This window comes from Dendrobates tinctorius, unplaced genomic scaffold, assembly GCF_039654945.1.
Source record: "Dendrobates tinctorius isolate UK_male_01 unplaced genomic scaffold, ASM3965494v1 ptg000120l, whole genome shotgun sequence".
Taxonomy (NCBI): Eukaryota; Metazoa; Chordata; class Amphibia; order Anura; family Dendrobatidae; genus Dendrobates; species Dendrobates tinctorius.
The window spans coordinates 46,083,186-46,140,700 of record NW_027361788.1 but is presented as its reverse complement, the minus strand read 5'-3'; the positions used below and the strand labels follow the sequence as shown (position 1 = coordinate 46,140,700).

Below are 57,515 nucleotides of genomic sequence, written 5' to 3'. Positions count from 1 at the left end.
TGATAGAAAGGCAACAGTGACTCAAATTGCCACCCGTTACAACCAAGGTAGGCAGAAGAGCATCTCTGAACGCACAGTGCGTCGAACTTTGAGGCAGATGGGCTACAGCAGCAGAAGACCACACTGGGTACCACTCCTCTCAGCTAAGAACAGGAAACTGAGGCTACAATTTGCACAAGCTCATCGAAATTGGACAGTAGAAGATTGGAAAAACGTTGCCTGGTCTGATGAGTCTCGATTTCTGCTGCGACATTCGGATGGTAGGGTCAGAATTTGGCGTAAACAACATGAAAGCATGGATCCATCCTGCCTTGTATCAACGGTTCAGGCTGGTGGTGGTGGTGTCATGGTGTGGGGAATTTTTTCTGGGCACTCTTTGGGCCCCTTGGTACCAATTGAGCATCGTTGCAACGCCACAGCCTACCTGAGTATTGTTGCTGACCATGTCCATCCCTTTATGACCACAATGTACCCAACATCTGATGGCTACTTTCAGCAGGATAATGCGCCATGTCATAAAGCTCGAATCATCTCAGATTGGTTTCTTGAACATGACAATGAGTTTACTGTACTCAAATGGCCTCCTCAGTCACCAGATCTCAATCCAATAGAGCATCTTTGGGATGTGGTGGAACGGGAGATTCGCATCAGGGATGTGCAGCCGTCAAATCTGCGCCAACTGTGTGATGCCATCATGTCAATATGGTCCAAAATCTCTGAGGAATGCTTCCAGCACCTTGTTGAATCTCTGCCACGAAGAATTGAGGCAGTTCTGAAGGCAAAAGGGGGTCCAACCCCTTACTAGCATGGTGTACCTAATAAAGTGGCCAGTGAGTGTATATATATATATATTAGTACTATGCTATATATATTAGTACTATGCTGAAATTTTAGGCAGGTGAGGAAAAAATGCTACGAAGTCCCCTCAAGATTCTGAATTGCCTATAGATTGTGAATATCCTCTCTAAAATGTGAGTTGCCCCTCTAGATTGCAAGTCATTTCTCTAGACGGTAACCCCCTTTCTTGAATGTAAGTCACCTCTCAAGATTGTGAATCCTCTCTATAGAATGTGAGTCACGTCTCTAGAAAGTGAAGTCCCTTACTGAATAGTGAGCCCCTTCTCTGGACTGTGAAGTCCCTTCTCTAGATTGTGAGTCCTTTCTTTAGATTGTGAGTCCCTCTTCTAGATTGCAAGCCCCATCATTAGATTGTGAGTACTCTCTAAATTGAAACACCTTTTCTAGATTGTGAATTCACTCTTTTTAGGTTGTAAATCCTCTCTCTAGTATTCAAATTGCCTAATAAGATTGTGCGTCACTTCTCTAGAGTGTCCCTTCTCTAGACTGTGAATCTCTTCTCTAGACTATGAGTTCCTTTTCTAGACTGAGTTCCTTTTCTACACTACGAGTTGCACCTCCAGATTTAGAGTTCCCTTTCTAGATTTTGAGTCCCATCTCTAGATTGTGAGTCCTTTCTCCAGATTGCAAGTCTCATCTCTTGATTGTGAGTGTTCTCTAGATCATAAATACCATCTCAAGACTGCGAGTCCCTTCTTTAGATTTCAAGTTTCCACTTTAAATTGAAAGTCTCCTCTCTAGATAGCAAGTATCATCTACAGACTGCAAGCACCATCTCTAGTTTGTGAGTGTTCTCTAGATTGTGAATACTATCTCAAGATTGTGAGTTTCCTCTCTAGCTTGTAAGTCCTTACTCTAGAGTGTGAATCACCATCTCTAGATTGTGAGTCTCCTTTCCAGACTGCTGGTACCCTCTCTAGACTGTGAGTTCCCTTTTTAGATTGTGAGTCCCATGTTTATATTGCAAATCCCACTGCAAGTCCCATCTCTAGATTGTGAGTGTTCTCTAGTTTGTGAATACTATCTCAAGATTGCGAGTCCCCCCTCTAGACTTCAAGTTCCAGCTTTAGATTGCAAGTCCCTTCTATAGATACTGAGACTCTTCTCTACACCGTGATTTTCCTATAGATTGTGAATACCTTCTCTAGAATGTCAGTTGCCTCTCTAGATTGTAACCCCCTTTTAGGCCGGGGTCACACTAACCAACGCAAAATACGGTCCGTAGTTTACAGGCGTAATACGGATGAATGACCCCTAAATAGTGCTCCGTATGTCATCCGTAAGTAAGGTGTGGTTGCGTATTTTGCGCATGTCAGCATCCGTATGTAATCCGTATGCAATCCGTATGGCGAGATTTTCTCGCCGCCTTGCAAACTGGACATATAATGGAGCCCTATGACAGGGTTTCTAACAGAAACTAAATAATAGATATAGACACATAGAATGCATATATTTATACTGTGTATATATATATATATATATATATATATATATATACACATACACACACACAAGTCATTGAGATAAACATATATATATTTATATTTCACAGAGTTCTTCATAGCAGAATAGCCGCTAATTAAATTGCCGGCTTCTATCAAATAATTCCCCAACCCGACATGAAATGACACATGGTTTACACTCAGTAAACCATTTCATTTCATGTTTTCTATACGAGTATGTCCTTGACTAATAATTAGATGCGGGTTTGTGTGCAAAATTTGGGAGTTGTAGTTGTTATATTAAGGGGTTAATTCGTTTTTAAAAAATGCGTGGGCTTCCCATTGCCCTGTTGCGGTGGCGAATGGTTTAATCTAACAAAGGGTTAATGTCACCTTACAATCGAATGGTGACATTAACCCTTTGTAATATTCACCCACTCGCCACCAATATAGGGCAATGGGAAGCCCACACATTTTTTAACAACGAATTAACCCCTTAAAATAACAAATACAACTCCCAAATTTTGCACACAAACCCTCAGCTAATTATTAGTCAAGGACATATATAAAAACTTGAAATGAAATGGTTTACTGAATGTAAACCATGTGTCATTTCATGTCGGGTTGGGGAATGATTTGATAGAAGCCGGCAATTTAATTAGCGGCTATTCTGCTATGAAGAACTCTGTGAAATATATATATATATGTTTGTCACAATGACATGTATGTATATATATATATATATATATATATGTATTCTATGTGTATATATCTATTCTTTCTTTATTAAACCTGTCAGTATGAGTTTACTGTATAGCGCACGGAATTGCTGGGTTTTCTAAAAGACACCGGGTGGGTATTTTTTGCAAGTCACATGTGTGGTCCATGTGTAATCCGTATTTTTTGCGCACCCATAGACTTGCATTGGCGTATTACGGGCATAGTACGCTGACAATCGCAACATGCTGTGATTGGCACGGACCGTAGAATACGCCCGAGAAATATACGGCTGTTGGGAGCTGCCCCATAGAGAATAATTTGTCCATGTGTAATACGTGCTTTTAACGCCTCTCACTCGTCCGTATTCCTCGCCAGTGTGACCCCGGCCTTAGACTGTGAATCCCCTTTCTAGAAAGTGAAGCCCCTCTTTAGATAGTGAGTCCCTTCTCTAGAGTTTGAGTCCCTTCTCAGAACCGAGAGTCCCCACTCTGAATTTTCAGTTCCCTATCTAGAATGTGAGTACCATCTCTAGATTGAGAGTCCCACCTTTACATTGCAAGTCCCTACTCCAGACTGCACGTCCCTCTCTAGACTGTGAGTATCCACTTTAGATTTTGAGTCCCATCTGTAGATTCCAAGTCCCTTCTCCTTTCTGCAAGTCCTATCTGTAGATTGTGAGTGTTCTCTAGATTGCGAATACTATTTCAAGATTACGAGTTTCCTCTTTAGATTGTAAATTCTTTATCTAGAGTGTGAGTCCCCATCTCTAGATTTGTGAGTCCCCTTTCTACGGGTCCGATCTCTAGACTGTGAGTTCCTTATCACGATTTTGAGTTCCCTCTCTAGATTGTGAGTCCCATCTCTAGAACATGATTCTTTTCTCCAGAATGCATGTCTCTACTGTGAGTCTCCTCTTTAGATTGAGAGTTCCACCTCTAGATTATGAGTGTTCTCTAGATTGCAAATACTATCTCTAGATTGTGAATTTCCTCTATAGAGTGTAAGCCCTTTCTCTAGAGTGTAAATCTCCCTCTCTGGATTGTGAGCCCCCTTTCTAGACTGCGGGTCTCCTATCTAGACCTAGATTGTGAGTCCCCTCTTTAGATTGCGAGTCCAATCTCTAGATTGCAAGCCGCTTTTTCAGAATGCAAGTCCCATCTCTAGATTGTGAGTGCTCTCTAGTTTGCAAATACCATATCGAGATTCTGAGTTTCTGTTTTAGATTGTAAATTTTTTATGTAGAGTGTAAGTCCCCATCTCTAGATTGTGATTCCACTTTCTAGACTATGGATCCCCTATCTAGATTGCGAGTCCCATCTCTAGATTGTGAGTCCCTTCTCCAAACGGCAAGTCCCATCTCTAGATTATGAGTGTTCTCTAGATTACGAATACATCTATAGATTGTGAGTTTCCTATTTAGATTGTAACTTTTTTTTATCTAGAATGTGAGTCCCCATCTCTATATTGTGAGTCCACTTTCTAGGCTACGGGTCCATATCTAGATTGTGAGTCCCATCGCTAGACTGTGAGTCCCTTCTCCAAACTGAAAAGTCCCATCTCTAGGTTATGAGTGGTCTCTAGATTACGAATACCATCTATAGACTGTGAGTTTCTTCTTTAGATTGTAAATTTTTCTCTAGAGAAGTCCTTCTCTTTCGATTGTGAGTCGCTTATCCCGATTGTAAGTTTCCTCACTAGAATGAGAGTTCCTTCTCTAGATTGTGAGTCTCTTCTTTAGATTGCAAGTTTACTTTCTAGATTGTGAGTCCCTTCTTTAGAATGCAAGTCTCCTTTCTAGATTGCGAATCCCCTCCCTAGATTGTGAGTCCCTTCTTAAGATTGCAAATATCCTTTCTAGATTGTGAGTCCTTTCTCTAGATTGTGAGGATCCTTCTCTAGATTGTGAGGGCCCTTCTCTAGATTGTGAGCCCTCCTCTCTAAAATGTGAGTCCCTTATCCAGATTGCAAGTGTCCTCACTAGATTGTCAGTCCCTTCTCTAGATTGTGAGTCCTTTCGTTAGATTGCAAGTTTCCTTTCTAGATTGAGAACCCCTTCTTTAGAGTGCAATTCTCATTTCTAGATTGTGAGGCCTTTCTCTAGATTGTGAGGCCTTTCTCTAGATTGTGAGGCCTTTCTCTAGATTGTGAGGGCCCCTCCCTAGATTGTGAGGCCCTTCTCTAGATTTTGAGGCCCTTCTCTAGTTTGTGAGTCCTCCTCTCTAGTACCCCTCACATTGTATCACGTCTTCTAAATAAATCTGGATCCCCGTCCCCTGCGATTTGTGACAATTAGTAATACCGCAATCTTCTGTGGACTATAATAAACTTCCTGAGAAGTGAGAACAATACCGGGTAATCGCCTGATTTTAGCAATTGCAGAAAACCTGGTTACGCCCTTCATTTTTTGCACCCATATGTAACTCCATCTCTTATGTCATTCTTCTCTATCCACAGGAAGCCTCTCTGACCCCAATGCAATGTCCACCCCCCTGGGGGAATCTTTATCTCTCCAGAGCCCCCTCCTCAGAGCCGCCTGGGGGCTGACATTCCTGAGCAAACACCCTGCAAAGTAAACACAGGCAGATGGCTGGCACAAGCCTTCACTCAGCCAGTGGTAGGGGGCTGGGAGCCGCCAGCTTTAATCTGCCCCATCACACAATTGAGGAGTGTGTGCAGTTGTGAAAGGATCATTATGTGCACAAGTTAGGACACCCCCATATTGGAGGAGCGTGCAGCCACAACTTGTTCACCTGTTGACCTAATTCTATTTTTTCCCCTCTGGATGTGAACAGACTTGTCTCCCGCACGCTTCTGTATTACATTATCCTCCATTATAACATGGAAATCCCCCGGCTGATAATACATTGGAAATATTAGACTTAAAGCGACAGCTCATCCTGGAATGGAGCAGGGACGGAGGAAGTGGGGGGTGTTAAACTGACCGCCTGGGGTCAACAGTACAGGGGCTGACATCAGAACCCCCCTTTACATAGAAACTAGGCCATTGATTTCAACGGGCACCATGCAATTTGAATTTCCACCTGCAAGGAAGAATCAGTCAACAGCCATGCCCCCTCTGCTATTGGCATATTACTGGACATGGTGCCAAGTGAACAACACCCTCTATTGGAAGTTCAGATATATTCAGAGGATCTGATATTAACAGATGGGGGTCTAACTATATTTAGGAACCCTGATCTGAGGTCTGATATTGATCTGGTGGGATCTGGTCTGGGTTCTAATACTAATATAAAGCATCTGAATACATTTAGAGTTAGAGGGTCTGTTCTGGAGTCCTATATTAATAGAGGGGGTCTGAATATATTTAGGGTGTCTGGTCTGAGGCCTGTTATTGATACAGGAGGTCTGGAGTCTGATATTAGTATTGTAGGTCTAGGGTAAGGTCTGATATTGATATAGGGCATCTGGTCTGGGGTCTAATAATAATGATATAAGTGGTTTGAATATATTTAGGGGGTCTGGTCTGGGGTTTAATAATCATAAAAGGGGGTCTGAATACATTTAAGGGGTCTGCTCTGAGGTTTAACATTTATGTTTAGTGTAAGGGTCTTTTATGGGTTTTGATATTGATGTATAGTGTAAGGGGTCTAGTTTGGGGTTCATTATTGATGGATAGTGTAAGGGGTCTGGTCTGGAGTTTGATATTTACTGTATATCAGAGGTCTGAATATATTTGGGGGTCTGGGGGTTGATATTGATGTATAGTGTAAGGGGTCGAGTCTGGGGTTTGATATTGATGTATAGTGTAAGGAGCATGGCTTGGGGTTTGATATTGATGTATAGTGTAAGGGGTCTGGTCTGGGGTTTGATATTGATGTATAGTGTAAGGGGTCTGGTCTGGGGTTTGATATTGATGTATAGTGTAAGGGGTCTGGTCTGGGGTTTGAGATTGATGTATAGTGTAAGGGGTCTGGTATTGATGTATAGTGTAAGGGGTCTGGTCTGGGGTTTGATATTGATGTATAGTGTAAGGGGTCTGGTGTTTGATATTGATGTATAGTGTAAGGATCATGGTCTGGGGTTTGATATTGATGTATAGTGTAAGGAGCATGGTTTGGGGTTTAATATTGATGTATAGTGTAAGCTGTAAGGGGTCTGATCTGGGGTTTGATATTCATATAAGGGTTTATCAAAATATATTTGGGGCGTTATCTTAGGTATTATATGTATATAGGAAGCCTGGTCTGGGGTCTGGTATTAATATAAGGGGTTTGAATATATTTAGGGGGTCTAGTCTGGGGTTTGATATTCATATAAAAGGTCTGAATATATTTAAGGGGTCTGATCTGAAGTCTGATATTGATATGGGTGGTTGGGTCTGGGGTCTGACATTAAAATAGGGGAGCTATGTAGCCCCATCCCGAACGGAGTTGGGGTGCCCACCCTTGGCCTAATCGCTGTTTGAGTACCCCCCTTGTAAAGGGTTCTCTTGGGCCAAAAGCCCATCGCTGGGGGTCCCAGCAGTGGTACGCCATATGATCAGCTTATCAGTAGGGAACCCATATAGCAAAAAGGAATTGTTCAAAGTGGAGAACCCCGTTAAGGGAAGTTTTCTGAGTGATGGCCACTGTAAGGACAAGAGAGTCGGAGGAGCGTTGGCTTTTCTTCCATATAGTGAGTGATAGATTGGTAAACATAGGTAGGCCCCTCGCTGACAGGTATGTGAGGGCTCGGGAGTGAGGCACGGATCGGGCTTGTGCCGCTCCCATGGAAGTGTGCAGAGTGGCCCTCGGGGCAGGGAGAGGATTGGGAAGGTGTGTCAGCGTTATGCCTGGCCTTATGTCTGCAGGGAGGGGGCAGATCAGGAAATATCAGCTCATAACAATACATCTTAATTCATAGCCCCGGGGCGTGATGCCCCACATAGCGAGCGCGGTGCCCGGCGTGCTCCAGCCCAGATGACTATTTCATAATATTCACTGCTGTTTAACCATTCAGCTGCCAATGTCAATCTCAAACATCGGCATTTCAATTTTTGCTAAGTGGTGGTGGCGAGTCCAAACCATCTCAGGATGCCAAAGGCAGCTAAAGGGCCACTCGAAGACCCCTATCACAGTCATCTTGGTCCACCTATGAAACCCAGCTACAGGCTATTCTACCCATACACCTACAAAACTTAAACTTAAAGTCCCCTGGGGGACTAAAAAACTAAATGAAGTAATTAAAAAAATGGTTTATTAAAATATTCAATAATAATAAAAAAGCATAAAAAATTATATTCCCCTATTCCCCATTAAAGAAATTGAAGAAAAAAAAATTCTATTTAGTATCCCAAAGTCCGGTCTGTGAAAATATAAATTTAAGTAACCCATAAATTAAATGCTGTATTGCTGTTTTTCTCTCACAGCACCTTCTCCAAAAAATGCAACAAAAAGATATCAAAACAATCTATGTGCCGCAAATTGGTATCATTAAAAAGTACATCTCGTCCTGAAAAAAACAAGTGCCCACATGGCTCCACCGATGGAAAAAATGAGAACGTTACGGATCTCGGAAGGAACTCGGAAACAAAGCAATTTTTTTTTTTATAAATTTCAAAACTTTCTTAACCACTTAAATAAATATATCAAACTATAACAAAATTTTATAAAAAACTATAAAAAACTAATTATATAAAACTATAAAAAATAAATATCTAAAACTATAACAACATTTTATAAAAAACTATAAAAAATATAATTATATAAAACTATAAAAAAATAAATATCTAAAACTATAACAAAATTTTATAAAAAAAACTATAAAAAAATCTAATTATATAAAACTACTAAAAATATATAAAACTGTAAAAAATAAATATCTAAAACTATAAAAACAAATAATACTTTGGCAATGCTGCCTCCAGGATTGTTTTGTGTCTATTTTTTCCTTTGCTATTCTTATGATTTTGGTGAGTTTCTAGAAATGTGTGGTTGTCATTCTCATCTGTATGGAAATATATTTTCTGTTTCTGAATTGCGGTGACCATGATTGTTGTAGTGTGTGACAAGATGGATTATTTTACGATTGCTGAGACATCAAAAATACAACTCGTCCAGACAAAAAAAATGGAAAGATAAAATAAAGCTATGTCTCTTGGAAAAAGAAAAATTAAAAAACGAAAATGTAAAAAAAAAATAAAAAAAAATTCCTGACCCTTAAGGGATTATGGCTGTTCTTTAAAAATGACCTTCCTCGCCCCAACCCCCAGGATCACTACATCAGGACACATGGTGTGTGGGGGAGGGAGTTATACATGGCTATGTTGTGATAGTGATAGTAGGTAGTGTCCCTTTAAGGAGCGTCCATCTTCAGGCCTAAGAGGCCATTTTTTGAAACCAGCGCTCCTGAGGGCATTTTTCCGGTGCCGTAGTTTAGGACCATGATGTTTTGCATAAATTCTAGGAGAACGACATTCCGCAACATCCAGCCAGTGGTGGAGGGGTCTTCTGGAAATGTAATGTGGGGGTCCGCCATGGATATTAGATAGGGGTTTGCCAGAAGTCAGGGGCCCGCAGGGACGGGGTGTCAGTAATATGGACAGACAATACGTGCTGTGCTGTAACATGTTGCTGTGATCCTATGGAGGAATGACAAGTATGTAAACCGACTGGATTGTATGAGGGAATGTGCCTGCTCCCTGCCCCGTACGTGTGCAGGCCTGCGCTGCACCCCAACTGCCAGTACGTGCTCCTGACTGCCCGCCATCATCGTGCCCCCTGCCCGGCCACACAGACACCCCTCATGCCCATTCTGTCTTTCTCCCTACAATATTTATACAGTTGAATAGAAATTGTAATTCTGATTTTCAAGATCCCTGATTGCTGTCAGTGAATGGAAATCTGCACGCTAGTATTATTTCAGCACAATAATATTTTATGAGCAGCATATGGCGGTGTTATTAGGGGCACGCTACAGCTTAGGAAATGTATAGTGGTGTTATTGGTACACTGCATGGTGGTATTATTTGGGCACAGTATGGAGATATTGGCCTACGATGATATACTGATATTGTTTAGGCACCAAATGGCGATATATTTAGGTGATGAATAATGGTATTTTTGGGGCACTGTATGAGGGTATTACTTGGAGACAGTAATTTTGCATGAGCACCGTATGGTGATACTATTAGGGCACCCAGTGGCAATATTGTTTATATAATGAATAGTTGTATTAATGGGGCACTGTACAGTGATTTTCTAACAGCACTATATGGTGGTATTATTTGGGCACAGTATGGAGACATTGTTCTGGGACTGTAAACTGATGTGGATTGTGCACTGTATGGCGACATTGCTTTGGCAATAAATGGTGGTATTATTGGGGAACTGTATGGTGATCTTGGGAGTATTATATGGTGGTATTATTGGGCCCGCTAGGCTGCTACTGTTCTGGAACACTAGTTATTGATTGAGCAGTATATGGTGGGATTATTTGGGCACAGTATGGAGACAATGTTTGGGTCAGTAGACCAATATGTCACTGTATGGCGACATTGCTTTGGCAATAAATGGTGGTATTATTGGGGAACTGTATGGTGATCTTGGGAGTATTATATGGTGGTATTATTGGGCCCGCTAGGCTGCTACTGTTCTGGAACACTAGTTATTGATTGAGCAGTATATGGTGGGATTATTTGGGCACAGTATGGAGACAATGTTTGGGTCAGTAGACCGATATGTCACTGTATGGAGATATTAGTGGGTACTGTTATATGGCCACTATTGATGATTTTTTTTGCTTGTATCCTGCACAGACGTTGACGCCTTCAAATACAGGTGAGAAGAATGGAGAAGTGTGGACAGCGTTCCTGTACGGGGGGGGGGGCGACTTCTTGGCATACAACAACAGTCGCTTATTGCATTAGCCTGCACAGTAGGTGATGACAACACAGGTGAGGTGGTAAGGGGGGGTGCAGGCTCTGAAATGCGATCATCCAGGTGAGGACATGGGTGGAGCCAGGCGCAGCTCCTCCTCTGATTGGCCGTCCTTTTATCCAGGTAAATATAAAACCAGCGCTGTGCAGCTCCAGGTAGAAGTGTCTGTAATTTCGGAGCTTGGTGACAATGGCCGTGTCCAGCCTGCAGTACACGATGGGAATCTCCAGCGGGTTCAAAGTCTACATCCTAGAAGGTGGGTACCATCTGTTCCCTGTACGGTCACCCCCCATATTAATAATGGCTTTTTTCAAAAATGTTACACTGACCATAAAATGGTGATCAATATAAGGTCCACTTTCTAATCGAGGTGGCCGCCTCCTGGGGTTGAGTTGACTTTTTTTCTTTACTGCTACTTTTCCTGTCACATTGAAGACCTCATTATCTTGCATCACTAATATTTAATATATCATTGCAGGGCAGCACAGTTCACGCAATGTGGACAGGCACCGTCCATTGTCTACCCACGGAATACCAATATATCCCATCAAACGAAAACTGAGCCCAGATCCTCTCCAACCTCAGAAAAGGCTCTGTTCCTCCAACCACCAGAACAGGTAAATATGATATTAAAATAATACCGCCTAACCATAAACCAGCAGATTGCTACTCCTCTGTCCTACGTGGAGATCCGCAAAGTGTGTGTCACCCCAGAAAACTTCTTAACAAATGGTTCTGTTTCCCTAACGTTCCTTCAGATAGTTTTGTAAAAAAAATATGCAATTCAACCCCTCGAGATGCCAAACTAACAATTCCTAAATTTCTTCCAGGGACAATTCTTCTCATTCACCAGTTAACATAAAGTGTGCAGAGAAACAACCTTTATCTGCCGAGGCCACCAGTCCTAAAGTTTTTGCTTCTCACGTGGACCTGCAAAATGTCCTGAAAAGGTTAATACCTGAGCGAAGATTCTTGGAAAGGAAGGAGACTAAAAAAACTGAAGAAGAGCAACCTCTAGCCTTGGTCAAAAAGATGGAGAAGCCAAGGGACAAACCTATTGTGTCCCCGGCCATGCTACAACAGGTGGGTGACGTCCACACGGTTGACCAAGAATGACCTATAGAAGCATCATTGGGGTTCACTTGGCCAAAGCTCTGCTTCATATAACCTTGCTTCTACCACTTTCAGATGAGACCTTCGGTGATCACCTGCATCTCCAGACCCAAAACAAGTCCACCTCCAGAAAACAAGACCGGTCCTCTCCAAGACTCTCATACTCAATGTAAGTTCCTAGTTTAGGGATCTTAACTTCTAATCATTGCATGCATTGTGTCAAGTCCTAAATCTTACGCTGATCTCCTCTATAGGGTCACCCAGAACCTGTTCTCCTGACGTAGAAGAACATTTCCAAAGAAGCCTCAAATCCTGCACTCCCCAACCTAGTGCCTGCTCCCCTCCATGCCATTCCTCCTACACTTCAGTAGAAGACCATTTCTCAAAAGCCTTAGGCTCCCGATGGCTCCTAATCCGAGCAGCAGCAGACTCCCCATCCTCTCAACAAAAGCCCACCAGACGTTAGCTTCGACCACCAGTCCTTGGTTGGATCTTCCACACTTAACGTGACCACTGCCAAAAAGACTGGAGGTACCAGATGCCCTCTTCCCATGTTTGTAATATATATTTATTGATATTTTATCATGGTCTCCGTGTGGAATGGAGATATGAAGAATTTTGGGGTGTGGGTGATGACTGGAGGGCGTTTGCCTTTAATGCGTGTATCTCGGATCATTGTGTAAATATGAAATAGCTTGAATAAAAGTGATTTGTTTAATTATAGTCTCAGTTGTCTACCCTTCAAAAATAGGACTTGTGTTGGGACCAGGCGCTAGAAAAAAAAAATGAATCTCCCCTTAAACTTAAATTATGAATCTCAACTGGAAAATTTACTTTTTAACCCCCCTCCTTCCATAGCTAAAACTGTAGTTTCCTCATAATTGTCCAGACTTCTGCTTGCTGTCAGTGACTAGAGATCCAGCCCTGTGCTCTCCGTCCTGCACTCTCAGCCCCGGCTCTGACAGTTTGTAACAAGTCCTCATTACATTCTAGGTGTATCTGGATACACTTGCATAGTCATTGGATGTAGAGAACAATGTCCCAGCAGCAAGCAGAGATCCTTTTCACTATGGTTGAGGATGCATAAGTATAGGCGCCCTAGAGCTCTAAGTGTGGAAGTAATGGAGGAGAGCGCGAAGGTCCGGGATAACGCCTGAGTCCTCCTATTATTCCTGACAATGGACAGGTCCTAACCTGACAACGACCAGGTGCTGCCTGCGCCGCCTGACTCATCACACCGCAGACGGCGGCAACATGAGTCATGTGACCTCAAGAACTGGCGGTCCCAACATACTGATGTAATACAGAAGGGATCGCACTACCCCAAATACAGCACTGTGTAACCAGAGGTCGCTGCCGACAGTATCACACAGGATAGGATTAGATACACGGCTGAGCAGTCAGTATCACACAGGACAGGATTAGATACACGGCTCAGCAGACAGTATCACAGGATAGGATTAGATACACGGCTCAGCAGACAGTATCACACAGGATAGGATTAGATACACAGCTCAGAAGACACTATCACACAATATAGGATTAGATACACGGCTCAGCAGACAGTATCACACAGGATAGGATTAGATACACGGCTCAGCAGTCAGTATCACACAGGGTAGGATTAGATACACAGCTCAGCAGACAGTATCACACAGGATAGGATTAGATACACGGCTGAGCAGTCAGTATCACACAGGACAGGATTAGATACACGGCTCAGCAGACATTATCACATAGAATAGGATTAGATACACAGCTCAGGAGACAATATCACACAAGATATGATTAGATACACGGCTCAGCAGACAGTATCACACAGGATAGGATTAGATACACGGCTGAGCAGTCAGTATCACACAGGACAGGATTAGATACACAGCTCAGAAGACAGTATCACACAGGATGGGATTAGATACACTGCTCAGCAGATAGTATCACACAGGATGGGATTAGATACACAACTCAGCAGTCAGTATCACACAGGATGGGATTAGATACACAGCTCAGCAGTCAGTATCACACAGAATAGGATTAGATACACGGCTGAGCAGTCAGTATCACACAGGACAGGATTAGATACACGGCTCAGCAGACAGTATCACAGGATAGGATTAGATACACGGCTCAGCAGACAGTATCACACAGGATAGGATTAGATACACAGCTCAGAAGACACTATCACACAATATAGGATTAGATACACGGCTCAGCAGACAGTATCACACAGGATAGGATTAGATACACGGCTCAGCAGTCAGTATCACACAGGGTAGGATTAGATACACAGCTCAGCAGACAGTATCACACAGGATAGGATTAGATACACGGCTGAGCAGTCAGTATCACACAGGACAGGATTAGATACACGGCTCAGCAGACAGTATCACATAGGATAGGATTAGATACACAGCTCAGGAGACAATATCACACAAGATAGGATTAGATACACGGCTCAGCAGACAGTATCACACAGGATAGGATTAGATACACGGCTGAGCAGTCAGTATCACACAGGACAGGATTAGATACACGGCTCAGCAGACAGTATCACATAGGATATGATTAGATACACAGCTCAGGAGACAGTATCACACAAGATAGGATTAGATACACAGCTCAGAAGACAGTATCACACAGGATAGGATTAGATACACGGCTGAGCAGTCAGTATCACACAGGACAGGATTAGATACACGGCTCAGCAGACAGTATCACATAGGATAGGATTAGATACACGGCTCAGCAGACAGTATCACACAGGATAGGATTAGATACACAGCTCAGAAGACAGTATCACACAGGATAGGATTAGATACACGGCTAAGCAGTCAGTATCACACAGGGTAGGATTAGATACACAGCTCAGCAGACAGTATCACACAGGATAGGACTAGATACACGGCTGAGCAGTCAGTATCACACAGGACAGGATTAGATACACGGCTCAGCAGACAGTATCACATAGGATATGATTAGATACACAGCTCAGCAGGCAGTATCACACAAGATAGGATTAGATACACTACTCAGCAGTCAGTATCACACAGGATAGGATTAGATACACAGCTCAGCACACAGTATTACACAGGATAGGATTAGATACACAGCTCAGCAACCAGTATAACACAGGATAGGATTAGATACATAGCTCAGCAGACAGTATCACATAGGATAGGATTAGATACACGGCTCAGCAGACAGTATCACACAGGATAGGATCAGATACATGGTTCAGCAGACAGTATTACACAGTATAGGATTAGATACACAGCTCAGCACACAGTATCACACAGGATAGGATTAGATACACAGCTCAGCAGACAGTATTAAATGGGATAGGATTAGATACACGGCTCAGCAGACAGTATCACACAGAATAGGATTAGATACACAGCTCAGCAGTCAGTATCACACAGGATAGGATTAGATACACAGCTCAGCAGTCAGTATCACACAGGATAGGATTAGATACCCGGCTCAGCAGACAGTATCACACAGGATAGGATTAGATACACAGCTCAGCAGGCAGTATCACACAGTATAGGATTAGATACACAGGTCAGCAGACAGTATCACACAAGATAGGATTAGATACACATCTCAGCAGACAGTATTAAATGGGATAGGATTAGATACACGGCTCAGCAGACAGTATCACATAGAATAGGATTAGATACACAGCTCAGCAGTATCACACAGGATAGGATTAGATACACAGCTCAGTACACAGTATCAAACAGGATAGGAATAGATACACGGCTCAGCAGTCAGTATCACACAGGATAGGATTAGATACACGGCTCAGCAACCAGTATCACACAGAATAGGATTAGATACACAGCTCAGCAGTCAGTATCACATAGGATAGGATTAGATACACGGCTCAGCAACCAGTATCACACAGGATAGGATTAGATACACAGCTCAGCAGACAGTATCACACAGAATAGGATTAGATACATAGCTCAGAAACCAGTATAACACAGGATAGGATTAGATACATAGCTCAGCAGACAGTATCACATAGGATGGGATTAGATACACGGCTCAGCAGACAGTATCACACAGGATAGGATCAGATACATGGTTCAGCAGACAGTATTACACAGTATAGGAATAGATACACAGGTCAGCAGACAGTATCACACAAGATAGGATTAGGTACACAGCTCAGCAGACAGTATTAAATGGGATAGGATTAGATACACGGCTCAGCAGACAGTATCACACAGAATAGGATTAGTTACACAGCTCAGCAGTCAGTATCACACAGGATAGGATTAGATACACGGCTCAGCAGACAGTATCACACAGGATAAATTTAGATACATGGCTCAGCAGACAGTATCACACAGAATAGGATTAGTTACACAGCTCAGCAGTTAGTATCACACAGGATATGATTAGATACACGGCTCAGCAGACAGTATCACACAGGATAAATTTAGATACATGGCTCAGCAGACAAGTGTCTGAAGTATTATGTGTATTAATCTTTTTCCACCACATAAAATGAGGACGAGTCCTAAGTCAGGGACCCCTTTAATGATGAAGCACTGCTGTCATCTTTGACTGATACTCCTCTGTCCTCCCCCTTATAAGCAATTTCCATCTTGAATACGTCTTGGAAGGCTTTGCTTCAGTCTTCTAGACTTTTGATTGTTTGATCTTTATCGTTTATGGATCCCGGATATCTTCGAATTGCTAACGAGTATTTGTATGAGTCCAGCGCTTAATATTGATGCTCGTTGTAAATAACAAGCTTTAAACTGAAGCCATCATATACATTAGACTAACGCCAGCCGAATCCGCCGATATCGACTTCTGCACTCGAGGACGTCCTTGTTAAATCCGCCATCGGATGAAATCGTATTTCCTGAGCTGTAATTAGGAGCCTTGGCTAATAAGAAGCGCAGATTGTGGCAGATGTGTAATCCTCGGCAGCCACCCACCCCACCTTCCTAGACAAGTCCTCGCAGCTTCTCAACATGTCACAGGTGCATTCCTCTCCACATGCCAGCCCGCCACAGCTGTCCCTGTAAGATGTTACCTTTTTCAGACACCAATCCTAGGGCTATGAGTTGTGAAGCTACAATCCACTCAGGAATACGATCCCTGGATCAACTGGTCGGACCGGTCTTCTGGAAGGAAATCCAAGACTCCAGGCTACCTCTGAAGAATGCTTGTGTGTGTGTCACTCCATACAACAAAGTGAATTTTTCCCTCTGGGCATCTAAAAAGAACAATACATTTGTCAAAGGCCCAACTTCAAACAGGACGGGCTCCAAGGAAGACAAAGAGCCATGTTGTATCATGCACAATTGACTTCATCAACGTGCTTGGGCGAGTGGTGGAAAAGAGTGCGGTGGGGATTGATTCGACCTGAGGGGGCTTAAACTATTGCAGTAAACATACATATAAAGATAATTAATAAAATATGCAAAGTCGGACCATAATAGACTGGAAATTGATGACCTTGGGCAAAGGATGGATGGCCCGTAGGCATAAATACAGGTATGTAGAATGGTTTATAGACCCCTGGGCCAAAAAGGTCAAAATGATCCTTGTTTAAGTATGATTAGGGTACAAAGCATATACATCTATTATACAGGGAACTGCTATGGGGTCTGACCACATCCCATATTCATAACCTTTTCAATTATTAATGGATTTGTTATATTCGATCTTTGTATACAATGCTGCCTATTCAATAGTATGTAGATAGGAATTTCCAAACACACTTATTTGAAAAATGAAAAAATGTCAGATGAACAGGACTTTCCTTTTTCATTTTTGCAATTTTTAAAATGCAAAAGATGAAAAAATAAATAAATATATATTTATTTTTGCCTAAAATACAATGCACATGTACAATCTTTAACTTGACGCCTTTTAGAGATCATTTCATCTTCAACCTGCCTAACTTTTCACAATAACAGTAATTTTGACTAGGGGTGTCCAAACTTTTACATACCACTCTGCAAGTAGTATTATAGTATTTACTGTACAGTCATGGCCAAAAGAGTTGGCACTCTTGAAACTGATTCTCATAATGAAGTATTTCTCCCAGAAACTTATTGCAATTTCACTTTTTGTTATATACATGTTTATTTCCTTTGTGTGTTTTGGAGAAACACAATAAAAACAGAGGAAAAAAAGGCAAGTTGGACATAATTTAACACAAAACTCCAAAAATTAGCCAGACTAAATTGTTGGCATCCTCAACTTAATATTTGGTTGCACAGCCTTTGGAGTAAAAACTGCAATCATTTGCTTCCTATAATCAACAACAAGCTTCTTACACCTCTCAACTCAAATTTTGGATCATTCTTCTTTTGCAAATCGCTCCAGGTCTCCAATATGTGAAGATGGCTTATCTCAACAGCAATTTTAAGATCTCTCCACAGGTACTCAATGGGATTTAGATCCGGACTCAGTGCTGACCACTTCAAAGCTCTCCAGTGCTCTTTTCCCACCAATTTCTGGGTGCTTCTTGAAGTATGTTTGGGGTTATTGTCCTGTTGGAAGACCCATGACCTAGAACCTAAACCCAGATTTCTGACATTGGGCACTATATTGAAACTCAAAATCCTTTAGTAATCTTCAGATTTCATGATGCCTTGACTGTGTGCCAGAGACATCAAAACAACCCCAAAACATCTTTGAACCTCCACCATACTTGACTATAGGTACTGTGTTCTTTTCTTTGTAGGCCTCATTTTTTTTTGTTAAACAGTAGAATGATGTGCTGTACCAAAAAGCTCTACATTGGTCTCATATGACCACAAAATGCTTTCCCAGAAAGATTTTAGCTTACTAAAGCACATTTTGGCAAACTGCAGCCTAGATTTTTATATCTGTGTGTCAGCAATGGGGTTCTTTTCCTGCCATAGCGTTTCATTTCATTCAAATGTCGACGGATAGTTCACACTGACACCCATGCACCCTGAGCCTGCAGGACAGCTTGAATTTCTTTGGAACTGTATTTTATGGCTGCTTATTCACCATCCGGACTATCCTGCGTTGCAACCTTTCATCAATTGTTCTCTGTGGTCCATGTCCAGGGAGATTAGCTACAGTGCCATGGGTTGTAAACTTCTTGATTATGTTGAACACCATGGACAAAGGAACATCATGATCTCTGGGGATGGACTTGTAACTTTGAGATTGTTGATATTTTTCAACAAAATTGGATCTCAAGTCCTCAGACAGTTTTCTTCTCCTCCTTCTGTTCTTCATGCTTAGTGTGGCACACACAGACACACAATGCAAACATTTAGTAAACTTCTCCCCTTGTATCTGGTTTCAGGTGTGATTTTCATATTGCTCACATCTGTTACTTACCACAGGAAAGTTTGAATGAGCATAACAGGCTTGAAACAAAGTTGTTTACCCACAATTTTGGAAAGGTGCCAACAATTTTGTCAGGCCCAATAATGTCCAATTTGCCTATTTTTTAAATATTTTTTGAATTGTTCCAATACACACAAAAGAAATAAACGTGTATAAAACATTTATAATTACAATAATTTTTGGGTGAAATGCTTTACTGTACTAATTTCAAGGGTACCAATACCTCCGGACAGGACTTTGTATTCTTGTTCATAGGAACAGTATTATAGCAGTTATATTTTTCTACATAGTGTAAGGCAGCTAATGGCCATCTAATCGATGGGAGGTATGTGTCACAGAGATGGCTGCTCTCTGTGATGTAACCCGGAGTATTTTTCTTTAGTGCACGTAAGCACTAAGATGTTCTTTGGTGCACCTGGGTCCGGGTTGCGGGTAGCTATGAGAAATGGGTGGGTCAGGCTACCCACATACTTCAGCTCTGGGTGTGGTTACAGACTATATAATGGAGACTGTTGTTTGGCACATGGTCTGTGTGTTGGGAGGGAAAAGGCCTCCTGTGTGTGTGGCTCCAGACCGAGCCTGAGTCTGCACATTACTCCAGCCTGTGTGCCCACAGACCTGGTGGAGCAGAGCCCTGCTATGGACATTTATGCTTTGTTTTTGAGAAATCTAAAGGCTGTTTACCTTTTGTTTGTGCTTCTGGGTTTGTGAAGCAATAAACCCACATTAACTTTTTCCTCCTGTCGCACAAGAGTGAGTACAACCCTACAATAGGATCAGAATTATAGTATTGTATATAGGAGCAGTATTATAGTAGTTATATTCTTGCACACAGGAGCAGTATTATAGTAGTTATATTCTTGTACATAGGGGGACAGTATTATAGTAATTATATTCTTGTACATAGGAATCAGTATTATAGTAGTTATATTCTTGTACACAGGAGCAGTATTATAGTAGTTATATTCTTGTGCATAGGGTGCAGTATTATAGTTATATTCTTATTTATGTTGGCAGTATTATAGTAATAAATGAATCAAGAAGAAATGCGGATGGCACCGCTGTTACCGTGTACTCCTGAATGGTGCGCGGTGTGCGGGAAGCTGACAACTGGTAGACTCGGGTGCTTGACCTGGAACCAGACGATCCTCAGAATCCACAAAAGAACCGTTGAAGTGCTCGTGTAGCGTGAAACAGCCGTTGTCAGCCTTTCTGCACTCCTTATGTCACTCCCCCGGCCCGACATGTGATTTATATGTCAATATATGTGTGAAGTTTCCTCAACTCGATGAGTGCTATGTTTCTTCTTTTGTGGATTCGCAGTATTATATTAGTTATGTTCTTGTACATGGGAACAGGATTATAGTAGTTATATTCGTGTACATAGGGGGCACTATTATTGTAGTTGTATTCTTGCACATAGGGGGCAGTATTATAGTAGTTATATTCTTGTACAGAGCGGTATTATAGTAATTATATTCTTGTACATAGGGGGCAGTATTATAGTAAGTATATTCTTGTACATAGTCAGTATTATAGTAGTTATTTTCTTGTACACAGGGGGGCAGTATTATAGTAGTTATATTCTTGTACATAGGGGCAGTATTACAGTAGTTATACTTTTGTGCATAGGGGGAAGTATTATTGTAGTTATGTTCTTGTACATAGGGGGCAGTATTATAGTAGTTATATTCTTGTACATAGGAGCAGTATTACAGTAGTTATACTCTTGTGCATAGGGGACAGTATTATAGTAGTTATATTCTTATACATAGGGGGCAGTATTATAGTAGTTATATTCTTGTGCATAGGGGGCAGTATTATAGTAATTATATTATTGTATATAGTAGCCATATTATAGCAGTTATATTTGTGTACCTAGGGGGCAGTATTCTAGTAGTTATATTCTTGTACATAGGGAGCAGTATTATAGTAGTTATATTATTGTACACAGCGGGGGATTTTATAGTAGTTATATTCTTGTACATAGGGAGCAGCATTATAGTAGTTATATTCGTGTACTTGGGGGCAGTATTATAGTAGTTATATTTTTGTACATAGGAGCAATATTATAGTAGTTATAGTCTTGCACATAGGTAGCAGTATTATAGTAGTTATATTCTTGTACATAGGGGGCAGTACTATAGTAGTTATATTCTTGTACATAGGAACAGTATTATAGTAGTTATACTCTTGTGCATAGGCTGCAGTATTATAGTAGTTATATTCTTGTACATAGGAGCAGTATTATAGTAGTTATATTCTTGTACATAGGGGACAGTATTATAGTAGTGATATTCTTGTACATAGGTGGAGTATTATAGTAGTTATATTCTTGTACATAGGGGGCAGTATTATAGTAGTTATATTCTTGTACATAGGGGGCAGTATTACAGTAGTTATACTCTTGTACATAGGAGCAGTATTACAGTAGTTATATTCTTGCGCATAGGGGGCAGTATTATAGTAGTTATATTCTTGTACATAGGGGGCAGTATTATAGTAGCTATGTTCTTGTACATAGTTGGCAGTATTATAGTAGTTATATTCTTGTACATAGGGGGCAGTATTATAGTAGTTATATTCTTGTACATAGGGGCAGTATTATAGTAGTTATATTCTTGTACATAGGGGGCAGTATTATAGTAGTTATATTCTTGTACATAGGGAGAAGTATTATAGTAGTTATATTCGTGTACATAGGAGCAGTATTATAGTAGTTATATTCTTGAACATAGGGATCTGGGCTCTTGCTTGAACACAACATTACGGGGTATCTAAGTTGCCCCGGCTATTAGCCCACCTGATCTCTATGAGCGTCCTCTCCACTTCTCTCTCTATTCAGGAAGTTCCCTTCCTCAAACCAAAGTGATCCCTCCTACAGTTAACTATTTACACTCTTATCAAGCCTACATTATGCTCCCTATCTACACCTAGTGGACTAACACTAATAGTACACTTTCCCTGTATGATACATATATTACAACACATTTACACATATAGAGGAATGAAATATAACTATACATATACAGTATTTACCCTTTAGACTGGGGACATGCTCAGTGGTTTAGGACGGCTACTGTACACAGTTTACATGCACATGTCGGACCAAAGCACGTTCATCTCTGGGACACAGAACCCATCTCCTTCCTCAGCGGTATGATGCTGGACATTCCCATCTTGTTTGTACTTGCATATAATTGTTTGTGCAGATGAATGAGGCATCTTCAGGTATCTTGAAACTGTATCCAAGGATGAGCCAGACTTGTGAAAGTCCACAATTATCTTCCTGATGTCTCGGCTGAATTCTCGAGACCTTCCCATGATGCTACATAAAGACGCAGTGTGTTGCAGGTGTGCATTAAACTACTTTCACAGGTGTGTGTCTAATTAACTCAGATGTTGCCAAAAAAACCTATCAGAAACTTCCAAACACATGACATCATCATATGGGCAGTCCAGAATTGTTAAAGGCATAGTAATCTTAGTATATGTAACCTTTTGACTTTGCAGTATGTAATAAAAATGCCTTAAAACATCCTCTCTCATTATTCTGGCATTTGGCAAATATTAATAATTATAGTAAAACTAATTTAGCTAAAACGGGAAAGGTTTATTCTGATTTCATGTCAGATATTGAGAAAAACGTGCATATTTGTCTTTTTACATAGTGTATGTAAACTCCTGGTTGCAACTGTATATTCTTGTACATATGAACAGCATTAGGGCTCATACCCACTTGCGAGAAATAAGGACGAGTGCAATCCGTTAAAAAAACGGATTGCTCTTGGACCAATGTTATTCAATGGGTGACATCTCATCTGCGATTTTTTTTCTCAGCTGAAATCGGACTGAGAAAAAAATTGCACCATGCTGCGTATGGCTGTATATCTTGGACGAGACTCGCCAATGTAAATCAATGGGCGCGAGAAAAAAATCGCACCGGTGTCTTTTGAAAAGCCAGCAATTCATATGTGGCTATACAGTAAAATCACACATGTTGTAATAAAAACGATGGACTACATGTACACACATAGGTGTGTATATATATATATATATGTGGCGCCCCTGAGGGTCCAGTCGCCACAGTGGTACTGCATCTCAGCCAGAGGTGTGGTACTCGGGTAAGGAGGGGACACTACCCAGTACCCACACACTAGCATCCAACACCAGATCCCTCTAGGCCAAGGGGGAACTAGGCAGAGGGTGTGGGTGGAGGAAGTAGAGAAGGTGAGGGGTCAGAGAGAGTTGTCATGGAAACAGGAGTCGTTTGGAGGGAAGACAGTTGGTGCTGGGGACAGAAGGAGAGAGGAGAGAAAGAAGGGGTCCTAGGGGCACGGGAAGTGAGGAATCCACCCGTGGCGCCTGAATCCACGCCGACTGTAGTCGGGTGGAGGGACCAGGTCGCAGTAGAGGACCGGCCCCAGACTAGTGGAGAACCTAAGGACTCAGCTAGCAAACCAGAGGCTGTAGCGACTGTATGTGCTACAGCCAACTCCATACACATTCGCTGAAAAGGCAGCCAGATAGGATCAAGGAAAATAAGAGAACGTCACCCGACAGGATTTGAGGCTGCTGGCTTGGGACACTGTGTGTGAAGGCACAGGGCAAAAGAAGTGGGAGCCAACGCATAGAGACGGCTAGGAAAGAAACATCAGAAGGGGGTGCTGGTACAGTGGACCCCAAACTACCTGAGAGCTGGCTGGACCACCAACCCGGAGGACACAGCACCCTGGCTGGGGATTGTAACTGGAAGAACTGTGAGTAAAAGAGTGAAGACTGCACTCCATTTGTCCTCAGATTATTTGCTGCATCATCTGCCCTGCACTACATCTATTACCAACATCTTTAACACTATAATTGCCCTGGGGCATAGCTCTATCCGTGGAGAGTTGTATCAACTCTTCTGCATCACCAACAGCCCCAGCGGCCTCCTTAAGCAGCGTCGGCTATCTCCCTATTGCCGAACACCACGGGTGGCTTCACGACTTTATTTCAACTAACTTCCCCATCTTTATTTGATTGGATGCCCAAGGCCACGGACCGGATCACCGCTGAGATGTCAAAACTCCTGAAGAACTGACTAAGGCCCGGACTGAGTCCCCTGGTCCTATCGGGCGTCACATATACAGTATATATATGTCAGTGACACACATATATATATATATATATATATATATATCTTTATAGTTCATAGAAAGATACATAGTAGAATAGCCATTAATTCATTTGTCGCCTTCTGAAAAATCATTACAGAAGACGACAGGATAGGAGACATGGTTTACATACAGTAAACCATTGCAGAACAGTTAGATTTATGTATGTCAGTGACTAATAGTGTTAGTAGTATATGTGTGTAAAATTTGTGAGCTGTAGGTATTTAATAAAAGAATGTATTCGCGGGAAAAAATTGTGTGGGCTCCTGTGCAATTTTCTGCACCAGAGAGGGAAAGCCAGTGACTGAGGAAAGATATTAATAGCCTAGAGAGAGACCATGGTTATTGCCCCCCCCCCGGCTAAAAACATCTGCCCCCAGCCACATCAGAAAAGGAAGATGCATCGATTCCGGCACTTAGCCTCTCCCTTATTACCTTATTACCCCATAGCGGTGGCATATGGGGTAATAAGGGGTTAATGTATATATATATATATATACAGTATGTATATATATATATATATATATAAAAAAAAAAAAACAGCACCTGAAAAAAATAACAATAGTTGGGTGCGAACCAGCACTTATAATAGAAAAAATGAAGAAGCAGCACACCATTTCTTTAGTGCAAAAAAGTGTTTTAATGGCCCATTTGTGCAATGTTTCGGCTCTGTGTGAGCCTTCTTGACACCTTGAAGAAGGTTCACACAGAGAGCCGAAATGTTGCACAAATGGGCCATTAAAACAGTTTTTTTGCTCTACCGAAATGGTGTGCTGCTTACATATACATATATACTGTATATATACTGTATATATACATATATATATATACACACACCACATATAGTATATACTGTACATTAATTATGTAAAGTTTTGCCCTCTATCTAACAGAATTTAACTACTATAATATTGCCTCCTATGTACAATATAACTACTATAATAGTGATCCCTATATACAAGAAAATACTGTATAGAGAGAGAGAGAGAGAAAATTTAGAGCAACACAATAAAAAACAAAGAGTCCGGGTGCAAAGCTCCCACAGGCAAATACCCAAAAAAATTCCTTCTCACCCCCCAATGGGGGTGGTCTTTGTTGTCCTTTCTCATTCTCAGGCCCTCTACCAGAGGCCTGGGAGTTTGAGGGTTCTGCGCAGGATCTTAGTTGTTCCCTGTTTTGCGCTTTTCTGGACAGAGAGCTCAGATGTTGCTCCTGGGATCTGTTGTAGCCATTTTCCCAACTTAGGGGTCACTGCTCCAAGTGCTCCTATCACCACTGCAATCACTGTTGCCTTCACCTTCCACATCTTCTCCAGTTCTCCTTTGAGGCCCTGTATTCCTCCAGCTTCTCATATTCCTTCTTTCTGATCAGGGGCGTACATAGAAATCATGGGGCCCCATAGCAAAAGTCCCACCCCCCCAGAAAAAAAAAATTCACTGCCGGGCCCAGCTCACCGTCTTGGGTCCCCACACAGCCTTAGCTCTTCACGCCCCGCCTCCAATAGCTGGTAGCCGCCCTCACATGTGCAACAACTTACGGCCGGGCCCAGAATACACTGCTCTCTCTGGCCGGAAAGCTACGTCAGCCAGGAGGCGTGGCGTCTTTATTCAGATCCAGTCCGACAGTTCATCCGGGAGCAGTGCAGGACTAGAAAGGAGGAGTTAGGAGGAACCAGGTAGAGAGTGACGGCGTTGCGCACATTTAATTAAAGGCACGCGGCACAGCACAGCCCAGGGGCCGACACTGACAGCTTGGGACCCCTGTGCAAGAAATGAGTCTGGGCCCCCTCCTTTTATGGCGACAAAGCTACATACAGTATATCCACACACACATACATATATATATATATATATATATACAGGGTGGGCCATTTATATGGATACACCTAAATAAAATGGGAATGGTTGGTGACCCAGATCGGTGCGCTGAATTTGCAGAATGGGCAAAACAAAAATTGGAACAGGACCCTCAGTATATACAGAACATTATGTTCAGTGATGATGCAAACGTTTTTGGGTGGGCCATTTACAGTATATGGATACACCTAAATAAAATGGGAATTGTGACAGTTTTCTTGCGTAGGGTGTCTTGCATTGAAATCTGCTGCAATGACCCGGGTACTGCATTCACCAGACATCAACACAATTTCTATCCGCTCCTCACGTGTTAACCTCTGTGACATGTCAATGACTGTAAACAAAGAGAAACTTGTAAATAACGCATGAAAGAATAAAGTTACGTCAAAACCAAGCACACCATTGTTTTTCTTGTGAAATTCTCAGTAACTTTGATGTGTCACATGACCCTCTTCCCTTTGAAAAAAAATAAAGTTGGATCCAAAATGGCCAACTTCAAAATGGCCGCCATGGTCACCACCCATCTTGAAAAGTTTCCCCCCTCCCATATACTAATGTGCCACAAACAGGAAGCTGATATCACCAACCATTCCCATTTTATTTAGGTGTATCCATATAAATGTCCCACCCTGTATATTACAGTCTCCTTTATTATGTATATTGCTGTCCCTTATACAGTGCCCTCTCTTGCTATGTACATCACCGTCCCTTACAAACTGGATTATATAGAGCCCTGTTTTTTTATTACATACCATACTCTCTTGTTAGATATAAAAAGCAATGATGGCTGAAGGAGCATGGGAAAGTTTCTTTTCTAATGAAGGAGACGATGGACTGGTAGTCTGGTCACCGGCTCCTCTATCAGCAGTCATTTTATATCTAACAAAAGAGCGGACTATGTAATAAAAGAGGGCACTGGGAATAACAAAAATAACAAGAATACACTATGTAAGAGACAGCAGTATACATAACAGCAGATGAAGCTATATAATAAAGGACAGCACCATATATAACTAGAGAGGATGGTATATAATAATGGATGGTGTTTTACATGATCAAAGAGGAAACTATGTAACTAATGATGGTGCTACACATAATAAGTGAGTACACTACATACTAAGGGACTGTGTTAGACATAAGGCTACTTTCACACTTGCATTTTTCTGCGCTGCGCACTGTGCGCAGTGCAAACGCACATAAAAAAGCATCATGCGTTTGTGTGCGTTTTTTTGCGGGTTTGGGTGCATTTTTTAAAAAAACGCATGCTTTTTTGCGCATACGTGCACATTACACGTATGCGCACCCATAGACTATAATGGGTGTTTGGCTGTAAAAAAACGCATTGCATGCGCATGCGTTTTTTTTGGGCAAGTCGGACACACAAAAAATGCAACAGGATGCATTTTGTGCGCCCCAAGCGCACACTACAAAAAAAGCGTGCGCGTACAAACGTGTACAAACGCATGTGTAGGCGCACCTATGCGCACCCATGTAAAAGATAGAGGAAAAAAACGCAAGCTTTTTTGCGCTAAAAAACAGCGCAAAAAAACGTAAGTGTGAAACCAGCCTAAGTGAGTACACTACATACTAAGGGACTGTGCTATACATAAGTGAGTACACTATATACTAAGGGACTGTGCTATACATAAAAAGTGACTACACTATATACAGAGGGATGGGGCTATACATAATAAGCAAGTTCACTATATACTAAGCGATAATAACGTCTTCCTCCACCTCCCCCTGTTCCTAAATCCATTATAAATCCCCCTTCCTCCCTTCCCAATCCCCCACCCCTCATTGTCCTCCTCCCCGCATCCCATTATTGTCCTTTTCCCCACCCCATCATTGCCTTCTCCCGCAGCACCCCCATCATTGCCTTTTCCACCACCTCTATCATTGCTTTCTCACCACCAACCCATCATTGCCCATTCCACCACCTCCATCATTGCCTTTTCCCCCCACCTCATCATTGCCCATTCCACCACCTCCATCATTTCCTCCTACCCTGTCACCCCATCATTTCCCTTTCCACCATCATTGTCCTTTCCAATACCACCATCATTGCCTTTTCCCCCACCACCCCATCATTGCCCATTCCACCACCTCCATCATTTCCTCCTCATCCAGCACCCCCTTTATTGCCCTTTCTACCATGACCATCGTTGCCTTTTCCACACCACCATCATTTCACATTCCACCACCTCCATCATTGCTTTCTCCCCCACCACCCCCATCATTGTCCTTTCCACCACCTCCATCATTGCTTTCTCCCCCACCACCCTCATGATGGCCCTCTCCCCTACCACCCCCATTATTGCCTTTTTCCCCACCATCTCCATCATTTCCTCTTCCCCATCATCCTCATCATTGCCCTTTCCACCACCACCATCATTGCCTTTTCCCCATCATTTCCGTTTTCACCACCACCTCATTGCCTATTCCACGACCTCACCAGCACCCCCATTATTGCCTTTTCCACCATGACCATCGTTGCATTTTCCACACCATTATCATTGTCCTTTCCACCACCTCCATCATTGCTTTCTCCCCCATCATTGCCCTTTCCACCACCTCCATCATTGCTTTCTCCCCCATCACCCCATCATTGCTCTCTCCTCCACCACCCCATCATTGCATTCTTCCCCACCACCTCCATCATTGCCTCCTTCCCCACCACCCCATCATTGTCCTTTCCTCTGCCACCATCATTGCCTTCTCCCCCACCACCCCCATCATTGCCCATTCCACCACCTTCATTGCCTCCTTCCCCATCCTCCCCATCATTTCCGTTTCCACCACCACCATCATTGCCTTTTCCCCCACCACCCCATCATTGCCCATTCCACCACCTCCATCATTTCCTCCTCATCCAGCACCCCCATTATTGCCCTTTCCACCATGACCATCGTTGCCTTTTCCACACCACCATCATTTCACATTCCACCACCTCCATCATTGCTTTCTCCCCCATCATTGCCCTTCCCACCACCTCCATCATTGCTTTCTCCCCCATCACCCCATCATTGCTCTCTCCTCCACCACCCCATCATTGCCTTCTTCCCCACCACCTCCATCATTGCCTCCTTCCCCACCACCCCATCATTGTCCTTTCCTCTGCCACCATCATTGCCTTCTCCCCCGCCACCCCCATCATTGCCCATTCCACCACGTTCATTGCCTCCTTCCCCATCCTCCCCATCATTTCCGTTTACACCACCACCATCATTGCCTTTTCCCACACCACCCCATCATTGCCTATTCCATCACCTCCATCATTTCCTCCTTCCCACCACCCTATTGTTGTCCTTTCGACTACCAAAATCATTGTCCTTTTCACCACCTCCATCATTGCCTTCTCCCCATCACCCCCATCATTGCCCATTCCACCACCACCATCATTGCCTCCTCCCCCATCATCCCCATCTTTTCCGTTTCCACCACCATCATTGCCTTTTCCCCCATCATTGCCTATTCCACCACCTACATCATTTCCTCCTCCCCTCCACCCATTATTGTCCTTTCGACCACCAACATCATTGTCCTTTTCATCACCTCCATCATTGCTTTCTCCCCCACCACCCCCATCATTGTCCTTTCCACCACCTCCATCTTTTCCTCCTCCCTCACCCCCCATTATTCCCCTTTCCACCATCCTCATCATTGCTTTCTCCCCCATCACCTCCATAGTGCCCTCTCCATCACCCCATCATTGCCTTCTCCCCATCACCCCCATCATTGCCTTCTCCTCCACCTACATACACACACAGACACACACCACTATTCACCTCTCTGCACGTTCCCCCACGGTGCTGTGCACGCACGCAAGCACACGCATACACACATAACACCACCCATCTCTTTACCCACACACACGTACGTATACACACACACACACACACAGCACCTCTCACCTCTCCGAACGCTCTCCCACAGCCACAGCTGTTGTGAGCTCATTTTCGGGTTTGCCTCTGGCTTCTGGTGAGGGTTATGGAGCTGGCTGTGCTGACAGAGGAGTAGTGAGTTCTCTATCTGGACTCCCTCTGTTGGTGAAGGGAGGTAATGAAGCTGATCTAAATGGCAGAGACCGGCCACCTGAGGAAGAGGACTGCGATTGGACATCAGGAGTTTTTGATTGGATTTAAGGCAGCCAACTCCCTAGTTTCTTGCTGGTGATTTCTCCTGACTGTGGCTTCTGGTTTCCAGTTTGGTTCCTGCCTTCTTAAAGCTAAGTTTTCTCTGCTATTGTTCATATGAGTTTTTGTCTGGTTTACTTTCTATCTGTGTTTGTGTTTTCATCTTGTTTCACCGACAAAACAAGTTGGGGGCTGTCTATTGCTTTGGGGTCTGCTCTGGGGCAGTTCCCTTTCTTTCTTTAGGCTTATTTAGTTCTCCGGCTGTGACGAGGCATCTAGGACCACCGTAGGCACGCTCCACGGCTACCGCTAGTTGTGTGGATAGGATCAGGGGTCTGCAGTCCGCTAGTTACCAACCTCTCCGGTTTTCTGGGCTTAGCTTGCTTTTTGTTTTTTCCTCCTCGGTGACTCATTCATAACAGAATCACCAGCCATACCGCATATTCTAGGGTACTCAAAAGCAGGAGAGAATTGTAAAAAAAAAAAAAAACTGTCAGAATTTTTTTTTTATATGTATATTTTCTCCTCTTTTTCTCTGGGGCCGTAGGAGGATTTTTTTTATTTTTCTTTTTCTCCTTGATGGAGATTAAGCAATTGTCTGATTGTTTGGAGCAGCTCGCTGCTGAAGTGCAGGGAATTTCCGCCTATCTCACTCATTCACATGCTGTTGAACCAAAGATCCCTACTCCTGATGTGTTTTTTGGGGATCGGTCTAAATTTTTGAATTTTAAGAATAATTGTAAATTATTTCTTGCCTTGAAGCCTAACTCATCGGGGAGCTCTGCGCAGCAGGTTAAAATTGTCATCTCCTTGCTGCGCGGCGATCCCCAGGATTGGGCGTTTTCTTTGACACCTGAAGATCCTGTTTTGACTAATGTGGATGCAATTTTTCAAGCCTTGGGGTTGTTACATGATGAACCTAATGCTATTGATCAAGCTGAGAGAGCCCTATTGGCATTGAACCAGGGTCAGGATCCTTCAGAGTTATACTGTCAGAAATTCCGAAAGTGGGCGGTCCTTACTACATGGAATGATAGTGCATTGGCAGCTCTCTTTCGGAAGGGTTTGTCTGAAACTTTAAAAGATACTATGGTGGGATTTCCTCTTCCCTCTGGTCTTGACGATTCTATGTCATTAGCCATTCAAGTTGATCAGCATTTACGTGAACGCAAGACTACACGGGAGGCACTGCCACCTTTTGAACAAATGTCTGAACCTATGCAATGTGATAGAGTTTTGTCTAGGGCGCAACGTCAGGAGTTTAGAAGGCGTAATAAGCTTGTGTTTTTTCTGTGGAGATGCCTCTCATGTTATTTCTGTCTGCCCTAAACGAGAGAAACGTTTGGCACACACATTTGTTGTGGGTGGTGTACAACCTAAGTTTCTTTTGGCAATTACTCTGATCTGCTCCTTATCCACATTTTCCGCGAAGGCTTTTGTGGATTCAGGAGCGGCCTTGAATCTGATGGACTTGGATTTTGCTAAATGTTGTGGTTTTCCTATGACACCTCTGCGGACGCCTATTCCTTTGAGGGGTATTGATGCTACTCCTTTGGCGAAGAATAAACCTCAGTTTTGGACCCAGGTGATAATGCAGGTCGCCCCAGACCACCAAGAAAATTGCAGATTTTTGGTGTTGCATAATTTACATGATACCATTGTTCTGGGTTTTCCCTGGTTGCAAATCCATAATCCGGTTTTGGATTGGAAATCTGTGTCTGTGGTGAGTTGGGGTTGTCCGTGTGCTCTTGGCGACACTCCTGTTTTCTCCACCTCTCCCCAGTCGCATGATGTTCCTGACTATTTGGCTGATTTTTATGATGTATTTAGTGAGAGCAAGTCTGCGTCTTTGCCTCCTCATAGGAGTTATGACTGTGCAATTGAGCTGAGACCTGGGCAGCGGCGGACTGGAACACCTTGGGCCCACCAGAGAAAATCATTCTTGGGGCCCACTATGTAGCTGCATAGAAAGAAATACAAGACCACCTATTATGCTGTAAAACACGCTAATATTCGGGTATAATATAAGGTAGAACATATCTTAATTATGTAGCAGGAGTTGGGGTAGCCTCCCTAATAGAATATAAATATAAAGCAGCCCCCTCAAATAGTATAATGCAGCCTCCTCATAGAATATAATGCAGCCATCTCATAGAATATAATGCTGCCCCCCTCATAGAATATAATGCTGCCCCCCTCATAGGGTATAATGCTTCCCCCCCTCATAGGGTATAATGCTGCCCCCCCATAGAATATAATGCTGCCCCCCTCATAGGGTATAATGCTGCCCCCCTCATAGGGTATAATGCTGCCCCCCTCATAGGGTATAATGCTGCTCCCTCATAGGGTATAATGCTGCCCCCCTCATATAATATAATGCTGCCCCCCATAGGGGTATAATGCACTCCCTCATAGGGTATAATGCACCCCCTCATAGAATATAATGCTGCCCCCCTCGCGGGGTATAATACACCCCCTCATAGGGTATAATGCTGCCCCCCCTCATAGGATATAATGCTTCCCCCACTCATAGGATATAGTCACTGGCGTAGCGTGGGGGGGGGCGGTCCGCCCCAGGCGGCATGTGTGTGGGGGCGGCGCGGCAGCAGCAATTCCACCCTGCAGTGCAGTGCAGCGGCGGGCAGGGAGCGATGTGATCACGGCAGCTCCGCTGCCTGCAAGAGTGAATAGCAGGAGCGGAGCGGCAAGGGTCCGTCCTGCTTCCTGCCCGGAGGCCGCGCTTCCTGTTTCACACAGTGGAGCGCCGCTGAATGACGCCATCATTCAGCGGCCGCTGCTGTGTGAGGGAGGAAGCGCTGGCGATGCTGCGGACAGGTGAGAGGAGAGAGGTGGTGTCTTGTGTGTATGTATGTATGTATGTCTGTGTGTGTGTGTGTGTCTGTGTGTATGATGGAGCAGGCAATGATGGGAGTGATGGTCTAGAAGGCAATGATGGGGTGATGGAGCAGACAATGATGGGGTGATGGAGCAGGCAATGATGGGGTGATGGAGCAGGCAATGATGGGGTGATGGAGCAGGCAGTGATGGAGCAGGCAATGATAGGGTGATGGAGCAGGCAATGATGGGGTGATGGAGCAGGCAATGATGGGGTGATGGAGCAGGCAATGAGGGGAGTGATGGAGCAGACAATGAGGGGAGTGATGGAGCAGACAATGAGGGGAGTGATGGAGCAGACAATGAGGGGAGTGATGGAGCAGGCAATTATGGGGTGATGGAGCAGACAATGATGGGGGTGATGGAGCAGGCAGTGATGGGGTGATGGAGCAGGCAATGAGGGGAGTGATGGGTGTGATGGAGCAGGCAGTGATGGGGTGATGGAGAAGGCAGTGATAGGGTGATGGAGCAGGCAATGATGGGGTGATGGAGCAGGCAATGAGGGGAGTGATGGGGGTGATGGAGCAGGCAATGATGGGGGTGATGGAGCAGGCAATGATGGGGGTGATGGAGCAGGCAATGAGGGGAGTGATGGGGGTGATGGAGCAGGCAGTGATGGGGTGATGGAGAAGGCAGTGATAGGGTGATGGAGCAGGCAATGATGGGGTGATGGAGCAGGCAATGATGGGGTGATGGAGCAGGCAATGAGGGGAGTGATGGGGGTGATGGAGCAGGCAATGATGGGGGTGATGGAGCAGACAATTATGGGAGTGATGGAGCAGGCAGTGATGGGGTGATGGAGCAGACAATGATGGGAGTGATGGGGTGATGGAGCAGGCAGTGATGGGGTGATGGAGAAGGCAGTGATGGGGTGATGGAGCAGGCAATGATGGGGGTGATGGAGCAGACAATGATGGGAGTGATGGGGTGATGGAGCAGGCAATGATGGGAGTGATGGGGAGAAGGCACAGTGATGGGGTGAAGGAGAAGGCAGTGATGGGGAGAAGACAATGATGGGGTGATGGTCGAGAGGGCAATGATGGGGTGGTGGGTGAGAATGCAATGATGGTGGTGGTGGAAAGGGCAATAAATGGGGGTGGTGGAGGAGGAGGAAATGATGGAGGTGGTGGAATGGGCAATGATGGGAGTGGTGGGGGAGAAAGCAAAGATAGTGGTGGAGAAGAAAATGATGGAGGTGGGGGAGAGGACAATAATGGGATGCGAGGGGAGGAGGACAATGAGGGGTGTGGGGGATTGGGATGGGAGGAAGGGGGACTTATAATGGCCTTAGGAACAGGGGGAGGTGGAGGAAGACATTATCGTTTATTATGTTTAACACAGTCCCTTAGTATATAGTGTACTCACTAACTCTGTATAACACCATCCTTAGTTACATAGTTTCCTCTTTTATTATGTATAACACCGCCCCTTATTACCTACCATCCTCTCTAGTTATATATGGTGCCGTCCCTTATTATATAGCTTCCTCTGCTGTTATGTATAGTGCTGTCTCTTACATAGTGTATTTTTGTTATTCACAGCGCCCTCTTTTATTACATGGTCCCCTCTCTTGTTAGATATAAAATGACTGCTGATGGAGGAGCCGGTGACCAGACTACCAGTCCATTATCTCCTCCATTAGAAAAGAAGCTTTCCCATGCTCCATCAGCCATCATTGCATTATACAGCTAACAAGACAGGACGGTATGTAATAAAAAACAGGGCTCTATATAATCCAATATGTAAGGGACGGAACTGTACATAACAAGAGAAGGCACTGTGTATGGGACAGCAATATACATAATAAAGGAGACTATGTAATATATACCTGTATGTGTGTGTATGTGGCTATATAATATCAATAATCTATCTATCTATATATATATATACACACACACGTAGCTTTGACGCCATAAAAGGAGGGGGGCCCGGACACATTTCTTGCACAGGGACCCCAAGCTGTCAGTGTCCGCCCCCTGTCCGCCAAAATAATTTGTACTTTCTGTTTTTTTTTCTGTCACATTATTAAAAATTATTATTAAAAAAAGCCATTAGGTCTTCATCCAGCATCATCAAGCTAATACATACATATATATAGAGAACTGCAAGAAGATGAAAGTCTAGAAATTTAGAAATAATAGCAGAGTTAGTAGCAGACTACAAATTAGATCTTTGAGTGTAGTGTGGGCTCTTCGGATGCTTCCGAATTATCAACGACCAAAGGGGCGGCAAATTTTTCGACCGCCCCGGGCGCCACAAACAGTTGCTACGCCACTGGATATAGTGCACCCCCTCATAGGGTATAATACACCCCCTCATAGGGTATAATGCTGCCCCCCCTCATAGGGTATAATGCTTTTATATAGATACGTAGATATAGATAGACATAGATAGATAGATAGATAGATAGATAGATAGATAATGGATAAATACATAGATATAGAGAGAGGTAGCTATAGATAGAAAGATAGATATAGAGATATATAGATAGATAGATAGATACAGATATATATAGATAATAGATATAGAGATAGATAGATAGATAGATAGATATAGAGATAGACAGATATGGGATAAATAGATAGATCTATGGATAGATGGATAGATAGATATATCGATAATAGATATAGATAGATATAGATAGCTACAGATAGATAGAGATAGATAGAAATAGTCTATATCACTCTAGATCTATCTATCTCTATATCTATTTATCTCTATATCTATCTCTCTCTCTATATCTAAAATAGAGATAGATAATATAGAGATAGATATAGAGATAGATATGGAGATAGATATGGAGATAGGATAGATAGTTAGAGATATAGGGATAGATAGATATAGAGATAGATAGAGATATAGATAGATAGATAGAGATAGATATATAGAGATAGATATATAGAATAGATAGATAGATAGATATAGAGATATAGAAATAGAGATAGATAGATATAGATATAGAGATAGATAGATACATAGATACATAGATAGAGATAGATAGATAGATAGATAGAGAGATAGAGAGATAGATAGATAGAGAGATAGATATAGAAATAGATAGATAGATAGATATAGAGATAGAGATATAGATATATAGAGATAGAATAGATAGATAGAGATAGATAGATAGATAGATATAGAGATAGACAGATAGATAGATTATAGATATAGAGATAGATATAGAGATTGATAGATAGATAGAGATAGATAGATATATAGAAAGATAGATAGATATAGAGAGAAATATAGAGAGATAGATAGAGGGATAGATATAGAGATAGATAGATAGATAGATACAGTAGATATAGAGATAGATAGATAGATATAGAGATAGATAGATACAGAGATAGATAGATATAGACATATATAAAAAAACAAAACATAATACTCACCTCTCCTCCTCGGTCCCACGCTGATCCCGGTTTCAGTGTCAGGAGCTGCCCCGTCTGCCAGACACACAGCGGGTGCGCGATGTAGTGACGTCATCGCGCACCGGCTGTGAGTCAGCAGAGGGGACTGATGGGAGAGAGAACGTCAGATGACGCTCTCTCCCATTACAATTGAGGGTGGTGCCGGCCCTCACTGCCGCATAGCGGCTTACTTTGCTGTGGGGCGGGGCCCCTGGGGGAGTGGAGATGATGAAATGATATTCACTGCTTTCCACGCCCATGTGGGCGTGGGAAGCAGTGAATATTCATTTCTCTTTAGCAGCGGGGACAGGGGCTCCTGGCTTCTGCTCTGCTGGCACAGGGCCCCTAGCAACTGCGGGGTGTGCCGCTATTAGCGACACACCACTGGCTGGGGGCCCCTGAAGCAGCGGGGGCCCTAGGCAACTGCAGGCCCTGTATGCCAGCAGGTGCCAGGGCCCACCGGAGAATCCTCCGGTTCTCCGGTGGGCCAGTCCGACGCTGGACCTGGGTGTAAATTTCCCAAGGGTCGACTTTTCAATTTATCTGTACCCGAACACGAGGCTATGCGATCTTATATTAAGGAGTCGTTGGAGAAGGGTCATATTAGACCATCCTCTTCGCCCTTAGGTGCTGGGTATTTTTTCGTGGCCAAGAAAGATGGTTCACTAAGGCCTTGTATTGACTATCGTTCCCTCAACAAAATTACGGTTAAATATCAGTATCCGTTACCCCTGACTTCTGATTTATTCTCCAGAGTTAAAAAGCTTAGCTTGCTTTTTGTTTTTTCCTCCTCGGTGACTCATTCATAACACACAGCATCACCATCGCCGGCAGCTTCCTCTCACTAGCACAGCGGCCGTGACACTGAATAATGATGTCATCCAGCAGTGCCACTGACACCGGTACCCGCCGCCGCTGCACCGGGTCTTTTCCAGGCAGACCTTGTGGAGCCTGCAACCGCTGCCATACCACCGGCAGCGTATAGTGTTCCCTCTCTGCCGCTACCACCAGAGGAGTAGTACAAGGCCCTGGGAGCCGAAGCGGAGGAAGAAGAGCTCCCGCCCGGACCTGACGCGGCCGCGCAGGTCCTTCCAGAGACCCCTGCGGACACAGAGCCGCCATTAGCTCCACTGCGTCCATGGTATCCCACCGAACGGCGTCCACCGCCACTATGCCTGCACTGGAGCAGAGACCGCACCGCCGGGAGGCGCCAGGTATATACCCCGGTCCTCCTACTGGGTTGCCCCCTGAATTCACGTTGTCAGCGGCTGACTTGCGGGAACTCGAAATGGGGAAATTGGAAGAATCAGCTTTGGACACTAGGCTGTCGGAGATGGGGAGGTGGAAGTGGTCCCTACTGAGAAGGGTATGGCTGGAGCAGGCGCGCACGATCCGGCATCTTCAGGGCTGGAAGGAGTCTAGGTCGCTTTGGGATAGTGACATTGGGATCCCTTGGCTGCAAAGCCCCCGCGTATCCGCCTACCAACGCCAACAGGCCGCAGCCTCCCAGGATGTTAGGCCCCACACTAGGGCAGCGGAACCACCCACCAATGGGCAACGGCTGATGGGCATTGATATGCATCATGGGTTCCCTTTACCACAGCTTCAGTGCCCTAGGCAGCAATCGCACCAGCTGTTACCACCATGCCCTATGGCAAGCAACCAGCGACAGGATGAAGACACTCAAAGTATCTCCCCTGGAAGCAGTTCCAGTAACCAGTTTCCAGAAAACCCAGGAGGAGACCACCACTAGCAATCTCCAGTAAAAGTAAATAACTCTCGTTACCCAGGAGGGTATTTGCACCGTTGTGCCTTTTGTTTCCTATTTTTTTTTTGATCATCATGGTTTAGTTTTGTTTTTCCAGTTGTTGCCCAGTTGTAATGGCAGCTTTCACACTTGAACTGCAGAGATCATGAACGCTGAATGGTCCAGAACTGTTATTGTACATAGGTTTCACCTATTTAGGTGCTCTCTCTTGGTTTTACATAGACACTTTGCGAAGATAATGTCTACCTCCTTTGGAGCATGACTCCAATCAAAGGACACTGTAAGGGATCCCGGCTGGGAGCGGTGTCCAGCACTTACAAGAATTATTGAAAGTTTTAATGTGAAGTATTTGATAATGTGTTTTATGATAGCTTTCATATAAGATGTAGGAATGTTTTAATAAAGAGATGAGAGATTCGAATAAAGAGTGAAGATTTGGAAAATGTAGGTGATGAACCAGGTATCAGTGGTTATCACTTTAAGCTAATGACAGAAGGGTAGAAAATGTGAAAAAGGAAATAGGTTGATAATGAAACTTGCACTTTTGAATGAAGAACTTTAGATAGTTAACTAAGAATTGTTTGCAACGTTCAAGGATGAGTGCCTCTCATATTGAGAAGATTAGTATAAGAAATGTTTATTCAGCAATATAAAAATTTGTATGTTCCTGTATTGTTAACTCTGTTTGACTTGCAGCCTGCGCACGTGCTGTGTTTAAAGGGGGGGAATGTGGCGCCCCTGAGGATTCAGTTGCCACAGAGGTACTGCACCTCCTCCTGAGGTGTGGTACCCCACCATCCAGGTAGGTTGGAGGCTCCTGACCATGCTCCAACACCTGCATCCCACACAACACAGTAGTTCAGCAAAGCCACATTGTGGCTCCCTGCTTGGAGTGTAGCAGAGCACCTTTGGTGGCTCCCTGCTTGGAACACGAAACGTGCTGGGAGGCGGGTGGAGTTAGAATACATAAAAGAGCGGGAAGGTTTAGGATTGGAGGTCAGTCAGTCAGTCGGTGAGTGGAGCTGGAGTGAGGAGAGAAGATCCCTCACCCCTTGGGGCCCCATAGCAGTTGTGTGGCCTGCTGCCATTTGCGGTACACCACTGTTTCTGATGTTGCTGTCACTTGGCTCTTCCACATCTATTGTCTTGCTGTCTTCTGACCCTTGTCTACTATCACAATGTCTGGTTGGTTAGCCCACACCTGCTTATCTGTCTGGATCTTGAAGTCCCACAGGATTTTAGCCCTTTCATTTTCCACCACTTTTTCTGAGTTCTCCCACCTGGACTTAGGGTCCCGTTTCACTTAGCGATGCACCAGCGATCCCGACAACGATACGACCTGATAAGGATCGCTGGTGCGTCGCTAAATGGTCGCTAGTAAGCTGCCAAACAGGCAGATCTCTTCAGCGACGCAGCAATGATCCGGCGATCCGGATAACGACCTCGCCAGTCGTTAATACCTTGTCACACAGCAGATTTTCAGATGATTCCCGCCTGCGTCCGTGTTCTGTGTCGCCGACGAGGTCGCTCATCAAACACAGCGATGCGCGCTAGCCAGCGGGACGCCGACGACAAAAAATGGCCCAGGACATTCAAGCACGATCAGCGATATCCACCTGGGGGGCAGTCACCGCTGCGTGTCACATGTAGCGAGATCACTGGCGAGGTCGCTGTTGCGTCACAAAATCGGTGACGCTTCAGTGATCTCGCTAACGATCTCGCTATGTGAGACAGGGACTTAAGGGGGACTTAGCCCATATGCTGTGCAGATGTTCCTGCATACAATCCCCACTACTTGGTTGTGGCGTTCAGTATACGCTGTTCCTGCTTGCATTCTGCATCCTGCCACTACGTGTTGGACTTTTTCTGAAGTTTCTTTGCCTAGCCTGCACCTTGGGTCTTATCTTGTGTGGTAAATTCCTGCTTCTATGGATCTGGTACTTAGTGCTTGTTCTTGTGCCGCTATGATTAGTGCCTCTGTGCTGTCTCGGAGTCCAGCTTTCTCCAGCCATTGGTAGGCTCTCTCTATGTCAGCCACCTCCATTATCTGACGATGGTACTTCCCATGCAGCGGCTTGTCTTACCATGGTGCTTCATGTTCCTGTTCTTCCTTCCAGATCTGTTGTTGTTGCTGCCTAAGGCCGGGTTCACATTAGCGTTCGGGGGCTTTGCGTTCCTGTGCGGTCAGCGGGCGCGTCAAAACGACACATCCGCATACATCCGCATGTCCTGCGTACCCAATGTTAAAGATAGGTACGCAGGACGCATGCAGAAGCATATGGAAGTAGGCGGAGCTTAACGGAGGACGTATGTGTGGCGCCCCTGAGGATTCAGTTGCCACAGAGGTACTGCACCTCTTCCTGAGGTATGGTACCCCACCATCCAGGTAAGTTGGAGGCTCCTGACCACGCTCCAACACCGGCATCCCACACAACACAGTAGTTCAGCAAAGCCACATTGCGGCTCCCTGCTTGGAGTATAGCAGAGCACCTTTGGTGGCTCCCTGCTTGGAACACGAAACGTGCTGGGAGGCGGGTGGAGTTAGAATACATAAAAGAGCGGGAAGGATTAGGATTGGAGGTCAGTCAGTCAGTCGGTGAGTGGAGAGGAGGAGAGAAGATCCCTGGGAGAGGGATGGAGGAAGGAGGTCCTGCAGCAGACCTCAGTGACCTGGGTCTGCTGGCACGGGAAAGGAAAGAAGGAAAAAGACATTGAACAGAAACCTGATCTTCCATAAGAAGGAGAGACTAGTACGGAACGAAGGAATAAAAGGGAACAGAGGACGTGGGTTAGGAGAGAACCCTGCCTAGAAGTTCTAAGCGCAAGGCCGGGGCCCTGTCCCCGAGGTTGTATGGATACTAATGGCCCTACAGCAGACAACGGTGGAGTAGTGAGCTGTAAATGCACTACTCCCATCTAAGACTTGGGGGCACAACAGCAACTTGGATAGTGAGCCGGGACTCAGGAGTAAGGAGTCCCCGAAGCAGGCTACAGCTGTCTGCCGTACAAGTATGGTTCTTGGGAACATCTGTCAGGAGGAACTCCAGTGTAACTCAGTACTAGGAGTACTTCACACCAAAGATGCTATAAGAGGTGACGTTCAGAAAGGCACATGTTGGCGGAGTGTTGGAAGGGAGCATTCCATCTGACCTGGAAGTTGACTGAGTCCCTGACCCGGAGGACACGGCACGGAGGAAGGCACCTGTGTGTACTACAGACTGTGAGTAAAGCTTTGGAACTACATGCCCTGGTGTCCTCCAATTATTCCTGCGCTAACATACCCTGTACCACTTCATAGGGGTACCAGCTTCTACACCTCCTGTGCCTCTCCTCTACCCCTACATCTACACTGCCCTGGGACTACAGCTCCACCTGTGGGGAGCTACACCATCTTGGCTGCAACACACCACCAGTCTCAGAGGATTTGCATGCAGCGTCGGCTTAATATCTCACTTGCAGAACACCACAGGTGGCGTCACGAATTAATCCATTAACTACATTCCACCATTCAATCTCCCCTAATACTTGGGCGCCCAGGGCCACGGACCGGGTCACCGCTGCTGTGACACATCCCGCTGACACCGGCCCGGTACCGAGTACCCCACAGCCCTGGGAGGGCAACCCAAACTTGGCGTCACGAACAGGATGACGAGACCCGATGCCATCGGGTTCTGTGTGCCTAAGACTGAAAGTTTTTGAAAATGTGCAGAAGACCCAATTTGATAGACTGTGAAATGAATGTTAAAAATGGCCGCTGGCGCAGTGAAGAAGGGCTTGACAACCTGGGAGGTTCTAAGAAAAGATCGCGAACTGTCCTGGGCCTCCCCTGCCTGAATTACTATGCGATAGCGACATGGCCCACCCCCCGAGGGGTTCGTATACTGGCTTGGTATGGAGGAGCTGGAAGAAGACGCCGCCCCAAGAAGGAGGAGCGGAAGTCAGTGGCCGGAAAAGAGCTGAGACAGGAAGAAGAACGCCAGAACACCATCTTGGAAGGAGAAGGGAGGAGGCCTGCGGAGCGCGAGGAGGTTGTGCTGGATCTCCCGGAGCAGAGACCGCACCGCCGGGAGGCGCCAGGTATATACCCCGGTCCTCCTACTGGGTTGCCCCCTGAATTCACGTTGTCAGCGGCTGACTTGCGGGAACTCGAAATGGGGAAGTTGGAAGAATCAGCTGGGGACACTAGGCTGTCGGAGATGGGGAGGTGGAAGTGGTCCCTACTGAGAAGGGTATGGCTGGAGCAGGCGCGCACGATCCGGCATCTTCAGGGCTGGAAGGAGTCTAGGTCACTTTGGGATAGTGACATTGGGATCCCTTGGCTGCAAAGCCCCCGCGTATCCGCCTACCAACGCCAACAGGCCGCAGCCTCCCAGGATGTTAGGCCCCGCACTAGGGCAGCGGAACCACTCACCAATGGGCAACGGCTGATGGGCATTGATATGCATCATGGGTTCCCTTTACCACAGCTTCAGTGCCCTAGGCAGCAATCGCACGAGCTGTTACCACCATGCCCTATGGCAAGCAACCAGCGACAGGATGAAGACACTCAAAGTATCTCCCCTGGAAGCAGCTCCAGTAACCAGTTTCCAGAAAACCCAGGAGGAGACCACCACTAGCAATCTCCAGTAAAAATAAATAACTCTCGTTACCCAGGAGGGTATTTGCACCGTTGTGCCTTTTGTTTCCTATTTTTTTTTGATCATCATGGTTTAGTTTTGTTTTTCCAGTTGTTGCCCAGTTGTAAAGGCAGCTTTCACACTTGAACTGTAGAGATCATGAACGCTGAATGGTCCAGAACTGTTATTGTACATAGGTTGCACCTATTTAGGTGCCCTCTCTTGGTTTTACATAGACACTTTGCGAAGATAATGTCTAACTCCTTTGGAGCATGACTCCAATCAAAGGACACTGTAAGGGATCCCGGCTGGGAGCGGTGTCCAGCACTTACAAGAATTATTGAAAGTTTTAATGTGAAGTATTTGATAATGTGTTTTATGATAGCTTTCATATAAGATATAGGAATGTTTTAATAAAGAGATGAGAGATTCGAATAAAGAGTGAAGATTTGGAAAATGTAGGTGATGAACCAGGTATCAGCGGTTATCACTTTAAGCTAATGACAGAAGGGTAGAAAATGTGAAAAAGGAAATAGGTTGATAATGAAACTTGCACTTTTGAATGTAGAACTTTAGATAGTTAACTAAGAATTGTTTGCAACGTTCAAGGATGAGTGCCTCTCATATTGAGAAGATTAGTATAAGAAATGTTTATTCAGCAATATAAAAATTTGTATGTTCCTGTATTGTTAACTCTGTTTAACTTGCAGCCTGCGCACGTGCTGTGTTTAAAGGGGGGGAATGTGGCGCCCCTGAGGATTCAGTTGCCACAGAGGTACTGCACCTCCTCCTGAGGTGTGGTACCCCACCATCCAGGTAGGTTGGAGGCTCCTGACCACGCTCCAACACCTGCATCCCACACAACACAGTAGTTCAGCAAAGCCACATTGCGGCTCCCTGGTTGGAGTGTAGCAGAGCACCTTTGGTGGCTCCCTGCTTGGAACACGAAACGTGCTGGGAGGCGGGTGGTTAGAATACATAAAAGAGCGGGAAGGTTTAGGATTGGAGGTCAGTCAGTCAGTCGGTGAGTGGAGAGGAGTGAGGAGAGAAGATCCCTGGGAGAGGGATGGAGGAAGGAGGTGCTGCAGCAGACCTCAGTGACCTGGGTCTGCTGGCACAGGAAAGGAAAGAAGGAGAAAGACATTGAACAGAAACCTGATCTTCCATAAGAAGGAGAGACTAGTACAGAACGAATGAGTAAAAGGGAACAGAGGATGTGGGTTAGGAGAGAACCCTGCCTAGAAGTTCTAAGTGCAAGGCCGGGGCCCGGTCCCCGAGGTTGTATGGATACTAATGGTCCTACAGCAGACACCGGTGGAGTAGTGAGCTGTAAATGCACTACTCCCATCTAAGACTTGGGGGCACAACAGCAACTTGGATAGTGAGCCGGGACTCAGGAGTAAGGAGTCCCCGAAGCAGGCTACAGCTGTCTGCCGTACAAGTATGGTTCTTGGGAACATCTGTCAGGAGGAACTCCAGTGTAACACCAAAGGCGCTATAAGAGGAGACGTTCAGAAAGGCACATGTTGGCGGAGTGTTGGAAGGGAGCATTCCATCTGACCTGGAGGTTGACTTGGTCCCTGACCTGAAGGACACAGCGAGGCAGACACCTGTGTGTACTACAGACTGTGAGTAAAGCTTTGGAACTACATGCCCTGGTGTCCTCCAATTATTCCTGCGCTAACATACCTTGTACCAGCTTCTACACCTCCTGTGCCTCTCCTCTACCCCTACATCTACACTGCCCTGGGACTAGAGCTCAACCTGTGGGGAGCTACACCATCTTGGCTGCAACACACCACCAGTCCCAGAGGATCTTCATGCAGCGTCGGCTTAACATCTCACTTGCTGAACACCACAGGTGGCATCACAAATTATTCCATTAACTACACTCCACCATTCAATCTCCCCTAATACTTGGGCGCCCAGGGCCACGGACCGGGTCACCGCTGCTGTGACACATCCCGCTGACACCGGCCTGGTACCGAGTACCCCACAACCCTGGGAGGGAGACCCATATGCAGCCCTCCTCAAAGCCCCTGAACGCTAATGTGAACTTAGCCTTAGGCTTTCTCTCACCATCTCATCTTCTGGTGCCATTTTTCTGATGTACTCCTGGATACTTAAAAGTGTGAGATGATATGAAAATATGAATTAATCCAGAGTGATGCATACAGACTGCCCTCTCATCTGCCACCATTGCACTCTAAACAGCATGTCTATCTATTCTCCCTACAGGTACGTCACTCAGCTTTCCACAAAGACTTCTTGCTTCTGCACATAGCATTCACTTGGTACGTCTCTCAGCTTTCCACAAAGACTTCTTACCTCTGCACATAGCATTCACTTGGTACGTCACTCAGCTTTCCACAAAGACTTCTTACCTCTGCACATAGCATTCACTTGGTACGTCACTCAACCCCCTGTTTTACCCCAGTATGATTTATGACCTTGTTTACTTTGGCTTGATCATATGCATCTGGTCCACTCTTAATTATCTGACCAAGAGGAGCCAGACCACTCCTCTCAGCTTCACACCTGAATGCACTTTGTAGCACATATATTGCATAGCACAAGTCTGCCAAGACTTTAGTCTGCAGTGTGTATCCTAGAAGTGTGTGTCTTAAAAGTGTGAGATGATATGAAAATATGAATTAATCCAGAATTGAACCAGAAGGGAACAGAAGGTAACTGGAAAGAGTCACTTTAAACAATGTTTCTGTTTGTTTCCACTCTAACCCCTATAATCCTTCTCTTTCTGATAACCCCACTAATCCCTACACCTAGTAAGGAACTGTTCATCTCTTCTTCAATCCTTCCAATCCATCTCACCTCTTCCTCAGATCTGTTCCTCAACATACAATCCTCTGTCTGCAAACACAGACAGCCCCCTCATGTCCTCAACTGCTCCCACCAGCTAACACTCTCTCTGCTCCTCCTCACTGCTGGCGATATCCCTCCAAATCCTGGTCCTCCTCACTACATTCCCACAGTCATTTCTACCTCCCATCCACACCCAATCACAACTTTCCGTAACCACTCCAACCTTATACACATTCGCCCAGCCCCAGCTTCCCCAGTCCCACTAACAAGAGCTCTGTGGAACGCTTGCTCTGTCTGCAACAAACTTTCTTTCATCCATGATCTTTTTATTACTAACAAACTTTCCTTTCTCGCCATCACCGAAACCTGGCTCACCTTCTCTGACACAGCCTCTCCTGCTGCACTCTCATATGGTGGATTCCACCTTTCCCACACCCCCCGCCCCAGCTGCAAGCATGGTGGAGTTGGTTTTCTCCTGTCAGATAACTGCTCCTTCACCCCAATCCCACTGCCGCCCTCTGTTACCCTCCCTTCCTTCGAGATGCACTCTGTGCGCATCTACTCCCCCTCCAACCGCCAACTAGCTGTCATATACCACCCTCCAGGGTCAGCCACCACTTTCTTTGACCGCTTCACCACCTGGCTACTTCATTTCCTTTCCACTGATATCCCCACTATCATCTTGGGCGACTTCAACATCCCCATTGACACTTCCCTCTCAGCTGCCACTAAACTTCTATCTCTCACTTCCTCCTTCGGCCTCACTCAATGGTCTTCTGCAGCCACTCACAAAGATGGCCACATACTAGACCTCATCTTCACCCACCTCTGCTCCCTATCTAGCCTCTCTAACTCACCTCTCCCTCTCTCTGACCACAACCTTCTTACATTCTCTTCCCTCTCCTCCTCAGGTCCACAATCCCCACCTCAAAAACTCGCACACCCTCGCAGAAATCTTCAACACCTCGATCTACACTCCGTCTGAATCCCTCCTCCCTCTTACAGACATAAGTTCCTTACACAATGCGGATGCCGCTGCCGCTCTATATAACACCACAATAGCTGTAGCTTTGGAATCAGTTGACCCTCTCAAACATACCAAAACTCGCAAAATCAACAGACAGCCCTGGCACACCAGTTTGACCAAAGAACTGAGGCGGGCTTCCAGGGCTGCTGAGCGGAGATGGAAAAAATCCCACTCCAATGAGGACTTCATCACATTCAAACAGTCCCTCACTACTTTCAAGGCCACACTCGCTGCAGCAAAACAAACCTACTTCACATCTCTCATATCCTTCCTGTCTCACAACCCTAAACAGTTATTCAACACCTTCAATTCTCTCCTGCGCCCCCCAGCACCTCCTCCCTCTCCACTCATCTCAGCTGAAGACTTTGCCTCATTTTTCAAGAAGATTCATAACATCAGAGACAGTTTTGGTCAACAACCCCCAGTGCCCTTCCTCCTACCTGCCCTGCCCTCCTCCCCCAAAACCAACTTCTCCACCATTACAGAAGATTGACTCTCCACTCTACTCTCAAGATCACATCTCACTACCTGTGCACTTGACCCGATCCCATCCTACTTCATCCCAAACCTCACCACAGTCTTCATCCCAACCCTAACCCATCTCTTCAACCTATCACTAACAACTGGTGTTTTCCCCTCAAGCTTTAAACATGCCTCAATCACACCTATCCTCAAAAAGCCCTCTCTTGACCCATCCTCTGAATCTAGCTATCGCCCTATATCACTTCTCCCCTATGCCTCAAAACTACTGGAACAACACGTCCATCTTGAACTATCCTCCCACCTCTCCTCTTGCTCCCTCCTTGACCACTTGCAATCCGGCTTCCGGCCACACCACTCCACTGAAACTGCCCTAACTAAGGTCACCAATGACCTACTAGCTGCCAAGGCCAAGCGACACTACTCTGTCCTCCTCCTCCTGGACCTGTCCTCTGCCTTTGACACAGTGGACCATTCCCTATTACTACAGACCCTCTCATCTCTTGGTATCACAGGCTTGGCCCTATCTTGGATTGCATCATACCTAGCAGACTGGACATTCAGCGTCTCCCATTCGCACACCACCTCCTCACCACGCCCCCTATCTGTCGGAGTCCCGCAAGGTTCAGTCCTAGGGCCCCTGCTCTTCTCCGTTTACACCTTCAGCCTCGGACAGCTCATAGAATCTCATGGCTTTCAGTATCATCTCTATGCTGATGACACACAGATCTACATCTCTGGACCAGATATCACCTCCCTACTAAACAGAATCCCTCAATGTCTGTCTATTTCATCCTTCTTCTCCGCTAGATTTCTAAAACTTAATATGGACAAAACAGAATTAATCATCTTTCGCCTATCTCACGTGACCCCCCCAACAGACCTATCCATTAAAGTAAATGGCTGCCCACTCTCTCCAGTCCCACAAGCTCGCTGCCTCGGTGTTATCCTTGACACTGATCTCTCTTTCAAACCACATATCCAAGCCCTTTCCGCTTCCTGCCGACTTCAACTCAAAAATATTTTGCGGATCCGTACATTCCTCAACCAAGAATCTGCAAAAACCCTAGTCCATGCCCTCATCATCTCCCACCTTGACTACTGCAACCTCCTGCTCTGTGGCCTCCCCTCTAACACTCTCGCACCCCTCCAATCTATTCTTAACTCTGCTGCCCGACTAATCCACCTGTCCCCCCGCTATTCCCTGGACTCTCCCCTCTGTCAATCCCTGCACTGGCTCCCCATTACCCAAAGACTCCAGTTCAAAACCCTAACCATGACATACAAAGCCACCTGAGTCCTCCATACATCTGTGACCTAGTCTCCCGGTACTTACCTGCACGAAACCTCCGATCCTCACAAGATCTCCTTCTGTACTCCCCTCTTATCTCCTCTTCCCACAATCGCATACAAGATTTCTCCCGCGCATCCCCTCTACTCTGGAACTCTCTACCATAACATATCAGACTCTCGCCTACCATGGAAACCTTCAAAAAGAACTTGAAGACCTACCTCTTCCGACAAGCCTACAACTTGCAGTAACCACCGATCCACCAAACCGCTGCACGACCAGCTCTACCCTCGCCTACTGTATCCTCTCACCCATCCCGTTGTAGATTGTGAGCCCTCGCGGGCAGGGTCCTCTCTCATCCTGTACCAGTCGTGACTTGTATTGTTTAAGATTACTGTACTTGTATGTATTATGTATACCCCTCCTCACATGTAAAGCGCCATGGAAGAAATGGTGCTATTATAATAAATAATAATAATAATACTCCTTCTCTCGTCCGTGATGGTGACTTGGAAGCTTATCAAGCCTCGACCACCCTCCTTTCTGTTGGTATACAATATTTAGGTGCTAGACTTAGGGTGGAGACCTCCATGCATTCTGAGGAGGTTTTGTGTTTTCACATCTGCAGCTTCCATCTTTTCTTTTGGCCAGCACACTATGCCAGCAAAGTATCTGATAACTGGCAGGGTATATGTATGATAGCGCAGATTTTATTCTTCCCATTGAGCTGGCTCTTCAGGACCTGTCTTTCCCTTTGATGGTATTTGGATGTTGCTGCTTTCCTTGCCTCATCATCATGGTTCCCGTATCCCTCTGAAATGCCGAGGTACTTGTAGCATGTCTGTACATCTGATATGTGCCCTGCTGGTAATCCCATTCCATCAATTATATATATATATATATATATATATATATATATATATATTAGCTGAAGAGCCCGGCGTTGCCTGGGCATAGTAACCAACTGTGGTTAGCAATAACAAATTATAATGATTATATTGCACATAAAAACATTTCACATCATATATTCAACACTACAGATTTGCAACAGAAATTAACTAAACGATTACCCAAGTATTGATATTATTTTATTTTCAACTCATTCAAGATTTTTGGTTTCTCCTTTCGGTGGAAAGATGAACAGATTTTTGGCAGTTCCAACTCTTGAAAAGGCCACGTAAAGTTGACCATGAGAAAAGCATGGAGATTGCAAATCGATCCCTACTACTTTCAAGGACTGTCCCTGAGCATTGTTAATGGACATTGCAAATAGCTGTTAAACTGGAGGCGTTTAAAATAAAAAAACAAATCAGATGGAATGAGTGGAATTCTTGGAATGAAAATGTGTATCTAACCCTATCCTGTGTGATAATGTCTGCTGAGCTGTGTACCTAATCATCTCCTGTGTGATACTTTCTGCTGAGCTGTGTATCTAATCCTATCATGTGTTACTGACTGCTCAGCTGTGTATCTAATCCTATCCTGTGTGATACTGACTGCTGAGCAGTGTTTCTAATCCTATCCTGTGTGATACTGACTGCTGAGCCATGTATCTAACCCTATCCTGTGTGATACTGTCTGCTGAGCCGTGTATCTAACCCTATCCTGTGGGATACTGACTGCTGAGCCGTGCACCTAATCCTATCATGTGTGTTACTGACTGCTGAGCCGTGCATCTAATCCTATCCTGTGTGATACTGACTGCTGAGCTGTGTATCTAATCCTATTCTGTGTGATACTGTCTGCTGAGCCGTGTATCTAATACTGTGTGATACTGTGCGCTGAGCTGTGTATCTAATTCTATCCTGTGTGATACTGACTGTTGAGCCGTGTATCTAATCCTCTCCTGTGTGACACTGACTGCTGAGCCGTGTATCTAATCCTATCCTGTGTGATACTGGGCTCCCCCTGCAGTCTGTGTCAGAGGGTGGTCTGTGCTGGCACGGTAATAAATTGTGTTATTTCCAGCTTTACAGAAGGATGATAACACCATAGAAATGATAAGAATAGTAGGCCAAATTGTTTGGTGAATTGGAACACACGGGGTTAAAATTTCACCTCACAACATAGCCTATGACGCTCTCGGGGTCCAGACGTGTGACTGTGCAAAATTTTGTGGCTGTAGCTGTGACGGTGCGGATGCCAATCCCGGACACACGCACACACACACACACACATTCAGCTTAAGGCTATGTGCACACGTTGCGGATTCTGCTGTGCTTCTGCAGCGGTTTTGGCCCTGCGGAAACGCAGCAGTTCCGCAGACATGGTACAGTACAATGAAACCCTATGGGGTTTCAAAAACGCTGTGCTCACGGTGAGGTTTTTTCTGTGCGGTTTTGCTGCAGTTTATAAACCGCAGCATGTCAATTGTTTGTGCGGATTCCGCAGCGGTTTCACACCTTTAACATAATAGAGGTGTGAAACCACAGGGCCAAACCGCAGGGCCAAACCGCAGGTCACTTTACCTGCGGTTTTACCTGCGTTTCCGCACGGAAAAGCCTGCAGCGGAATCCGCAATGTGTGCACATAGCCTTACATATTAGATATATATACTGTACATTGACACAAAATTTAGCACTGGCGGACACAGAAAAGGCCCCCTGTGCAAGAATAACATATGGGCCCTTTACAGCCCAAGAGCTTCTAAAAATGCAAAATTAAACCTACTTTGGAGGTGGAAATGGGCTCCCTTACCTCTTGGGCCCCTGTTTCCCCAATGATGTGTCCGCTCCTCATGTAGAGTTTGTCTTGTTGCTGCGGTTCTACATAATTAGAAACCCATTTGCACATTAAAGTTTTAGTAGTCAGGGCGGCCCGAAGAAAAGTCCTGAATTTACCAGAGAGCTACATCTGCTATTTCGGTTTATTTCACCGCACTTGATTCAATAGAAGTTATATCAGGATTGCAACTGAATGTGAAGCTTCTGCATAAATTATAAATCTGCTATTTAAAGGGCCAGGATCACTAAAGTTGGCTGCATTATAGGAAGCATCTGTGGCAGTGATTTCCATGCATTCAATCCAAATGAAAAATACAGCCTGAATGGCTGAGTTTACGCTTAAGTTCTCAGCCAAGTTTAGTATCACTGCATTATTCTATTCATGGATCAGGAGGCTCAGGATGAACAACACTAGACAGGCAGCGGAGAGTAGTTTTGAGGACATTTTCCATGGTGCTATCGGTTGTTATTCTTGCTGAAATCTGTCATTTTACAACAGTATATTCTGTGATTTGCCTCTGGGCCTCCTAAGTTTGCAAGCGTCATCTCCCTGTCTACACTGAGCAGACATTAATTTAAGATGTACCCACTGACCTGACACACTGGAGCTGCTGAACAGAAAGAGCAAGTTACTGCCAACAGGCTGCACAGAAAACGAATATAAATGCAGCTCTGCCACCTGGTGGTCATTCCGCAGATTACATTACTTTTTTTGGAGGACATAAAGCTGGAGTCACACATAGCGACTTACCAGCGATCCCGACAACGATATCAACGTGTCAGGATCGCTGGTAAGTCACTATGTGATCGCTGGTGAGCTGTCAAACAGACAGCTTCACCAGCGATCAGCACAGCGATGCCGAGCGCCCGGCATCGCTGTGTTCATTAGCGCTGATGCCATGGATCCCTGTAAAAAAATAGAATTAAAATAAAAAATATAGTTATTCTCACCTTCCGATGTCCCGCGCAGCATTCCCGCCTCTCTCCACGCTCCGATCCCAGTAATCCTTTGCGAGAATGACCGCGACAGCGGCAGCGCGACGTCTCGCGGTCATTCATGCAAAGGATCACTGGGACCGGGAGCGTGGAGAGAGGCAGGATGGCTGCGCGGGACGTCGGAAGGTGAGAATAACTATATTTTTTATTTTTTTATTATTTTTTACAGCTGATCGCTGGTCTCCCGCCTGTCACACACAGCGATCTCGCTGGTGAGATCGCTGTTGTGTCACAAAAGTTGTGACTCAGCAGTGATATCGCTAGCGAGATTGCTATGTGTGACTCCAGCTTAAGGGTTGAATTCCTCTAATCCGTTATAGTTAATTATTGGACTAAGGTCCACATATATGTACCTTAGGTACACAGAGGCATATATAGATCACACGACCAGAATAAGACCAAGTTCACGTTTAGTATTTGGTCAGTGTCACAGAAAACATTAAAATCCATAAAGTCACACTAGTGAGGGGGCATTCACCCCCTCCCTCCTTCTCTCTCACATGGAATTGCTGTTGGAAAAAGAGCTTACATTCTAAGGGCCCCGTCACACAACATTCTAAGGGCCCCGTCACACAACATTCTAAGGGCCCTGTCACACAACATTCTAAGGGCCCCGTCACACAACATTCTAAGGGCCCCGTCACACAACATTCTAAGGGCCACGTCACACAACATTCTAAGGGCCCCGTCACACAACATTCTAAGGGCCACGTCACACAACATTCTAAGGGCCACGTCACACAACATTCTAAGGGCCCCGTCACACAACATTCTAAGGGCTCCGTCACACAACATTCTAAGGGCCCCGTCACACAACATTCTAAGGGCCCCGTCACACAACATTCTAAGGGCCCCGTCACACAACATTCTAAGGGCCACGTTACACAACATTCTAAGGGCCACGTCACACAACATTCTAAGGGCTCCGTCACACAACATTCTAAGGGCCACGTCACACAACATTCTAAGGGCCCCGTCACACAACATTCTAAGGGCCCCATCACACAACATTCTAAGGGCTCCGTCACACAACATTCTAAGGGCCACGTCACACAACATTCTAAGGGCCCCGTCACACAACATTCTAAGGGCCCCGTCACACAACATTCTAAGGGCTCCGTCACACAACATTCTAAGGGCCCCATCACACAACATTCTAAGGGCCCCGTCACACAACATTCTAAGGGCCCCGTCACACAACATTCTAAGGGCTCCGTCACACAACATTCTAAGGGCCCCATCACACAACATTCTAAGGGCTCCGTCACACAACATTCTAAGGGCCACGTCACACAACATTCTAAGGGCCCCGTCACACAACATTCTAAGGGCCCCGTCACACAACATTCTAAGGGCTCCGTCACACAACATTCTAAGGGCCCCATCACACAACATTCTAAGGGCCCCGTCACACAACATTCTAAGGGCCCCGTCACACAACATTCTAAGGGCCACGTCACACAACATTCTAAGGGCTCCTGTTTTGTGACACAACAGCGATCTCACCAGCGAGATCGCTGTGTGTGACAGTGATCAGCGACCGGCCCCGCTGCCGGTATCGCTAATCGCTGTAGGAAAGCCCAGGACTTTTCTTTGGTTGCTGGTCTCCCGCTGGCCAGCACGCATCGCTGCGTGTGACAGGTGGGAAAACAGCGATCAGCTGGTAACTAACATACACGTCAGGTATCTAGGGACGCACGACCCTTAGATACCCGATGTGTACCTTAGTTACCAGTTCCCTGCATCAGCGCGCTGGTAACTAACGAACACAGCGATGCCGCGCGCTCGGCGTCGCTGTGCTGATCGCTGGTGAAGCTGTCTGTTTGACAGCTCACCAGCGATCACATAGCGACTTACCAGCGATCCTGACACTTTGGTATCGTTGTCGGGATCACTGGTGAGTCGTTATGTGTGACGGGGCCTTTAGTCTCTTAGATGTAGAATTTCACAATGGACATAGGAAAGTGGATAAATTACATATAGCCAGGGGGTGAGGAAACCAATTAAGATATCAAGCAATCAGTAGATTTGGGTTCTAGTACCATCTCTATGCTGATGACACTCAATTATACACTTCTCCTGATATCACGCCTGCCTTTTAGGAAAACACCAGTGATTGTCTTACCGCTGTCTCTAACATCATGTCCTCCCTCTATCTGAAACTGAACCTGTCAAAGACTGAACTCCTTGTGTTTCCTCCCTCTACTAATGTACCTATGCCCGAAATTCCCATTACTGTGTGTGGTTCCACCATTACTCCCCAGAAACATGCCCGCTGTCTTGAGGTCATACTTGATTCTGAGTTTTCATTCACCCCACCACATCCAATCACTGGCTCGCTCTTGTTATCTGCACCTCAAAAACATTTCTAGAATTCGACCTTTTCTTACTTTCGACTCTGCAAAAACTCTTACTGTTTCTCTTATTCATTCTCCTCTGGACTATTGTAACTCTCAACTAATCGGTCTCCCTCTTACCAAACTCTCCCCTGTCCAATCTGCCCTGAATGCTGCAGCTAGGATCATATTCCTCACCAATTGTTATACCGATGCCTCTGCCTTGTGCCAGTCTTTACACTGGTTACCCATCCACTCCAGAATTCAGTATAAACTTATTACCCTAACCCACAAAGCTCTCCCTGGCTCAGCACCACCCTACATCTCCTCCCTAGTCTCAGCCTACCACCCTACCCGTGCCCTCCGTTCTGCTAATGACCTGAGGTTAACATCCTCAGTAATCAGAACCTCAGAATCTCCAAGAATTTTCTCGTGCTGCGCCAATTCTTTGGAATGCACTACCCAGGTTAATATGATTATTCCCCAATCCCCACAGTTTTAAGCGTGCCCTAAAAACGCATTTGTTCAGACTGGTCTACCGCCTCAACGCATCAACCTAAATATCCCTGTGTGGCCTATTCAAAATTTTTAACAAACCCAGGTTCTTCGCATCATGTTCTCATGTGCTTTATGCATTTAATAGCCCTCTGTGTCTGTACTGTTACATATTTAGACTGTTAACTTGTTTATGTAGCATCACAGGAACAGCCGATTCTTATACTATGGCTGGTCCGAACAATAAGAGCAATTGTTACCATCCACCTTTCGTGTCTCCCCTTTTTCCTCATAGACTGTAAGCTTGCGAGCAGGGCCCTCATTCCTCTTGGTATCTGTTTTGATCTATGTGTTTATTGTTATGCTCTAATGTCTATTGTCTGTACAAGTCTCCTCTATAATGTAAAGTGTTGCAGAATATGTTGGCGCTATAGAAATAAAATAATAATAATAATTATTATTATTATTATTATAATTATAAGATATGAATAGATAACCATTCAAGTTCCCATTGAAGCCCAGACCCCCTGGTAGGGTAGGTAAACAAGGCCGAATACCTATTGTGATGAAGTTTGGCATTTGTTGAATTAGAGGTGGGGTAGCTGGCTCTATCCAGGATGAAGCTGATATGATGAAAGAACTTCCCCCAGACTTTGTGCTTCTGAAAGAAACTTATGAATATTGGGGTATGTATGGATTCAATACTGATGGGACATACATTTTTAACTTCAGGACTAATAGGGGAAGAATATGCATAGTTCTCATAACTGTGACACCTGCCTATAAGCCCCAAATCAATTGTGGCCAGATTGTAGACAACAGCCATGTCTCTGGGTAATGGTAAAATCCTGATAAAAAATATGGCGGCAATCTCGAACTTCTGCAGTCGTCAGGAGGGAAGATATCGTTAATGTTGGCAATTTCATAAAGCCCTGAGGACAGAGAAAATCCAACAACCTGGCCCACGTGAGGCCATCGGGGGGGGAGGGGGTATGGTGTTACTTAGATGCTGATATAAGGTTATGGTAAGTTATGATCTGTATTGTATGCTATGGAAAATACTTATGAGTGCAGGCCTGATCCCATTAACCAGACATTTTTAAGCAGATTGCTTCCATCCACATAGTAAGTTTCTCTGTTAATCCCTTTGATTTTATGAAACTTTATATGCCGTATTGTTTTGTTTCCTTTGTAAAATCTTGTGCATATTTTTATAAACACTGCCTATCGTACTGGATTAAATTTAAAATCTAATAGTTCGGTTCCATATGTTCTATAAACCACACTCCGAAGCCATACGCCACCGGAACCAGGTGTCCAGTCAGCCTGTATAAAAACGACTGGTCTATTAGGGGTTTAAGGGTCTGGTCTGGGGTTTGTATTACTTTAGTGGGATTTTGTTGTTTCTAGGTTGTGTTAATGGGGGTCATATGCTTTGGGTTGGGTGATAAATTGCACAATTGTGTGGGCAACAAAGCAAAAAGTTAACATGCCATTTTTTTTAAATCTTCCAGAAAATGTTTCCTGTATAATACTGTTGTCTGCAACTGAGCTGCCATACCTGGGAATGGCCACAACATGGTGAACAGCGGGTACGGAAAGTATTCAGACCCCTTTACATTTTTCACTCTTTGTTTCATTGCAGCCATTTGGTAAATTCAAAAAAGTTCATTTTTTTTCTCATTAATGTACACTCTGAACCCCATCTTGACTGAAAAAAACAGAAATGTGGACATCTTTGCGAATTTATTACAAAAAGAAAACCTGAAATATCACATGGTCATAAATATTCAGACCCTTTGCTTAGACAATAATATTTAAGTGACATGTTGTCCATTTCCTTGTGATTTTCCTTGAGATAGTGTGAGCAGGTTGCGGGATGCATTGACGAACAGTTGGCAGAGCAACGGTTAACGTATTTTACTTTAACAAAAATATACTCCTTGCAGGGAGATAAAGAGTTAAACAGGGGTAATGAAGATAATAGGCAGTAAAGGATATACGGTTGCGGGAAGTGCGGGGGGGGGGGGGGAATAACAGTAGCGGTTCTTGAAGTATGACTTATCCAACATGACAGCTTCCAGGCTGTAGAATCCACGATGCCAGTGTAAGGCTGTGTACTCACGTAAACGTTTTTTCGC

At 44.8% G+C, this 57,515-nt stretch overlaps 1 protein-coding gene and 1 long non-coding RNA gene across 3 annotated transcripts; one reads left to right on the top strand and one right to left on the bottom strand.

The window, feature by feature from the left end:
• Positions 1–11,024: 11,024 nt before the first annotated feature.
• Positions 11,025–12,728, top strand: LOC141046731 (uncharacterized). The gene is made up of 5 exons (XM_073541361.1): positions 11,025–11,153; positions 11,376–11,514; positions 11,728–11,980; positions 12,086–12,179; positions 12,265–12,728. Exons 1-5 carry the CDS (start codon positions 11,087–11,089, stop codon positions 12,474–12,476), a joined length of 765 nt encoding a protein of 254 aa, XP_073397462.1. The 5' UTR covers positions 11,025–11,086; the 3' UTR covers positions 12,477–12,728.
• Positions 12,729–16,470: 3,742 nt separating this feature from the next.
• LOC141046732 (uncharacterized) lies at positions 16,471–52,415 on the bottom strand. 2 transcript variants are annotated; one of them, XR_012219641.1, is made up of 3 exons: positions 52,142–52,176; positions 51,522–51,589; positions 16,471–17,246 (listed from the first exon to the last, which is right to left on the bottom strand). It is a non-coding gene; the product is annotated as an uncharacterized lncRNA (long non-coding RNA). The 2 variants fall into 2 exon arrangements; XR_012219640.1 differs by lacking the exon at positions 51,522–51,589 and having other exon boundaries at positions 52,142–52,415.
• Between the last annotated feature and the right edge of the window lie 5,100 nt (positions 52,416–57,515).

Coding starts and splice junctions, on each gene's coding strand:
- LOC141046731 (XM_073541361.1), top strand. CDS start 11,087: ATGGCCGTGTCCAGCCTGCAGTACACGATGGGAATCTCCAGCGGGTTC. Junction 11,154..11,375: donor CAAAGTCTACATCCTAGAAG/GTGGGTACCATC, acceptor ATATCATTGCAG/GGCAGCACAGTTCACGCAAT. Junction 11,981..12,085: donor CCCCGGCCATGCTACAACAG/GTGGGTGACGTC, acceptor TACCACTTTCAG/ATGAGACCTTCGGTGATCAC.